The sequence below is a fragment of the Triticum aestivum genome, chromosome 3D, assembly GCF_018294505.1.
Source record: "Triticum aestivum cultivar Chinese Spring chromosome 3D, IWGSC CS RefSeq v2.1, whole genome shotgun sequence".
Classification (NCBI taxonomy): domain Eukaryota; kingdom Viridiplantae; phylum Streptophyta; class Magnoliopsida; order Poales; family Poaceae; genus Triticum; species Triticum aestivum.
The window spans coordinates 348,021,362-348,093,450 of NC_057802.1; the positions used below are offsets into that span (position 1 = coordinate 348,021,362).

At 43.4% G+C, this 72,089-nt stretch overlaps 3 protein-coding genes across 3 annotated transcripts; 2 read left to right on the plus strand and 1 right to left on the minus strand.

Moving 5' to 3' along the window:
• Nucleotides 1-25,395: 25,395 nt before the first annotated feature.
• On the plus strand, nucleotides 25,396-29,233 carry LOC123078798 (pentatricopeptide repeat-containing protein At1g08070, chloroplastic-like). Its single transcript, XM_044501406.1, has one exon. The coding sequence runs from the start codon at nucleotides 25,699-25,701 to the stop codon at nucleotides 27,481-27,483; it is 1,785 nt and encodes a 594-aa protein (XP_044357341.1). The 5' UTR covers nucleotides 25,396-25,698; the 3' UTR covers nucleotides 27,484-29,233.
• Nucleotides 29,234-29,372: 139 nt separating this feature from the next.
• On the plus strand, nucleotides 29,373-31,246 carry LOC123078799 (uncharacterized). Its single transcript, XM_044501407.1, has 3 exons — nucleotides 29,373-29,802; nucleotides 29,930-30,158; nucleotides 30,942-31,246. The coding sequence occupies exons 1-2, from the start codon at nucleotides 29,443-29,445 to the stop codon at nucleotides 30,152-30,154; spliced, it is 585 nt and encodes a 194-aa protein (XP_044357342.1). The 5' UTR covers nucleotides 29,373-29,442; the 3' UTR covers nucleotides 30,155-30,158; nucleotides 30,942-31,246.
• Nucleotides 31,247-31,780: 534 nt separating this feature from the next.
• Nucleotides 31,781-33,908, minus strand: LOC123078797 (putative pentatricopeptide repeat-containing protein At5g40405). The gene has a single exon (XM_044501405.1). It carries the CDS (start codon nucleotides 33,719-33,721, stop codon nucleotides 31,856-31,858), a length of 1,866 nt encoding a protein of 621 aa, XP_044357340.1. The 5' UTR covers nucleotides 33,722-33,908; the 3' UTR covers nucleotides 31,781-31,855.
• Nucleotides 33,909-72,089: the final 38,181 nt, after the last annotated feature.

The window sequence follows — 72,089 nt, forward strand, 5'->3', positions numbered from 1 at the left end:
TGCTAAATATTTCCCTGCTCATAAGAAACAAGCTGCTTTAAGGGAAATATATAATTTTGTGCAAATTGAAGAAGAGAGTCTCCCAAAAGCTTGGGGGAGGCTTCTCCAATTACTTAATGCTTTGCCTGATCATCCTCTCAAGAAAAATGAAATACTTGATATCTTTTATAATGGACTAACCGATGCTTCCAGAGACCACCTGGATAGTTGTGTTGGTTCTGTTTTCAGGGAAAGAACACCAGATGAAGCTGAAATTCTATTGAATAATATGTTGACCAATGAAAATAATTGGACACTTACTGAACCAACTCCTAAGCCAACTCTGAAGAAAAGGGGTGTTCTATTTCTTAGTCCTGAAGATATGCAAGAGGTAAAGAAATCTATGAAAGAAAAAGGTATTAAAGCTGAAGATGTTAAGAATTTACCTCCTATTGAAGAAATACATGGTCTTAACTTACCGCCTGTTGAAGAAATATATGATCTTAATTCATCACCTATTGAAGAAACTCATGGTCTTGATAACCCGACACAGGTAGTAAAGGTAAATTCTCTCTATAGATATGATAAAGCTGAAATCCCTCCTACTAAGTTTGCTAGCCAATGTTTGGATGAGTTTGATAACTTTATGGTTAAGCAAGAAGATTTCAATGCTTATTTTGGTAGACAATTGAAACACAATGCTTAAATGATTGAAAACTTGAGTGATTATATGTCTAGAGTTAAAGGTGAACTTAAGCTCATTAGTAAACATGCTTCTATGGTTACCACTCAAGTAACAAGTACTTAAAGCTCAGAATGATTTGCTCAATGAATTGAATAGTAAGAATAATGATTATGCTGTTAGAGTGGCTACTAGGACTGGTAAAATGACTCAGGAACCTCTGTATCCTGAAGGCCATCCTAAGAGAATTGAGCAACATTCTCAGAGAAATAACATAGATGTACCTAGTCCTTCTAAAAAGAAGAAAAAGAAAAATGATAGGACTTTGCATGCTTCTAGTGAACTTATTGTTGACACACTTGAGAATCCAAATGATATTTCTATTTCTGATGCTGAAACACAATCTGGTAATGAACATGAACCTAGTGATAATGTTAATGATGATGTTCATGTTGATGCTCAACCTAGTAATGATAATGATGTAGAAATTGAACCTGCTGTTGATCTTGATAACCCACAATCAAAGAATCAACGTTATGATAAGAGAGACTTTGTTGCTAGGAAGCACGGTAAAGAAAGGGAGCCATGGGTTCAGAAACCCATGCCTTTTCCTCCCAAACCATCCAAGAAAAAGGATGATGAGGATTTTGAGCGCTTTGCTGAAATGATTAGACTTATCTTTTTGCGTATGCGTTTGACCGATATGCTTAAAATGAATCCTTATGCCAAGTACATGAAAGAAATTGTTACAAATAAAATAAAGATACCGGAAGCTGAAATTTCCACCATGCTTGCTAATTATACTTTTAAGGGTGGAATACCTAAGAAACTTGGAGATCCAGGAGTACCAACTATACCATGCTCCATTAAAACAAACTATGTTAGAACTGCTTTATGTGATCTTGGAGCCGGTGTTAGTGTTATGCCTCTCTCTTTATATCGTAGACTTGATTTGAATAAGTTGACACCTACTGAAATATCTTTGCAAATGGCTGATAAATCAACTGCTATACATGTCGGTATTTGTGAGGATGTGCCTGTTGTGGTTGCAAACGTTACTATTTTAACGGACTTTGTTATTCTTGATATTCCCGAGGATGATAGTATGTCTATTATTCTTGGAAGACCCTTTTTGAATACTGCAGGGGCTGTTATTGATTGCAACAAAGGCAATGTCACTTTTCATGTTAATGGTAATGAGCATACGGTACACTTTCCGAGGAAACAACCTCAAGTTCATAGTATCAACTCTATTGGAAAAATTCCATCGATTATTTTTGGAGATTTTGAATTTCCTCTCCCTACTGTCAAAAAGAGATATGATATTATTATTATTGGGGATGTGCATATCCCCGTTGAGGTAACATAGTGTTATTCGAAATTTCTCCGATTCCATGTTATTCGGAATGAGTTTGTTAACAAGACTTGATCAACCTTGTTAGTGGATTCCTTTTGATGAGCATGAGATGGATGGAGTTAGAAAGCACAACCTTCTGTACCCTCCTTTTACTTTCTGTTATTTAGTTGAAATAAAGTAAAAATAGTATTTTCTGTCAGTTTTCTGAATTATCCGTGCAATAAAAAATACCCCGAAAATAAAAGTTCTCCAAATGCCCTGCCAATTTAATATGATTTTTCTGGAATATTTGAGAATATTTGGCACTGAGAACACATCAGGGGGAGCTGGCACCTGGCCACGAGGGTCCAGGGCACGCCCACCCCCCCCTCCCAGGGCGCGCCTCCCTGCCTCGTGGGCCCATGGTGGCTACCCTCCACTTATTCCTGCACCCACACACTCCTTCCTCCCAAAAAATCACCAACCAGCTCAAGCACGAGTTCTAGCTCATTTTTCTGCGATTTTCGATCTCCTTGCTCAAAGCACCTCTCACAAAACTGCTTTGGGGGATTGTTCCTTGGTATGTGACTCCTCCATTGGTCCAATTAGTTTTTGTTCTAGTGCTTTATTCATTGCAAATTTTTGCTGCCTAGGTGACCATGTTCTTGAGCTTGCATGTCAAATTTATATGGTTCCAAGTAGTTCTAATGCATGATATAGTCTCTAGGCACTTGTAGGAGTAGTTGCTATCAATTTTGTTGAGCTTGGTTCACTTTTATTTGAAGTTACTAAAAATTTCAGAAATTTTCAGAAAATGATGAAGAGATTTTTAAGGGGCTCATCGAGCCGAAAGCTCGAAGGATAAGCAGAATGAAGAAGAAGAGAGGCCCAAATATAATCTGCCTTGCACTGCGGAGGTTCGGCCGTGTGAATGGCCTTGCGATGATTTCTTGAGAGCAGCCGGGATTTATGATGATTTTTACGAGTTGGCTGAGAATGCAGGCCTCACCGACTTCCTCCGCGACCAACGCGAACAGTATCTCTTACTCACCAATACCTTTGTGCAAAATTTTCATTTCCATTCTACGAGGTCACCACCTACGGTGGATTTTTATTTATATGATGAGTATAAGGAGATGACCCTTCATGAATTCTGTGAGGTTTGCAAGTTACCTTTTCCGGGTGTCATAGAGGAACCACATAGTAACGATGTGGAGGGGTTTATTGATACAATTGTCGTAGGGGAAATGAGGAAGGTTTCCGATGCACGAATCACTAGCATACACTTTCCTGTTCTACGTTACTTTGCTATATTTGCTAGTAGGTGCTTAATTGGTCGCGAAAACTGTGGAAACCTGAGTGTCCCTAATATTATTATTTTGTTCCATGCCTTGTTTCGTGATGACACATTTAGTATGGGTGCTATTGTTGCAAAGCGGTTAAATCTTAACCGTACTAAGGGCCCCATCTTGGGAGGCATCTTTGCCTCGCGCCTCGCTGCATACTATAACATACCTATTAGGCATTATGAGAAAGAAGAAAAACTGATGCCTTCTGTTTTTCTAGACTATAAGAGTATGGTAGCGCATGATTTTATTGTTAAGAATAGGGAAAGGGCGCTTAAATACAAATTGTTATTTGATAAGAATCACCCTGAGACTATTACCTTGCCTGCTCCTTCCTTGTTTGATTTATCTGCAGGCCAGTATCTCGTTCTGCTGGCGGCCATCCACGCCTACCGGAACCCTACATCAGCTACAGAGCCAGAGCCGGAACCACAATTTGATCCTCCACGACAGTCTAATTACCAGTGGGATCCGGAGGTGATTGCCAACCAGTGGCAATCCGAGGCTTCTTCACAGTACGACCCCAGCTACAACTATGGATATCCGCCAGGCCAGCCGTGGCAGTAGACCAACTTAGGCCAAAAGCCTAAGCTTGGGGGAGTACGTATTTCTCACCGACATTACATTTATGTTCACACACTCATTGCTAGATGTCGGTGTTCATACTCTTTCACTGTAATATCCATGCTAGTTTATTTTCCTTTTTATGCTTTCTTCTTGTGTGTTTGAAAAACCTTAAGAAAACTAAAAAAATTAGTTGTAGCTTTTAGCTAGTTTACTTTCTTGCTGTAGTAGTAATAATTAAAAGAAAACCCAAAAAGACTTCCGGTTCTTCTTTTGCTTGTTGGGAGCTTTCCCGTGTAAATAGTTTTATTTCTTTTCTTTGGGGGTCGATAGGAGAAGACCATGATTAAAATGTTAAAGTGGCTCCCATATGCATTATTGTTGATATAACAAAGAGCCTGTATTGCCTTGTCTTCTCCTGTTTATTGAATGCTCGCAGACTCCAGCTTAGTCCAATGCACGTGCACTACTATTATTATTCACATCGTTCAGTCGTGCAAGTGAAAGGCAATAATGACGATATATGATGGACTGATTGAGATGAGAGAAGCTGGTATGAACTCAACCTCTCTTGTTTTTGTAAATATGATTAGTTCATCGTTCCTGATTCAGCCTATTATGAATAAACATGTTTGCAATGACAATTAGAGATTATAGTTGCTTATGCCATGCTTAATTAGCTAGGAGTTTATAATGGTTTATCTTGCGTGCCAACATCCTATTAAAATGGTTGTGACGTGGTATAATAGGGTGGTATCCTCCTTTGAATGATTCGAGTGACTTGACTTGGCACATGTTCACACATGTAGTTGAAACAAAATCAACATAGCCTCCACGATATTTATGTTCATGGTCGATTATATCCTACTCATGCTTGCACCCAATGTTTACTAATTTTAATGCATGTTCATGGTTGTTGTCGCTCTATAGTTGGCCGCTTCCCAGTCTTTTGCTAGCCTTCACTTGTACTAAGCGGGAATACTGCTTGTGCATCCAATCCCTTAAACCCCAAAGTTATTCCATATGAGTCCACCATACCTTCCTATATGCGGTATCTACCTGCCGTTCCAAGTAAATTTGTATGTGCCAAACTCTAAACTTTCAAATGAAATTCTGTTTTTTATGCTCGAATAGCTCATGTATCAACTAGGGCTGTCCGTATCTTCCGTGTTAGGCGGGATATTCTCAAGAGGAGTGGACTCCGCTCCTCACTCACGAGAAAATGGTTGGTCACCGGGATGCCCAGTCCCATGCTTTATGCAAATCAAAATAATTGCAAACAAAACTCCCCCGGGACTCTTGTTAGTTGGAGGCACTTGTTGTTTCGAGCAAGCCATGGATTGATGCTTGTTGGTGGAGGGGGAGTATAAACTTTACACTGTTTGGGAACCGCCTATAATGTGTGTAGCATGGAAGATATCGCCATCTCTTGGTTGTTATGTTGACAATGAAAGTATGCCGCTCAAAATATTATTTATCTCTATTTCAAAATCGAGCTCTGGCACCTCTACAAATCCCTGCTTCCCTCTGCGAAGGGCCTATCTATTTACTTTTATGCTGAGTCATCACCCTCTTATTAAAAAGCACCAGGTGGAGAGCACCGCTGTCATTTGCATTCATTACTATTAATTTATATTGGGTATGACTATGATTGGATCTCTTTTACCATGAATTACAATGTTTAGTCAGTCCTTGATCTTTAAAGGTGCTCTGCATTTATGTTTTGCGGTCTCAGAAAGGGCTAGCGAGATACCATCTTGTTATATCATATTATGATTGTTTTGAGAAAGTGTTGTCATCTGAGATTTATTATTATTGCTCGCTAGTTGATTATGCCATTGATATGAGTAAACATGAGACCTAAATGTTATTGTGAATATGGTTAGTCATAATCTTTGCTGAAAACTTGAATGCTGGCTTTACATATTTACAACAACAAGAGCAAACAGAGTTTGTAAAAGTTTTTCTTTATCACTTTCAGATTATCAACTGAATTGCTTGAGGACAAGCAAAGGTTTAAGCTTGGGGGAGTTGATACGTCTCCGTCGTATCTACTTTTCCAAACACTTTTGCCCTTGTTTTGGACTCTAACTTATGATTTGAATGGAACTAACCCGGACTGGCGCTGTTTTCAGTAGAATTGCCATGGTGTTATTTTTGTGCAGAAACAAAAGTTCTTGGAATGACCTGAAACTTCACGGAGATTATTTTTGGAAAATATAAAAAATATTGGCAAAAGAATCAAGGCCAGGGGCCCACACCCTTTCCACGAGGGTGGGGGGTGCGCCCCCTGCCTCGTGGGCCCCCTGGAGCTCCAGCGACCTCAACTCCAACTCTATATATTCGTGTTCGGGGAGAAAAAAACAGAGAGAAAGATTCATCGCGTTTTATGATACGGAGCCGCCGCCAAGCCCTAAACTCTCTCGGGAGGGCTGATCTAGAGTCCGTTCGGGGCTCCGGAGAGGGGAATCCGTCGCCATCGTCATCATCAACCATCCTCCATCACCAATTTCAAGATGCTCACCGCCGTGCGTGAGTAATTCCATTGTAGGCTTGCTGGACGGTGATGGGTTGGATGGGATTTATCATGTAATCGAGTTAGTTTTATTAGGGTTTGATCCCTAGTACCCACTATGTTCTGAGATTGATGTTGCTATGACTTTGCTATGCTTAATGCTTGTCACTAGGGCCCGAGTGCCATGATTTCAGATCTGAACCTATTATGTTTTCATGAATATATGTGAGTTCTTGATCCTATCTTGCAAGTCTATAGTCACCTACTATGTGTTATGATCCGGCAACCCCGAAGTGACAATAATCGGGACCACTCCCGGTGATGACCGTAGTTTGAGGAGTTCATGTATTCACTATGTGTTAATGCTTTGGTCCGGTACTCTATTAAAAGGAGGCCTTAATATCCCTTAGTTTCCATTAGGACCTCGCTGGCACGGGAGGGTAGGACAAAAGATGTCATGCAAGTTCTTTTCCATAAGCACGTATGACTATATTCGGAATACATGCCTACATTACAATTGATGAATTGGAGCTAGTTCTGTGTCACCCTATGTTATGATTGTTACATGATGAACCGCATCCGGCATAATTCTCCATCACCGATCCAATGCCTACGAGCTTTTCATATATTGTTCTCCGCTTATTTACTTTTCCGTTGCTACTGTTACAATCACTACAAAACCCAAAAATATTACTTTGCTACCGTTACCGTTACTTCCATACTACTTTGCTACTAAATACTTTGCTGCAGATATTAAGTTATCCTGGTGTGGTTGAATTGACAACTCAACTGCTAATACTTGAGAATATTCTTTGGCTCCCCTTGTGTCGAATCAATAAATTTGGGTTGAATACTTTACCCTCGAAAACTGTTGCGATCCCCTATACTTGTGGGTTATCATGTGGCGCCCCTCTCCCTCTAGTTCACCCTCGGTCATATTTTCGTAGTGCTCGCCGAAGCCTTGCGGAGATAGTTGCATCACCATCGTCACCACGTCGTCGTGCTACCGGAACTCATCTACTACTTCGTTCGTCTTACTGGATCAAGAAGGCAAGGACGTCATCGAGTTGAACGTGTGCTGAACGCGGAGGTGCCATACGTTCGGTACTTGATCGGGCGGATCGTGAAGGTGTACGACTACATCAACCGCGTTGATAAACACTTTCGCTTAACGGTCTGCGAGGGTACGTAGACACACACTCTCCTCTCGTAGCTGTGCATCTCCATGGATAGATCTTTCGTATGCGTAGAATTTTTTTTGTTTTCCATGCAACTTTCCCCAACAAGAAGAGTGGAACGCGGCAGAGCGCGTGTTGGAGGCCGAGTGGCAGGTGGAGTAGCAGCGTGCGACACACGAGTATGCGGTCTAGCAAGCGGCACAACAGCCAGTCGAGCTGGCAGCGTAGCCGGATTCAGCGCTGGCAACCTTCTAGAAGGCCTTCCCCTGGATGCTGGCGTCGGTGTGCTCAACCTAACCAAGGAGGAGGACGACGATGCCTAGTTTTGCGGTCCTTATTTTATTGTTTTTAGTTTTACTCAATGTATGTACTGAACTTCCGCCGGCTGTTTATATTTTTCTAATTCCAATGTCTGCCGAACTTGAAATGTGCCAGCCTGCGTTCGGTGCACCTACAGGCCGCCCGACTAAAACACCGATCCAAACTGACGAAAAACAGACGATATCCGTGTCCGTTTGGATCGGCGCGCTAGAGTTGGCATTAGGTTCAGAGTTTTGTTTCCTGGCGGTGGCGACGTCGGCGCCATGCCGCCATGCGGATCAAGAATAAGGTTTCCTAAACTCCTAGTCCACCTCGTTGGCGGCATAGAGGAGTTCTAGAGTGGTGGATGTAGTTGTGTTTTCGTTTATGCATGTGGTCTTCAGAGGTATCTTCTCGTGGAGTGACTACAATGCTTCGTGTCTTCATCTTCTGGCTCCTCCTATTGACTATGTTTGATTAGCAGGTTAGGTCTTCTTGGATCTGTCCGATTGAATCCGGAGAGATCCCCTTTTTCTTCAGGATGACGATTTATTTTCCAAATCACTGTCACTAGTGTTTATAGGCTCTGGTGATTTCTCGATCACTCGTCAACAACACCACCAGTTCCGACGGTGTTATTTTACGAAAAAGGTTTCCCCCGCTTTATATTATAAAGCACACAACCAAACATCCAGTTCGTTGGGGCCGCAGCACAGATAAACCCAAAAGAAATCAAAAGAAAATGAAAGAGTAATAAATGCCAACACCGGCAGGTCAACGAAGAAAGGAAGACCGACAACCGCTGCACCCTCCGACGAAGTACCACCGCGCTCCCAGCATCTCGAAGCGCTGATACGTCTCCATCGTATCTACTTTTCCAAACACTTTTGCCCTTGTTTTGGACTCTAACTTGCATGATTTGAATGAAACTAACCCGGACTGACGCTGTTTTCAGCAGAATTGCCATGGTGTTATTTTTGTGCAGAAATAAAAGTTCTCGGAATGACCTGAAACTTCACAAAGAATATTTTTGGAATTAATAAAAAATATTGGCGAAAGAATCAAGGCCAGGGGGCCCACACCCTGTCCACGAGGGTGGGGGCGCGCCTACCCCCCCTGGGCGCGCCCCCTGCCTCGTGGCCCCCCTGGTGCTCCACCGACCTCAACTCCAACTCTATATATTCACGTTCGGGGAGAAAAAATCAGAGAGAAGGATTCATCGCGTTTTACGATACGGAGCCGCCGCCAAGCCCTAATCTCTCTCGGGAGGGCTGATCTGGAGTCCGTTCGGGGCTCCGGAGAGGGGAATCTGTCGCCATCGTCATCATCAACCTTCCTCCACCACCAATTTCATGATGCTCACCGCCGTGCGTGAGTAATTGCATCATAGGCTTGCTGAGGTGATGGGTTGGATGAGATTTACCATGTAATCGAGTTAGTTTTGTTAGGGTTTGATCCCTAGTATCCACTATGTTCTGAGATTGATGTTGCTATGACTTTGCTATGCTTAATGCTTGTCACTAGGGCCCGAGTGCCATGATTTCAGATCTGAACCTATTATGTTTTCATGAATATATGTGAGTTCTTGATCCTATCTTGCAAGTCTATAGTCACCTACTATGTGTTATGATCCGGCAACCCCGAAGTGACAATAATCGGGACCACTCCCGGTGATGACCGTAGTTTGAGGAGTTCATGTATTCACTAAGTGTTAATGCTTTGGTCCGGTACTCTATTAAAAGGAGGCCTTAATATCCCTTAGTTTCCAATAGGACCCCGCTGCCACGGGAGGGTAGGACAAAAGATGTCATGCAAGTTCTTTTCCATAAGCACGTATGACTATATTCGGAATACATGCCTACATTACATTGATGAATTGGAGCTAGTTCTGTGTCACCCTATGTTATAACTATTGCATGAGGAATCGCATCCGGCATAATTCTCCATCACCGATCCAATGCCTACGAGCTTTTCACATATTGCTCTTGCTTAGTTACTTTACCGTTGCCACTGTTACAATTACTACAAAACTACTACTGTTACTTTTGCACCGTTACCGTTACTTCCATACTACTTTGCTACTAAATACTTTGCTGCAGATATTAAGTTATCCAGGTGTGGTTGAATTGACAACTCAACTGCTAATACTTGAGAATATTCTTTGGCTCCCCTTGTGTCGAATCAATAAATTTGGGTTGAATACTCTACCCTCGAAAACTGTTGCGATCCCCTATACTTGTGGGTTATCAAGACTATTTTCTGGCGCCGTTGCCGGGAGCATAGCTCTATTCTTTGAGTCACTTGGGATTTATATCTGCTGGTCACTATGAGGAACTTGAAAGACGAAAGAACTAAGATTTTTCCCTCAACTACGAGGGGAGGTAAGGAACTGCCATCTAGCTCTGCACTTGATTCACCTTCTGTTTTGAGTAAGCTTGCGACACCTAAACCTGCTTCTGCTATTAATTCTGATATGTCGCATGTTATTGATGATGCCACTTCTGCTATGCATGATACTTATGATGAAACTACTTCTATGCTTGATACTACTGTGCCACTTAGTGAATTTCTTGATGAACAACTTGCTAGGGCTAGAGAGAATGAAATTATTGAAACTGATAATATTGATGAAAGTGATGATGAAGATTCTCCCCCTAGATATGAATTGCCTGTTGTGCCTGAGGGTTATGTTATGGATGAAGAAACTGCTAGAGACTTTCTTGCTTGCAATGATAGAAATGATCTTAAGAAATTATTAGCTAAGCTGAAAGAAAAATCTTTGAATGCTAGAATGAAATATGACCCTGCTTTTGCTACTTCACCTATCTGTGTTACTGATAAGGGTTATGATTTCTCTGTCGATCCTGAGATAATTACTTTGGTTGAATCTGATCCTTTTTATGGCTATGAATCTGAAACTGTTGTGGCACATCTTACTAAATTAAATGATATAGCCACCCTATTCACTAATGATGAGAAAACTCGCTACTACTATATCCTTAAATTATTTCCGTTCTCATTAAAGGGTGATGCTAAAACATGGTTTAATTCTCTTGATCCTGGTTGTGTGCGTAGTCCCCAGGATATGATTTATTACTTCTCTGCTAAATATTTCCCCGCTCAAAGAAACAAGCTGCTTTAAGGGAAATATATAATTTTGTGCAAATTGAAGAAGAGAGTCTCCCACAAGCTTGGGGAGGCTTCTCCAATTACTTAATGCTTTTCCTGATCATCCTCTCAAGAAAAATGAAATACTTGATATCTTTTATAATGGACTAACCGATGCTTCCAAAGACCACCTGGATAGTTGTGTTGGTTGTGTTTTCAGGGAAAGAACAGTTGATCAAGATGAATTGCTATCGAATAATATGTTGACTAATGAAAATAATTGGACACTTCCTGAACCAACTCCTAAGCCAACTCCGAAGAAAAGGGGTATTCTATCTCTCAGTCCTGAAGATATGCAAGAGGCAAAGAAATCTATGAAAGAAAAGGGTATTAAAGCTGATGATGTTAAGAATTTACCTCCTATTGAAGAAATACATGGTCTTAATTTGCCGCCTGTTGAAGAAATACACGGTCTAGATAACCCGACACAGGTAGTAAAGGTAAATTCTCTCTATAGATTTTATGAAGGTGATATTCCTCGTAATAAGTCTGCTAGCCAATGCTTAGATCAGTTTGATAATTTTATTGTTAAACAAGAAAACTTTAATGCTTATGTTGGTAGACAATTGAAACGAAATGCTTATATGATTGAACACTTGAGTGATTATATGTCTAGAGTTAAAGGTGAACTTAAACTTATTAGTAAACATGCTTCTATGGTTACCACTCAAGTAGAACAAGTACTTAAAGCTCAAAATGATTTGCTCAATTAATTAAATAATAAGAAGAATGATAATGTTGTTAGAGTTATGACTAGAGGGGGTAAAATGACTCATGAACCTTTGTATCGTGAGGGCCACCCTAAGAGAATTGAGCAGGATTCTCAAAGAACTAATGTTGATGCACCTAGTCCTTCTGAAAGGAAGAAAAAGAAAAAATGATAGGACTTTGCATGCTTCTAGTGAACCTGTTGTTGACACACCTGAGAATCCCAATGATATTTCTATCTCTGATGCTGAAACACAATCTCGTAATGAACATGAACCTAGTGATAATGTTAATGATGATGTTCATGTTGATGCTCAACCTAGAAATAACAATGATGTAGAGATTGAACATGCTATTGATCTTGATAACCCACAATCAAAGAATCAACGTTATGATAAGAGAGACTTTGTTGCTAGGAAGCACGGTAAAGAAAGAGAGCCATGGGTTCAGAAACCCATGCATTTTCCTTCTAAACCATCCAAGAAAAAGGATGATGAGGATTTTGAGCGCTTTGCTGAAATGATTAGACCTATCTTTTTGCGTATGCGTTTGACTGATATGCTTAAAATGAATCCTTATGCAAAGTATATGAAGGATATTGTTACAAATAAAAGAAAGATACCGGAAGCTGAAATTTCCGCCATGCTTGCTAATTATACTTTTAAGGGTGGAATACCTAAGAAACTAGGAGATCCAGGAGTACCAACTATACCATGCTCCATTAAAGGAAACTATGTTAGAACTGCTTTATGTGATCTTGGAGCCGGTGTTAGTGTTATGCCTCTATCTTTATATCATAGACTTGATTTGAATAAGTTGACACCTACTGAAATATCTTTGCAAATGGCTGATAAATCAACTGCTATACCTGTCGGTATTTGTGAGGATGTGCCTGTTGTGGTTGCAAATGTTACTATTTTAACGGACTTTATTATTCTTGATATTCCCGAGGACGATAGTATGTCGATTATCCTTGGTAGACCCTTTTTGAATACTGCAGGGGCTTTTATTGATTGCAACAAAGGCAATGTCACTTTTAATGTTAATGGTAATGAGCATACGGTACACTTTTCGATGAAACAACCTCAAGTTCACAGTATCAATTCTATTGGAAAAATTCCAACGATCACTATTGGAGGTTTTGAATTTCCTCTACCTACCGTCAAGAAGAAATATGATATTCTTATTGTTGGGGACGTGCATATCCCCGTTGAGGTAACCTAGTGCTATTCGAAAATTCTCTGGTTTCATGCAATTCGGAATGAGTTTGTTAACAAGACTTGATCAACCTTGTTAGTGGATTTCTTTTGATGAGCATGAGATGGATGAAGTTAGAAAGCACAACCTTCTGTACCCGCCTTTTACTTTCTGTTATTTAGATTAAATAAAGCAAAAATAGTATTTTCTGTCAGTTTTTTGAATTATCCTTGCAATAAAAAATACCCTGAAAATAAAAGTTCTCCAAATGCCCTTAAAATGAAATATGATTTTTCTAGAATATTTGAGAATATTTGGCACTGAGAACACATTAGGGGGAGCAAGCACCTGGCCACGAGGGTCCAGGGCGCGCCCCCTGCCTCGTGGGCCCCTAGTGGCCCCCTCCACTTATTCCAGCCACCACACACTCCTTCTTCCTCCCAAAAAAATCACCAACCAGCTCAAGCACGAGTTCTAGCTCATCTTGCTGCGATTTATGATCTCCCTGCTCAAAGCTCCACTCACAAAACTGCTTTGGGAGATTGTTCTTTGGTATGTGACTCCTCCAATGGTCCAATTAGTTTTTGTTCTAGTGCTTTATTCATTGCAAATTTTGGCTGCCTAGGTGACCCTGTTCTTGAGCTTGCATGTCAAATTTATATGGTCCCAAGTAGTTCTAATGCTTGATATAGTCTCTAGGCACTTGTAGGAGTAGTTGCTATCAATTTTGTTGAGTTTGGTTCACTTTTGTTTTGAGTTACTAAAATTTTCAGAAATTTTTCAGAGGAAGAAATATGTTTAGGAAATTATACCAAGGTGGTTCTTCAAGGAAGCAAGGATCCAGGCCCGCAATACGTGAGCTGGACCATGAACCACCAAGAGAAGCTCAAGTGCGGCCTTGTGAATGGTCGTCAGAAGATTTCATGGTTCGAGCAGGAATTAAGGAGGAATTTGACGCATATGTGCGTAATGCTGAACTTGAGGGCCTCATGCTAGATAAGTGCCCTCAGTATTATTACTTAACTGATTCCTTTGTGAGAAGGTTCAAATTTGCATCTTCACGCAATTCGCACACTGTCCTATTTGATCTCTATGGTAAATCTTATACTATGGACTTAGAAGATTTTAATACTGCTTGTAAACTTCCGCAGTGGGGTAGTGCTAGTGAACCTCGCAAATATGAGTTTAAGGATTTTCTTGCTAGTATCACTGCGGGGGAATCTAGGGACATAACACAAGCTACCATAGGGATCATTCATTTTCCTTCTATACATTATTTTGCTCTCTTTATAGGTAGATGCATAAACGGTAAGGATGAGGCATGTCACATGTGTGTTCCTGATCTTAGTGTTCTCAAGAGTGCTGTTTTAGGAGATAAACAATATAACTTGGGGGCCATTGTTGCACGAAGGTTGCATAATAATGGTTTAAGTGGAGACTTGTTTGGTGGGATTTATGCAACCCGTGTGGCAAATTTTCTTGAGATACCCATACATGAAAATGATATGGAATTGCCTCCCGCTTATCTAGATTAGGATGCTATGGTTCGCCATCAGTTTATTGAGAGGAATGAACAGCCTCTCCAGTACCGACTAATGTTTGACAGGCGCCGCACTTTCCATGTTGCTCTCCCTGCTCCTACTTTCTTTGACTTTCAGGCAAAAGGGAGATATATTATAACCAGGGAGGAGGCGAACGAGTATAAGAGCAGGACGGAGGCAGCTCACCTCCAAGCGGCAGCTCATGAGGCAATAGCTGCTGCATCTCAGTACGACCCCAGCTACAACTTTGATCCATGGGCATAGACCAACTTAGGCCAAAATCCTAAGCTTGGGGGAGTACATATTTCTCACCGACATTACATTCATGTTCACACAATCATTCTAGTTGTCGGTGCTCATACTTTTTCATTGTAATATCCATGCTAGTTTATTTTCTTTTCTAGCCTTCTTCTTGTGTGTTTGAAAAACCTTAAGAAAAACCAAAAAAATTAGTTGTAGCTTTTAGCTATTTTACTTTCCATGCTTGTAGTAGTAATAATTAAAAAGAAAACCCAAAAAGATTTCTTGTTCTTTGATACGTCTCCAACGTATCTATAATTTATGAAGTATTCATGCTATTAATTATCCATCTAGGATGTTTATGGGCTTTATTATACACTTTTATATTATTTTTGGGACTAACCTATTAACCGGAGGCCCAGCCCAAATTGCTGTTTTCTTGCCTATTTCAGTGTTTCGAAGAAAAGGAATATCAAACGGAGTCCAAACGGAATGAAACCTTCAGGAGAGTTATTTTTTTGAACGGAAGCAATCCAGGAGACTTGGAGTAGACGTCAGGGAAGCTTCGAGGAAGCCATGAGGCAGGGAGGCACGCCCTACCCCCTTGGGCGCGCCCTCCACCCTCGTGGGCCCCTCGTGGCTTCCCTGGCCGACTTCTTTCGCCTATATATATCCATATACCCTAAAAACATCGGGGAGCAGAATAGATCGGGAGTTCCACCGCCGCAAGCCTCTGTAGCCACCAAAAACCAATCGGGACCCTGTTCCGGCACCCTGCCGGAGGGGGGATCCCTCACCGGTGGCCATCTTCATCATCCCGGCGCTCTCCATGACGAGGAGGGAGTTGTTCACCCTCGGGGCTGAGGGTATGTACCAGTAGCTATGTGTTTGATCTCTCTCTCTCTCGTGTTCTTGATTCGGCACGATCCTGATGTATCGCGAGCTTTGCTATTATGGTTGGATCTTATGATGTTTCTCCCCCTCTACTCTCTTGTAATGGATTGAGTTTTCCCTTTGAAGTTATCTTATCGGATTGAGTCTTTAAGGATTTGAGAACACTTGATGTATGTCTTGCGTGGGATACCTGTGGTGACAATGGGGTATTCTATTGATTCACTTGATGTATGTTTTGGTGATCAACTTGCGGGTTCTGTAACATTGTGAACTTATGCATAGGGGTTGGCACACGTTTTCGTCTTGACTCTCCGGTAGAAACTTTGGGGCACTCTTTGAAGTTCTTTGTGTTGGTTGAATTGATGAATCTGAGATTCTGTGATGCATATCGTATAATCATACCCACAGATACTTGAGGTGACATTGGAGTATCTAGGTGACATTAGGGTTTTGGTTGATTTGTGTCTTAAGGTGTTATTCTAGTACGAACTCTATGATAGATCGAACGGAAAGAATAGCTTCGTGTTATTTTACTATGGACTCTTGAATAGATTGATCAAAAAGAATAACTTTGAGGTGGTTTCGTACCCTACCATAATCTCTTCGTTTGTTCTCCGCTATTAGTGACTTTGGAGTGACTCTTTGTTGCATGTTGAGGGATAGTTATATGATCCAATTATGTTATTATTGTTGAGAGAACTTGCACTAGTGAAAGTATGAACCCTAGGCCTTGTTTCCTAGCATTGCAATACCGTTTGTGCTCACTTTTATCATTAGTTACCTTGCTGTTTTTATATTTCAGATTATAAAAACCTATATCTACCATCCATATTGCACTTGTACCACCATCTCTTCGCCGAACTAGTGCACCTATACAATTTACCATTGTATTGGGTGTGTTGGGGACACAAGAGACTTTTGTTATTTGGTTGCAGGGTTGTTTGAGAGAGACCATCTTCATCCTACGCCTCCCACGGATTGATAAACCTTAGGTCATCCACTTGAGGGAATTTGCTACTGTCCTACAAACCTCTGAACTTGGAGGCCCAACAACATCTACAAGAATAAGGTTGCGTAGTAGACATCATTCTTCTTTTGCTTGTTGGGAGCTTTCCCATGTAAATAGTTTTATTTCTTTTCTTGTTCTTTGGGGGTCGATAGGAGAAGACCATACTGAAAATGTTGAAGTGGCTCTTATATGCATTATTGTTGATTTAACCAAGAGCCCATATTACCTTGTCTTCTCCTTTGTATCAGATGATTGCAGATTCCAGCTTAGTCCAATGCACGTACACTATTATTATTATTCACATCGTTCGGTCGTGCAAGTGAAAAGCAATAATGACGATATATGATGGACTAATTGAGATGGGAGAAGCTGGTATGAACTCGACCGCTCTTGTTTTTGTAAATATGATTAGTTCATCGTTCCTGATTCAGCCTATTATGAATGAAACATGTTTGCAATGACAATTAGAGATTATAGTTGCTTATGCCATGCTTAATTAGCTAGGAGTTTATAATGGTTTACCTTGCGTGCCAACATGCTATTAAAATGGTTGTGATGTGGTATGATAGGGTGGTATCCTCCTTTGGACGATTCGAGTGACTTGACTTGGCACATGTTCACGCATGTAGTTGAAACAAAATCAACATGGCCTTCACGATATTTATGTTCATGGTGGATTATATCCTACTCATGCTTGCACTCAATGTTTATTAATTTTAATGCATGTTCATAACTGTTGTCGCTCTCTAGTTGGTCGCTTCCCAGTCTTTTTCTAGCCTTCACTTATACTAAGCGAGAATACTGCTTGTGCATCCACTTCCATAAACCCCAAAGTTATTCCATATGAGTCCACCACACCTCCCTATATATGCGGTATCTACCTGTTGTTCCAAGTAAATTTGTATGTGCCAAAATCTAAACCTTCAAACGAAATTCTGTTTTGTATGCTCGAATAGCTCATGTATCAACTAGGGTTGTCTGTATCTTCCATGCTAGGCAGGTTATTCTCAAGAGGAGTGGACTCCGCTCCTCGCTCACGAGAAAATGGCTGGTCACCGGGATGCCCAGTCCCATGCTCAAATCAAATCAAAATAATTGCAAACAAAACTCTCCCAGGACTGTTGTTAGTTGGAGGCACCCGTTGTTTCGGGCCAGCCATGGATTGATGCTTGTTAGTGGTGGGGAAGTATAAACTTTACCATTCTGCTTGGGAACCACCTATAATGTGTGTAGCATGGAAGATATCGAGATCTCTCGGTTGTTATCTTGACAATGAAAGTATGCCACTCAAAATATTATTTATCTCTGTTTCAAAAATCGACCTCTGGCACCTCTACAAATCCATGCTTCCCTCTGCGAAGGGCCTAGCTATTTACTTTTATGTTGAGTCATCACACTCTTATTAAAAAGCACCAGTTGGAGAGCACCGCTGTCATTTGCATCCATTACTATTAGTTTACATTGAGTATGACTATGACTGGATCTCTTTTACCATGAATTACAATGTTTAGTCAGTCCTTGATCTTCAGAGGTGCTCTGCATTTATGTTTTGCGGTCTCAGAAAGGGCTAGCAAGATACCATCTTGTTATATCATATTATGATTGTTTTGAGAAAGTGTTGTCATCCGAGATTTATTATTGTTGCTCGCTAGTTGATTATGCCATTGATATGAGTAAATGTGAGACCTAAATGTTATTGTGAATATGGTTAGTTCATAATCTTTGCTGAAAACTTGAATGCTGGCTTTACATATTTACAACAACAAGAGCAAACAGAGTTTGTAAAAGTTTTTCTTTATCACTTTCAGTTTATCAACTGAATTGCTTGAGGACAAGCAAAGGTTTAAGCTTGGGGGAGTTGATACGTCTCCATCATATCTACTTTTCCAAACACTTTTGCCCTTGTTCTGGACTTTAACTTGCATGATTTGAATGGAACTAACCCGGACTGACGCTGTTTTCAGCAGAATTGCCATGGTGTTATTTTTGTGCAGAAATAAAAGTTCTCGGAATGAGCTGAAACTTCACGGAGAATATTTTTGGAATTAATAAAAAATACTGGCGAAAGAATCAAGGCCAGGGGGCCCACACCCCTGTCCACGAGGGTGGGGGGCGCGCCTACCCCCCTGGGCGCACCCCCTGCCTCGTGGGCCCCCTGGTGCTCCACTGACCTCAACTCCAACTCTATATATTCACGTTCGGGGAGAAAAAAATCAGAGAGAAGGATTCATCGCGTTTTACGATACGGAGCCGCCGCCAAGCCCTAAACTCTCTCGGGAGGGCTGATCTGGAGTCCGTTCGGGGCTCCGGAGAGGGGAATCCGTCGCCATCGTCATCATCAACCTTCCTCCATCACCAATTTCATGATGCTCATCGCCGTGCGTGAGTAATTCCATCATAGGCTTGCTGGACGGTGATGGGTTGGATGAGATTTACCATATAATCGAGTTAGTTTTGTTAGGGTTTGATCCCTAGTATCCATTATGTTCTGAGATTGATGTTGCCATGACTTTGCTATGCTTAATGCTTGTCACTAGGGCCCGAGTGCCATGATTTCAGATCTGAACCTATTATGTTTTCATGAATATATGTGAGTTCTTGATCCTATCTTGCAAGTCTATAGTCACCTACTATGTGTTATGATCCGGCAACCCCGAAGTGACAATAATCGGGACCACTCCCGGTGATGACCGCAGTTTGAGGAGTTCATGTATTCACTAAGTGTTAATGCTTTGGTCCGGTACTCTATTAAAAGGAGGCCTTAATATCCCTTAGTTTCCAATAGGACCCCGCTGCCACGGGAGGGTAGGACAAAAGATGTCATGCAAGTTCTTTTCCATAAGCACGTATGACTATATTCGGAATACATGCATACATTACGTTGATGAATTGGAGCTAGTTCTGTGTCACCCTAGGTTATAACTATTGCATGAGGAATCGCATCCGGCATAATTCTCCATCAGCGATCCAATTCCTACGAGCTTTTCACATATTGCTCTTTGCTTAGTTACTTTACCGTTGCCACTGTTACAATTACTACAAAACTACTACTGTTACTTTTATCATCGTTACCGTTACTTCTATACTACTTTGCTACTAAATACTTTGCTGCAGATATTAAGTTATCCAGGTGTGGTTGAATTGACAACTCAACTGTTAATACTTGAGAATATTCTTTGGCTCCCCTTGTGTCGAATCAATAAATTTGGGTTGAATACCCTGCCCTCGAAAACTGTTGCGATCCCCTATACTTGTGGGTTATCAAGCGCCTCGCACCAAGCAGCACCTTCAAGAAGGAATGCGACGTCGCCGCCGCTGTTGCCCGAACAAGTTCTAGGGTTTCCCTCGGTACGCGAGGGGTGATGGGGAAGGGATATATCTGATGCCCCTCATGAAGGTTCGATGGCGCCCGCGAACGTCACCGCGTCGGTGCCGGACAAGCCGACGAGGATTTCTCCCGATCCACAACCACCACCATCACCCCAGGCACTTCGAGATGCACCACCCCGACAGCCACCCACCATCCCGTGCCACCACGGTTACCGGACAACCCCGCCGCCTCACTGGAGCTGCCAACACGAGGCCTAGATCGGGCAAGGGGACCCAGGCCACGGGAGCGACCACAACTCGACCGGGGGGAGGGGGCAACCTCCACCGCAGCAGCGGAGCCGACCGGACGCGACGACGAGGACTTGTCGGGCCTCGATGGCCTGGCCAGGTCCACTTGGACCCGGACAATCCTGTCGCCACGCTGCAACTCGCCGACCGACGAAGTCCTCACCGCCCGAGACCGCCGCCACCATGCCATCACCAGGGAACGACGCCGCCGAACACCGAGCCACCGGCCCGCCCCAACCCAGATGGGGCCCAAATGGGCCCAGATCTAGGCTAGGCGGGCGCCGCTAGCCACCAGCGCCGCCCCACGGCCAACGGCCGCACCGCCGCGTCAAGAGCCATCGTGGCACGCGGCATCACCGCCGACGAGCCACACCGACGCCGGCCGAGGAGCACCGCCACCGACCACCACCATCCGATCATGAGGGACCGCGCGCGGGGAAGGGCAGACCCGCCGCCGCCAGCACCACGCGGTCGAGGCCCGGTGGCGCTCGCTGGCAGCGACGGGAGGAAGGAGCCGCGAGGAGGGGGCCTGGAGGAGAACGGCGTCGGGGCCCCCCAGTTGCCTCACCCAGGGAGGCGACGCGGGGGGTACGGGGAAGGGGGGAGGTGGAGGGAGGGGCGGGGGAGCGGGAGAGGCGAGCGGGGACGACGGGCTCCGGCCGCGGCGGCGGCTCCGCGTGCGGGGAGCCGTCGGCGGCGGCGTGGAAGCCCAGGCGGAATGGGCGCGCGGGGAAGGGTCGCGGGGTCCGTTCCGACGGTGTTTACCAGGCCAAAAGAGGAATCGAGTTTCACTCACGAACGCGTCATCGCCAAATGCAAGAAGATGACTCGATTTTACCAAGGATTTGTGCATCCTTTATTATAAATGTTCTTGTAAGGGTTGTTCGACTTTAATATATGTCCTTTGGTCTTCCCTAAAAAAACTTGAAATTGCATACTGGTTTCATTTTTTGGAAAAAGACACAGATCGATTATAAAGCTTATCAGAAGTTGCAGTAGTACTGCATTTTGGTGTTGGTTTATTATGGAGCCAAGTTGGGACGATGATTAATTGGATCTAATGTTTTAGAAACATGAATAAGATCTTTTTTTCTATTTATATATAAAGATTGGAGTTGATGACGAGTTTACATGTGAGACCACATAAATAAACAAATATATTTTTATCCACATGTAGGACTAGCCATATTTCAAAAGATATAATATAACTAAACAAATGTTATTTTTATTAGGTGTGAGACCAATCGCAAAATAAAAAATAAAAAATAGTGCTACCCTCTTGTGAGAATAACACTCTTGTAGAAGCACAAATTATAAATACAAGTATGTGACTCTAGTTCAAACTCATGGTCTTGATTTTAGATTTTTAGTTTTTTTTTGACCAACCAATTATTTCAGTTCTAGGGCATTGCAGAAGAGGGCAAACGAATTGCAATTTCAACATGATGATAGATGTTGTCCTTCTATGTAATCCACAATCTTGTGCATTCAACTTACCCTTTCTCATTCTCACACATTTTAAATTCTAAATGTAATCTCACTATAAATCTTGCAAAGGGCCCACGACGATCGCTTAAGACTCTCTAGCGACTGCAACATGGCCTTTCGTTATTTTCGCTATCTTTCTAAGATGATCCATGTAACGGCTGCATGACATCATCATTTTTTGACAATCTCGTAGGCCATTGATAACTTCTCCTTTTTCTATGGCTTCGTAGCAACTGACCAGAATTGTGTTAGTCTAAGATAAACACAGATGAGAACGGAGCGTAACTTAGTTGGCTAGACGCGGGAGTTCACCGTCAGCCCATCAGGATTCGGGTGTCGGCTCGAGCGCTTGGTGCTCACGGAGTTTTTTTTTTTATAAAAAAATACCAACAGGCTAGTCTAGCCTGTGTTGGTCTCAGTTTCCTAATTACTTCTTAATGCGCGTGCGCTATCTCGTTAGACCGAGCGGTCGCGACTGGACCGCTCGATGCGAGCGAATCACGCGGCCACCAGGTGATGTCTGGTCGGGTGAAGAAAGGGCACACGCTAGACGATAGAAAAAATACCCGATCCATCCCATTCCTCTGTCCACCCTCTCCCCCCACATTCCCACCGGCGCCTCCCGCAAAACAAGGCCCACGTCCGATCTGATGGCGTCGGTCGAAGACCAAGCCAGTGCCGCTGATCTGCTGGGCGGCGACGGCGACCCGGCGGCGTTCAACACGCTGCTTTTGACGCTCATGTCGGCCTCCAACGCCGACCGCGTCGCCGCGCCGGCCTTCCAGCGCCTCCGCGGCTCCCACCCGGAGCCCCTCGCTCTGCGTCTCGCCTGGTCGCCCGCGGCGAGGACCACTCCCGCTGAGCTCTGTGCTATGGCTGCGCGTCCTCCTCTGCAAGCTCCTGTCGATCCTGCCCATCAGCGAGGCCGTCTTTCCGGACGCCGGGTTCGTCAAGGTGCTGATGAGTCGGACTGCACCTGCGTTGGCCAGAGACGGCGTCGGCCACGGGTACAAGGGGTTCGTGTACACATGCTGAATCGCTGATGTATGTATCCTGGAGTGCTAGTGTGGATTGAGTTTTCTTGGTCTATAAAAGTACAACTTCGAGTGTTACACGCATCGATTTTTGTCAAGATGATGTCCAGACCAATCAGCGTTTGATGATTTTCATTATTGGTACAATATGAGTTTGTTTTGTTGTATGCATGGTCTTACAAATGGCTAGGCATCACTTGTTTCATCTGTTGACAACATTTTATAGTTGCACACTCTCCTCCATGTAGCCACACACGCATGATTACAGAGTTACACATTCTCATTGACACAATTGCACATGCGCGACCGCACAGGTGCACACTCTTGTTAGCATACTACCTCACGCATGACTCCGGGAGTTGCACACGGCAACGGCTTAGTCACACACACAGGACTACAAAGCTGCACACCCTTGTCGGCATAGTAGCTCACGCACGGCCACATATTTGCACATTCTCGTCGGCATAGTCGCACGCGCGTGGCCACAGAGTTGGATATTCTTGTCCGTAGAGTCACACACGCACAACCACAGACTTGCACATTGTCATCGGCATAGTCGCACACGCGTGGTCGCAGAGTTGCACAGTCTTGTCCACAGAGTCACACATGCACGACCACAAACTTGCACACCGTCGTCGGCCTAGTCGCACAGGCGCATCCGCGGAGATGCACATTCTTGTCCGCATAGTAGCTCACACAAGACTGTCGGAGTTACACACGTGGGGCAACATAGTCGCGCACGTATGACCAAGAATTGCACACCCTCGTCGGGGTACTAGTTCATGCACGACCGTGAAGTTACACACTCTCGTCAGCATAGTCGACACATGCGGCCGCAGAGTTGCACATTCTCGTCCGCATAGTTGCGCACGCACAACCACAGACGTCCATACATGCGTCAACACGTACGCAAAGGTGCATAAATAGGAGTTGCACATTCTGCTCCTCAGAGTCACACATGCACGACCACAGACTTGCTCCTCAGATTCGCACACCCGCGTCGACATATTCGCAAATGCATGGCCACAGAGTTGCACAATCTTGTTCGCATGGTCGCACATGAATTATTGTGAGAGGTGTTTACACCCGGCCGCGGAGTTGCACACTCTCGTCGGCACAGTCGCACATTCATGGCCACAGAGTTGCACCGTGGAACATGAATTGTTGCGGGAGGTGCTCACGCATGGCCGCGGAGTTGCACACTCTCGTCGGCACATACGCACATGCATGGCCACAACGTTTCACAATCTCGTCCGCATAGTCGCACATGAATTGTCGCGGGAGGTGCTCACGCCCGGCCGCGGAGTTGCACACTCTCGTCGGCATAACCGCACATGCATGCCCACATATTTGCACAATCTCGTCCGCATAGTCACACATGAATTGTTGTGGGAGGTGCTCATGCCCGGCTGCGGAGTTGCACACTCTCGTCGGCATAATCGCACATGCATGGCCACAGAGTTGCATAATGTAGTTCGCATGGTCGCACATGAATTGTTGTGGGAGGTGCTCATACCCGGCCGCGGAGTTGCACACTCTCGTCGGCATAGTCGCACATGCATGGCCACAGAGTTGCACAATCTCGTCCGGATAGGCGCACATGAATTGTTGTGGGAGGTGCTCACGCCTGGCCGCGGAGTTGCACACTCTCGTCGGCATAGTTGCACATGCATGGCCACAGAGTCGCACAATCTCGTCTGCATAGTCGCACGTGAATTGCTGTGGGAGGTGCTCATGCCCGGCCGCGGAGTTGCACACTCTCGTCGGCATAGTCGCACATGCATGGCCATAGAGTCGCACAATCTCGTCTGCATCGCATATGAATTGCTCTGAGAGGTGCTCACGCCCGACTGTGGAGTTGCACACTCTTGTCGCATAGTCGCACATGCATGGCCACAGAGTCACACAATCTCGTCTGGATAGGCCCACACGAATTGTTGTGGGAGGTGCTCATGCCTGGCCGCGGAGTTGCACACTCTCATCGGCATAGTCGTACATGTGCTTTTGTAATACTGACTCCCGGCCGCGGGGCTGCACACACGCGGCGACTACCTGGCAGTTGGCCAGAGCACTGGGGCAGCAGACGAAATTGCACATTTCAGTGTTAGAGAGTAGTATAGGGTGCCATTAGTGAAAATTGCAAGTCCACATTTATAGAAAAAGGTTGCACATCGACTATCAGCTAGTTGCGCACCGACGATTACATTGCATCAAACGGAGACTAAGTTGCACACAAAAAATTTCGTCAAAACATGCCCATGCGGGATCTAGTTTCGAAGAGCACGTCGCAAGGTTCCAACGGTGAAAACGGATCTTAATTTCGACACGCGGTTTAAAACTTATGTCTTTTTAAAAATTTAAAAACTCAAATTAAATGCATTCACACATGTTCACATGGATGTTTTTTGGGTGTTTACATGATTGTTTTCTTATATGAATTAGTTTTTTAGTATATAAATTAGAGGGGAGAGATTATTACTATTTATAAATTATTAGGGACCAAAGCTTCCTGTTTTTGGCCGGCCGCTCGCTAGACCTTTTTTTTTCAGGTAAACACTGATGATCTCTTTCCCTTTGTGTGTCGCTACTCTGCACGGATCCCTGATGAGGAGAGACACCTAGCAGTCTAGCAGCAACAGGTCCCTTGTGCACACGCACGGCCAGCGCCTCGCCGATGCATTCGCGAACCCAAATCACTGACGCCGACGGCACGACTGGCGGAGGTCGCCGTGACTACAACAGCACTCTGCGCTTCCATATAACTGAACAAAGTTAACCGAGCCTCACCTTTTCACAGCACGACATGCCTTGCCGCCGCATCCCGTCGAGCCGTCAAACACCCACGCTGACCGCCGCCGCCGCCCACTCAAATCTCCCGCCGAGCCCCGCCCGCCACCAGCAATGGAGGCCCGCCTGCTCAAGACCCGACCGCTCCACGCCATCTTCTCAGACGCCACCATCTCCCGCGCCGCACGCAACCTGTTCGACGCGGTGCCGCGCCCGACCCAGGCGCTCTGCAGCACCTTTCTCTCCGCGCTCTCCCGGAGCTCCTCCCACCAGGAGCTCCTCCAAGCCTTCTCGTCGATTCATCGCAAGGGCGCCGACGTCCCGTCCGGCTGCGTCCCGCTTGCTTTCAAGTCGTGCGCGCTCACCGCATCGTCCTGCCAAGGTAGGCAGGTGCACTCCCATGCTCTTGTCCGCGGGCTGCTTGGGGATGTCTTTGTGCTAACAGCTCTGGTGGATTTCTATGCCAAGAACGGAGACATGGAGTCTGCCGTCAGTGCCTTTAACGAGATGCCCGTCAAGGATCCAATACCGATAAACTGTTTGATCACCGGATATTCAAAGTCTGGTGATGTGAATAAGGCCAGGAAGCTGTTTGACGGCATGGAGAGGAGGACATCCGCTTCGTGGAATTCGATGATCGCCTGTTATGCTCATGGTGGGGAATTCCGGGAAGCATTGACGTTGTTTGATCGGATGCTGAGTGAGGGTGCAAGACCAAACGCTATCACCATCACGTCAGTGTTTTCGATATGCGCCAAGTCTGGCGATCTTGATACTGGCAAGCGTGTAAGGGCTCTGATCGGTGAGGAGGACCTGCAGAACGTGATAGTGCACACTGCTTTGATGGAAATGTATGTAAAGTGTCGTGCTATCGACGATGCACGTCGGGAGTTTGACCGGATGTTGCAGAGAGATGTCGTGGCATGGAGCACCATGATTGCAGGTTATGCGCAGAATGGCAGGCCACTCGAATCTCTAGAACTGTTTGAGAGGATGAAGGAAACCGATTGCAGACCAAATGAAGTGACACTTGTTGGTGTGCTATCTGCGTGTGCGCAGTTGGGTTCTGATGAATTGGTTGAGCAGATTGGGAACTATGCTGAGAACCAGAGGCTACCACTTACGAGTTACCTAGGATCTGCGCTAATCGACATGTACACCAGGTGCGGACATGTTGGAAGAGCCCGGAGTGTCTTCAGCCGGATGGAACAAAAAGGGGTTATCACTTGGAACTCCATGATCAGAGGCCTAGCAATGAATGGCTTTGCAGAAGATGCAATCAGCTTGTATGAAAAAATGGCGGAAAACGGGGTCCAGCCCAACGAGATCACCTTCGTTGCGCTGCTAGCAGCGTGCACGCATGCTGGCTTGGTAGACCAAGGTATGGCATTCTTCGAAGAGATGAAGAGAGAACACCATGTTTCCCCTCAAGTGGAGCACTGCGCATGCATAGTGGACCTCCTGTGCAAATCCGGCAGACTGTGGGAGGCGTACAAGTTTATCTGCGACATGGAAGTCAAACCAAACGCGGTGATCTGGACCACACTGCTCAGCTCCTGCAGAGTCCATGCCGATGTCGAGCTCGCCAAGCTTGCCGCGAGCAAGCTCCTGGCAATGGAGCCCGACAACTCCTCAATCTACGTCCTCCTGTCCAATATATATGCCGATGCCGGCCTCTGGGGCGATGTGAGGGAGATCAGGGACCTGATGAGGAGCAAGAACGTGCAGAAGCTGTCTGCCTACAGTTGGATAAAGCTGGATGGTGAGGTGCACAAGTTCCTGGTGCAAGACACATACCACCCGAGATCAGCTGAGATTTATGACGTCGTCCATGGCTTGGGGTTGCTCTTGGACCGAGCCGACTCTGATCCCGACCTGCTAGTTTCAGAGCTCTGTTGAACTTTTATTTTTGACAGCTGAGAGCTCTGTTTTTTGAAGGAACACAAAGCATTACATTGATTGGGCGAGCTGCACTCGCCAGCAGACAAATTCTTTTACATATATTGGAAAGGTATCAAAGCCAAATCTGATAGATTCTTGACTCCATAAGTAGCTAAACAATGTGCAGAAATATTACAAAGCCGTGAGCAAGCTTCTACCTTAAACAACTGAAAAGCTGATTGCAACACATCTCTTTTTTCTGACAGAGATTGCATCATATGCAGTTGGAGTGAGTATATGATCTCATAGGCAGTCCTATCGCTTCTCTTTGATTAGCTCTGTTTCTTTCAAACCACAATATACTACAAATGAATATAGACTTTCAGACATTTTGCCTCTATTTTCAGAATATCCTCCATCATCTAGATAGCATTTGGGCAATTGATAAGTTGCATTCGACACTTCCAAAAAAGCAGTTCTCCAAGTAACCTTGACAAATTTGCACTTTAGGAAGCACTAACCTTGACAAATTTACACTTTAGAAAGCAATAACCTTGACAAATATGCACTGTAGAAAGCAATGACCTCTGTTTTCATCTACTCCCTCCATTCCTAAATATTTGTCTTTCTAGAGATTTCAACAAGTGACTACATATGGAGCAAAATGAGTGAATCTACACTCTAAAATATGTCTATATACATCCGTATATGGTAGTCCATTTGAAACCTATAAAAAGACTTATATTAAGGAACAGAGGGAGTAATTAACAGCATATTGGACATGGTCTATCCACATGCTGGACAGGGTAAAGTCCACAATTTCTTCCAAAATATGCTGCCACTTTGAACACTATCACTTGATGATGAAGCTACACCGTGCGCAGAGTTCCTGGTTTGGTTGTCCAAGCTGGTGTATCTTCAGCCCTTCCTGGATCGGAATTTGGAGAAAGACATGTACATCTTCTTCGTTAGAAGTTGATAGTGTTCAAAGTCAAGATTCATATGAATAGTACTACTAAGTTAAATAGCGTACACATGATATACATTTGTCTTTTCTGTAGAGTTCACAAGATGTTATATCTTGTAATGAGTTTTTGCAGGTGCAAATTATATAGCATAACTTATATCCATAATATTTCAGGATTTGTGAGAACTCCAAAAATAAAAAAGAGGGAGAATATGGGGTGCACGGGGACGTGGTGTTTCTCGGCTCGAGTGAACATTGGCAAAAGTTTCCAGTGCTCACCAAATTTCATCATGGAATGATATTTTTGGATTTCATGGCAAAAAAAAAAACTATGCTCCAAAAGTGGTATTTTCGAAAGCATTTTGGAGTGCTGATTTTTTTTTTGCCACGACTCCCACAAATGTCATTTCATGATGAAATTTTGCAGGCACTCAAAAGATTTGTCAACGTTGGCCACAAAAAAAAATATCAGATTTTGTTGTAATTTATTTCAATATTTTTGGATTTTACTGTTCATCACGAGCTCAATGAGCTTGCGAGTAGAAGATGACTTTCGGTTCATGGGCAACTATTTGCCAAACGTTTCCCGCAAAAAAAAACTATTTGCCAAATTTACTTTCCGGTGTTTCCATCTCCTACTCTCCATATAATTCCACCCTTTTAGCACGTGTGCTCCATTCAAAATACCTTTCTGTACGGTACAGAATATTTTTTACATCACCTTACTTCTCCAACAATATGAAATGACACTCCTCTTGATTTGATTGCGGTACTCTTTGTTTCATGAGTGTTGGCCTTCTAATTCTAAAAAAAAAACCCGAGTGTTGGCCTTCCTTTTTCTGGCCTGGCCCGGTGCCCCGGCAAAGAGATTTTTGCCTAGAACTTGCCTATTTTTGTTTTTGGTAACCGTAGATTTGTCTCCTATAAGCAGCCCAATTCCCGGCCACAGCGCGAGGCACAGATTGGCAGATTCCCTTTTCGCCTTCCCCTGAACCCGATCGAGCAAGCCAATGGAGAAGCAAGCCGACAAGGCCGCGGCGCCGGCCGACGACGGCATCCACGAGGAGTCGCCGGCCTCCGCCCAGAACGGGAGGCCCGGATCCGAGCCGGCGGCCGCACCCGAGGTGGAGGTGCAGCTCTTCCGGCGGGGCCGGGGGCCAGTGGCCGTGTTCCGGTCGCCCCTGGGCGGGTACACGCAGGACCAGCTGGAGGTGGGGGACATCCTGGAGAAGCACGGCCTCAAGTGCGTCTTCGCCTTCGACGCCGCCTCCCGCGCGCGCGGCGTCGCCATCCGATTCAACCCCCGCAACGGCCGCTCCCTCCTCCCCTACGCCGCCGACTCCACCATCTTCCTTGACGGCGAGCCAAAGGTAGTCGCAAACCCAGTCCCCCGTGAAATTTCGCTCAGTTATGTTTACCCTGACGTCTGCCAGGTCTACTGTTCTACTCATAGTTAGCAAGTCTTCATATGACGTGTTTGCCTCTTTGGTGATTTAGGATCCTTTGCTGAAGCCCATCACGAAGGTGATGCTCACTGTCTGCACCATGACAGTGGTAGTTGCGGTGTTACTCAAGGAGGGGAAGATGCCCGAGTGGCTTAAGGGAACTAAGCTGGGCAACCTGAAATTCCCACCGTGGGTGCTGGCTTGCATGGTCATTGTCTTCATGAGGCTCCGGAAGAGAACCAGGGATGTCATGAAGAAGATTGGCTGGTCCTCGTGAGCAGGTAGCAACAGTTTTACTAGTTGGTCCTCTCTTTTATGGTTGAAACGATTCCTGGTGTTGGTTTGAATGCTGCCGTGAAATCTTATGAGTATAATGTGAGACACACTAGGTTACTGTCAAAGCTTCATGCTACCAGTACATAGGAAGTGAGTTGTAATAGGTATCGGCCATAGAATGCAAATTATGCTTTAGGGTTTTGCTTTAAATTATCAGCCATAGTTATGAACTATGGTGTTGTGCCTGTGCAGTTTGAGATCTGGTACAAAGCAAACATACTCGATGCTTCCAATTAAAACGAAAAATGAACTGTCCATCCTTAGTTACCCCTAATTACTACTCATTTCATCCGAAAAGGTAAGGCGTGCACATATTCCAAGATTCAGTTACATCTGACCATTAGACCAACGACACGTGTATTTATATATGACAAAAACACGAAGTGATCCTAGCTCTTGTTTTTTCTTTGACAACAAGGAAGTGATCCTAGCTCACTTTGCTGGGGTAGTGGAGTCGAGAGCTCCTATGGTAGTATAATTTTGTCTAATTATTGGTCCGACTTAACCTCAAATTGAATGTGCGCCTTATATTTGGGGTGGAAGGAGTACTAAGAAACTGACAGCTTCATGTGTATTTCTGCTACAAAATTTATGTCGTTCCTTGACTAACTATGGCATGCTATGCTTCAACAGTTCGACTTCGTATTTTCATATTTGGTTATCTGAAATTAGGTTTGTCTTGGTTCTTCCACGGAATTTTAACCTAGCCGCACTTCAATTTTTGACAGGTTACTAGTGGCAAGCACACTTTTGGCGACTCCTTCCAGTTTGCCGTCAATGTTGGAGATGTACTGGGCAGTGACATACTACATGTAAATGTTCAGAACAAATGCATCTTATAGATCACTTATATTTGACCTTATGTTTAGCATATACACGACGCGGTTTGCCAGTGTGGCATTTTTGCTCGTAGCAAGTGTGCATGAATAAATATAGCCGAACAAACTGGTGTGCACTCTGTTTCTGTGAAGATTTTGTTCACTGACCCTTGATGGTGCTTTAGCGAGAAATTTAACTGCTAAATTATTTCTTCTCTCCTTCTCTCTAAATACAGTTATCAAAATACTGGTTTCCTATCTGCCTGTATCATGGCTTGCTTTGCTGCCTGGCCTGCCGAAGATCACGAAGCTCTGGCATGGGAAGCCAGCTGCGGCTGTACACCTGCCAGTTTGGCATTTTGGCTGGTGTTGCTTTCTTGTTCTCGCTGGATTCCCCTGATTGGCATATCATTTGCTCAGCCAAACTCGTGGCACCACAGCTTAGCGCCCTTTCTTCTTTACTTGAGACATGATGAAAGCCGTATGTACCAAGATATGCCATGGTACCTGAGCTATATATATATATATATATATATATATATATATATATATATATATATATATATATATATATATATATATATGTTGAAGTTCTTCCCAGCCTCTCTCCACCCTGTGTAGGAACGCGCTCAAAACCTGTCAGCCCTTTGCCAGACAGATCATCCTGTATACTCTTTTTTCCTTTTGAACTATATTAGTTTGTGGTGGATGCAGGGAGGAAAATATCTCTACTCTTATTCTCGCAGATGGATTTGAGTGCTACCTTTGAATCATTGATTGCCAATGGATCATCAAAATTGCACGGGAACAGTTACAAAAGAAAATCACCAGTAATCCCTACAGGAGCACGCTCCATGCTTGAAATGGTGAAACCTATTCCTATCTCTCATAACAATCTCCCTGTCAAAGACCTTAGATATCATCTTGGTATAATCATGGCAGTCCTTGCACACTCTCAAGTTCTTCACGATCCTAATCACCGTGCCTTCTGGCAACGTGATAAGACCGAAGGCGAGGGCAAGCTTCTCACTGTGCAAGGAGATCGCACCTTCTTTCTCCTCTTCCTCGATATCGAACAGTACCTCTTTTGTGTTTGCGGCGTACCCTTGCAACCTCAGCTTATGGCTCATCTCTGCAAGCATGGCCTCGATATCCTTGTATCTGGGGTGAGACTTGCTGCCGACGAAGAACTCATGCACCTTGCCATCAGCCTCAATGGCACTACACCCAGGCACCTTTTTCACTCCCTTGGACTTCATCATGTTCCGAACTTTGCTGACGCCCTTCCAGTTGTGCGACTCCGCGTATATATTAGACAGCAACACGTGAGCCGCATCATTTTTGGACTCAATCTTCGTGAGCTTGTACATTGCGTGTTTGCCCAGATCGACGTTGTTGTGAATCCGAGAAGCGTTGAGTAGCGCTCCCCAGACACCTTCATGTGGCTCCACTGGCATAGAATTGATGAAATTGACAGCATCATCCAGACGCCCTGCTCGACCATACAAATCAACCATGCAACCGTAGTGCTCAAGCCAAGGCTCAACTTTGTGCTTATCCTTCATCGAATCAAAGCATGCTCGTCCCTCTTCTACCAACCCAGCCACGGAGCATCCACGGAGCACCGCGACAAATGTGACACCATTAGGCTCCATGCCTGCGCTCTCCATACGCTTGAACAGCTCAAGACACTCCTCCCCCATGCCATTCATCGCGAGGCCGCTCAGCGCGCTGGTCCAGGTGTAGATGTTCCTTTCGCTCATGCTCTCGAACACCTCCATCGCCATCGTGACAACTCCACACTTGGAATACATATCCACCAAAGCAGTGCCGAGCGTGACCGACACCCTCATCCCACGGCTGCGCACATAGGAGTGCACCCACATGCCACGTTCTAGTGCACCCATCTGTGCACAGGCAGTGAGCACGGACACCAGCGTCGCCTCACCGACAGAAACCCCAGCCTTCTGCATTTCGTCGAACAGCCCCAAGGCTTCCCTCGACCTGCCCACGCGCACATACCCTGTGAGCATGGCGTTCCAGGCAACATGGTCCCGCTGCGGCATTCTGTCAAACAGCTCGCGCGCAGTGTCAACATCGCCTCCGGCTGAGAGAGCGCCCAACATAGCAGTGACGCACACCACGTCCGGGCTCGCGATCTCCGCGAAGGTAGCCCGCACGGCGCCCACGTCCCCCACCGCCGCGTACATGGATACGGCGCCGCTCTGGACGTGCAGGTCCGCTGCATGGCCGTGGCGGAACGCCGCCGCGTGCACGGAACCCGCGAGCAGGCTCACGGCGACATCGGTGGGCATGGGCGTCGCCGAGGAGGCAGCGGCGGCCAGGGAGGTCGCGGCGCGGACGAGGAATGTGAAGGAGTAGTGGTCGGGCGCGAGGGGGAGCTCGCGGAAGGCCGCGAAGGCGAGGCCGGGGCATGGTCCGCGGGCGAGGGCGCGGAGGAGGCCGTTGTGGGCGAGTAGCGTGGCCGGGCGCCGGGGCAGGAGGAGGCACGCGTAGGAGAGGTGGCTGGAGGAGGCGAGGGAGGCGACGAAGTCGGCGTGGTGGGAGGGAGAGGCGAGGCGGCCCGAGACGAGGAGGTGCGCGTGGATCTCGCGGAGGCGGGACTCGGGGGAGGAGGCCCCGACGAGGGACGGGAGCAGCGTGGCGGAGTCGCGGAGTCGCGCCGCCATCTTGTTTGGAATGTGATTTCAGACATGGAGCGGGAGCACATATATTGTGTGGATTTGTTGTCATGGGTTCGTTCATAGATTTTCATTTTTTAATGTACTCCGTATATGCATATACGTATAAGTATAATTTTGGCACATGTACTGAAATTTCTGTTAGGACTATATGGTGATCTTTCTGCAGACTAGCATCCTTTAATCATCGCCTACATATAATAGCTCACTAATCAGTGAAAAAGAGCTAAACACAAGCTACTTCATACAATTACATATCTGGCCAACTTGTACTATTTTGTGGTCTGTTCTTGCAATCCCACCAGCTTAATCCATAATTATTTCAAAAAAAAACAGCTTAATCCATAATTGGCTGGAATAGATTTTTCTTTCTTTTTGGAAAATTGGCTGAAGTAGAATTATTTTTTTCCGACAAAGGGTGGATTTTATTGCCTCAAAATGGAGCATCAAGAGAATACAACCACAAAGAGCACACATCCGGTTTCTGCATAATTAGAATGCACGCAGCCAACACCTGACTCCTACATTGCCGATAGGAGGGCCTATTTGGTACTGTTACACTCTACCCAATTCTACTTCATTATATTCATTTTAGAGTGGTTCTATCCATGAGTTACAGCTCTATCACAGAGTAGTTTATTTTTTATTTGGCTTCCAACTAGCTCCAGTTGCAAGAACTTCTTGAACGAAGGGCATGTTGGGGGCTGCGATAGCAAAGGTCTATTGGGGGCGTGTGGGGAAATAAAACAAATGAGTGTCCATTTGTTGGCCACAGTGGTGGGTAAATTTCCTCTAACTCCATACTTTTCGAACTAGAGTTTTTGTTGCACTTTTTGAAGAGTTTTACGAAAACAGGGAGTTATACCCTAGATTTTAGTTCTTTATAGACCGAGACATGCGTTGGAATTGCCGGATTTTAAACCATTATTATTTTCAATAAATCCTACGGGAAATCCCAGAAGACCGTATGGCCATTAATGCATGACATTGGGGTGTGAAAAGTTTAGTCCCACCACGCTTAGTGGAGGATGTGGAAGACCAACTTATAAGGTGGGTTGTTTCAAACCACTAAGAGCTTGAGAAAAGAGCACATATACACACACTCGTCCTCTCTTGCCCGCTTCGCCAAGCAACTCGAGTCGAGCCATGCCAGGACCTATGTCACGCGTGTGTGCTGCCTTATTTTTGTCACACAATAAAAAATTGAATCATTTTTGCCTCTGATGGGAGACGAATCCGAACGATCATTGTAGATTTGTTCTCTTCCTTTCCCTAGTGGGTGTCTTTTTCTCTTCCACTAACAAGGGGTCAGTTGCAACTCATCTCGCCTATAAGGGACCGCTTCTCTTTTCAGATGAGACATATTGTATCTCCTACGCGCCTGTCTCTGGTTCCCAAGATTTGCGCCACCTACCGCTTTCACATCTTGCTTCTTAGCGTGCACCGTCGAGTGAGACAATAAGCTTCTGAAACCCTGCCTCTTGTGATCCAGTACAGAGGGACGATCAGGTTTTGGGGAGCGCTTCCACGCATCTCCTGGATCTTCTTCATCATGGCTATGGATGATTTCTTCCTCGACGTCGACCACCCCCTCTACAACATGACGCTCGGTCATGATGCTGCGGCTGCAAACACTTTTTCCTCCATTGTGTCTGATACATCTCAAACGTATCTATATTTTTATTGTTTAATGCTATTATATTATCATGTTGGGATACTTTTTATACCATTTTATATTATTTTGTTGGACTAACCTATTAATTCAGTGCCCAATGCGAGTTCATGTCTTCTGCATATTTTTGGTTTTATAGAAAATCAATATTAAAAGGATCGATATGGTTGACTAGAGGGGGGGGGTGAATAGGCAAGTAACCAATTTTACTTTTATTAACAAATTAGGGTTTACAACAAATAGGTTGACTAGAAATGCAACTAGGTGAGCAACCTATATGATGCAAACAACACAAGCAAGCAAGATATAAAACACAAGTAAAGGTAAGAAATAACCACAAGTGGAGCCGGTGGAGACGAGGATATGTTATCGAAGTTCCTTCCCTTTGAGAGGAAGTACGTCTCCGTCGGAGCAGTGTGAAGGCACAATGCCCCCCAAGAAGCCACTGGGGCCACCGTATTCTCCTCACGCCCTCACACTAGTGGTGCCCTTGAAAGCGGCGACCAGACCTTTACAAACAAGGTTGGGGCAATCTTCACAACTTAATTGGAGGCTCCCAACAACACCATGAAGCTTCACCACAATGTAATATGGCTCTGAGGTGACCTCAACCGTCTAGGGTGCTCAAACACCCAAGAGTAACAAGATCCGCAAGGGATTAGTGGGGAACAAATTTCTCTTGGTGGAAGTGTAGATCGGGGCCTTCTCAACCAATCCCTAGAAAATCAACAATTTTGATTGTCTAGGGAGATAGACCAGGCAAAAATGAGCTTTGGAGCAACAATGGAGTTTGGGGAGGAAGAGGTGGTCTTCTTGGGGAAGAAGACCCCCTTTATATAGCGGGGGAAAGGATCCAACCGTTATTCCCATGCTCAGCCCGCAACGCGCGGTACTGCCGCTCAAGGGAGCGGTACTACCGCTTGCTGCAGCGGTACTGCCGCTTAGTACTACCACTGGGATGAAGGAAATATGCCCTAGAGGCAATAATAAAGTTATTATTTATTTCCTTATATCATGATAAATGTTTATTATTCATGCTAGAATTGTATTAACCGGAAACATGATACATATGTGAATACATAGACAAACAGAGTGTCACTAGTATGCCTCTACTTGACTAGCTCGTTGATCAAAGATGGTTATGTTTCCTAGCCATAGACATGAGTTGTCATTTGATTAACGAGATCATATCATTAGGAGAATGATGTGATTGACTTGACCCATTCTGTTAGCTTAGCACACGATCGTTTAGTATGTTGCTATTGCTTTCTTCATGACTTATACATGTTCCTATGACTATGAGATTATGCAACTCCCGTTTACCGGAGGAACACTTTGTGTGCTACCAAACGTCACAACGTAACTGGGTGATTATAAAGGTGCTCTACAGGTGTCTCCGAAGGTACTTGTTGGGTTGGCGTATTTCAAGATTAGGATTTGTCACTCCGATTGTCGGAGAGGTATCTCTGGGCCCTCTCGGTAATGCACATCACTTAAGCCTTGCAAGCATTGCAACTAATGAGTTTGTTGCGAGATGATGTATTACAGAACGAGTAAAGAGACTTGCCGGTAACGAGATTGAACTAGGTATTGAGATACCGACGATCGAATCTCGGGCAAGTAACATACCGATGACAAAGGGAACAACGTATGTTGTTATGCGGTCTGACCGATAAAGATCTTCGTAGAATATGTGGGAGCCAATATGAGCATCCAGGTTCCGCTATTGGTTATTGACCGGAGACGTGTCTCGGTCATGTCTACATAGTTCTCGAACCCGTAGGGTCCGCACGCTTAACGTTTCGATGACAGTTATATTATGAGTTTATATGTTTTGATGTACCGAAGGTTGTTCGGAGTCCCGGATGTGATCACGGACATGACGAGGAGTCTCGAAATGGTCGAGACATAAAGATTGATATATTGGAAGCCTATGTTTGGATATCGGAAGTGTTCCGGGTGAAATCGGGATTTTACCGGAGTACCGGGAGGTTACCGGAACCCCCCGGCAACATAATGGGCCTTAGTGGGCCTAGGTGGAAGAGAGGAGAGGCGGCTAGGGCTGGGCCGCGCGCCCCTCCCCCCTAGTCCGAATAGGACAAGGAAAAGGGGGCGGCGCCCCCCTTCCTTCTTCTCCCTCTCCTCTTTCCCCCCTCCCAAGTCCTAATCCAACTAGGAAAAGGGGGGGAGTCCTACTCCCGGTGGGAGTAGGACTCCTCCTGGCGCGCCCTAAGGCTGGCCGCACCTCCCCCCTTTGATCCTTTATATACGGGGGCAGGGGGCACCCCATAGACACAACAATTGATCGCTTGATCTTTTAGCCGTGTGCGGTGCCCCCCTCCACCATAGTCCACCTCGATAATACTGTAGCGATGCTTAGGAGAAGCCCTGCGTCGGTAGAACATCATCATCGTCACCACGCCGTCATGCTGACGAAACTCTCCTTCAACACTCGGCTGGATCGGAGTTCGAGGGACGTCATCGAGCTGAACGTGTGCTGAACTCGGAGGTGCCGTGCGTTCGGTACTTGATCGGTCGGATCGTGAGGACGTACGACTACATCAACCGTGTTGTGTTAACGCTTCCGCTTTCGGTCTACGAGGGTACGTGGACAACACTCTCCCCTCTCGTTGCTATGCATCACCATGATCTTGCGTGTGCGTAGGATTTTTTTTGAAATTACTACGTTCCCCAACAGTGGTATCAGAGCCTGGTTTTATGCGTTGATGTTATTTGCACGAGTAGAACACAAGTGAGTTGTGGGGGATATAAGACATACTGCTTACCAGCATGTCATACTTTGGTTCGGCGGTATTGTTGGATGAAGCGGCCCGGACAGACATTACGCGTACGCTTACGCGAGACTGGTTCTTCCGACGTGCTTTGCACAGAGGTGGCTGGCGGGTGTCAGTTTCTCCAACTTTAGTTGAACCGAGTGTGGCTACGCCCGGTCCTTGCGAAGGTTAAAACAACACCAACTTGACAAACTATCGTTGTGGTTTTGATGCGTAGGTAAGAACGGTTCTTGCTAAGCCCAGTAGCAGCCACGTAAAACTTGCCACAACAAAGTAGAGGACGTCTAACTTGTTTTTGCAGGGCATGTTGTGATGTGATATGGTCAAGACATGATGTTAAATTTTATTGTATGAGATGATCATGTTTTGTAACCGAATTATCGGCAACTGGCAGGAGCCATATGGTTGTCGCTTTATTGTATGCAATGCAATCGCCATGTAATTGCTTTACTTTATCACTAAGCGGTAGCGATAGTCGTAGAAGCAATAGTTGGCGAGACGACAACGATGCTACGATGGAGATCAAGGTGTCGCGCCGGTGATGATGGGGATCATGACGGTGCTTCGGAGATGGAGATCACAAGCACAAGATGATGATGGCCATATCATATCACTTATATTGATTGCATGTGATGTTTATCTTTTATGCATCTTATCTTGCTTTGATTGACGGCATTATAAGATCTCTCACTAAATTTCAAGATAAAAGTGTTCTCCCTGAGTATGCACCGTTGCCAAAGTTCGTCGTGCCCAGACACCACGTGATGATCGGGTGTGATAAGCTCTACGTCCATCTACAACGGGTGCAAGCCAGTTTTGCACACGCAGAATACTCAGGTTAAACTTGACGAGCCTAGCATATGCAGATATGGCCTCGGAACACTGAGACCAAAAGGTCGAGCGTGAATTATATAGTAGGTATGATCAACATAGTGATGTTCACCATTGAAAACTACTCCATTTCACGTGATGATCGGTTATGGTTTAGTTGATTTGGATCACGTGATCACTTAGATGATTAGAGGGATGTCTATCTAAGTGGGAGTTCTTAAGTAATATGATTAATTGAACTTAAATTTATCATGAACTTAGTCCTGATAGTATTTTGCAAATTATGTTGTAGATCAATAGCTCGCGTTGTTGCTTCCCTGTGTTTATTTTTGATATGTTCCTAGAGAAAAATTATGTTGAAAGATGTTAGTAGCAAAGATGCGGATTGGATCCGTGATCTGAGGATTATCCTCATTGCTGCACAGAAGAATTATGTCCTTAATGCACCGCTAGGTGACAGACCTATTGCAGGAGCAGATGCAGACGTTATGAACGTTTGGCTAGCTCAATATGATGACTACTTGATAGTTTAGTGCACCATGCTTAACGGCTTAGAATCGGGACTTCAAAGACGTTTTGAACGTCATGGACCATATGAGATGTTCCAGGAGTTGAAGTTAATATTTCAAGCAAATACCCGAGTTGAGAGATATGAAGTCTCCAACAAGTTCTATAGCTAAAAGATGGAGGAGAATATCTCAAGCAGTAAGCATGTGCTCAGATTGTCTGGGTACTACAATCGCTTGAATCAAGTGGGAGTTAATCTTCCAGATAAGATAGTGATTGGCAGAATTCTCTAGTCACCATCACCAAGTTAGTAGAACTTCGTGATGAACTATAATATGCAAGGGATAACGGAAACAATTCCCAAGCTCTTCGTGATGCTGAAATCGATGAAGGTAGAAATTAAGAAAAACATCAAGTGTTGATGGTTGACGAGACCACTAGTTTCAAGAAAACGGCAAAGGGAAGAAGGGGAACTTCAAGAAGAACGGCAAGCAAGTTGCTGCTCAAGTGAAGAAGCCCAAGTCTGGTCCTAAGCCTGAGACTAAGTGCTTCTACTGCAAAGGGACTGGTCACTGGAAGCGGAACTGCCCCAAGTATTTGGCAGATAAGAAGGATGGCAAAGTGAACAAAGGTATATTTGATATACAGATTATTGATGTGTATTTTACTAGAGTTCGTAGCAACCCCTCGGTATTTGATACTGGTTCAGTTGCTAAGAGTAGTAACTCAAAACGGGAGTTGCAGAATGAACAGAGACTAGTTAAGGGTAAAGTGACGATGTGTGTTGAAAGTGGTTCCAAGATTGATATGATCATCATCGCACGCTCCCTACACTTTCGGGATTAGTGTTGAACCTAAATAAGTGTTATTTGGTGTTTGCGTTGAGCATGAATATGATTTGATCATGTTTATTGCAATACGGTTATTCATTTAAGTTAGAGAATAATTGTTGTTCTGTTTACATGAATAAAACCTTATATGGTTTCACACCCAATGAAAATGGTTCGTTGGATCTCAATCGTAGTGATACACATATTCATAATATTGAAGCCAAAAGATGCAAAGTTAATAATGATAGTGCAACTTATTTGTGGCACTGTTGTTTAGGTCATATTGGTGTAAAGCGCATGAAGAAACTCCATGCTGATGGGCTTTTGGAATCACTTGATTATGAATCACTTGATACTTGCGAACCATGCCTTATGGGCAAAATGACTAAGACTCTGTTCTCCGGAACAATGGAGCGAGCAACTGACTTATTGGAAATAATACATACTGATGTATGCGATCCGATGAGTGTTGAGGCTCGCGGCGGGTATCGTTATTTTCTGACCTTCACAGATGATTTGAGCAGATATGGGTATATCTACTTGATGAAACATAAGTCTGAAACATTTGAAAAGTTCAAAGAATTTCAGAGTGAAGTGGAAAATCATCGTGACAAGAAAATAAGGTTTCTACGATCTGATCGCGGAGACAAATATTTGAGTTACGAGTTTGGTCTTCAATTAAAACAAAGTGGAATAGTTTCACAAATTCGTGCCACCTGGAACACCACAGCATAATGGTGTGTCCGAACGTCATAACCGTGCTTTATTGGATATAGTGCAATCTATGATGTTTCTTACCGATTTACCACTATATTTTCGGGGTTATGCATTAGAGACAGCTGCATTCACGTAAAAAAAGGGCACCATCTAAATCCGTTTGAGACGACACTGTATGAACTGTGGTTTGGCAAGAAACCAAAGTTGTCATTTCTTAAAGTTTGGGGTTGTGATGCTTATAAGAAAAAGTTCCATCCTGATAAGCTCAAACCCAAATCGGAGAAATGTGTCTTCATAGGATACCCAAAGGAGACAATTGGGTACACCTTCTATCACAGATCCGAAGGCAAGATATTCATTGCTGAGAATGGATCCTTTCTAGAGAAGGAGTTTCTCTTGAAAGAAGTGAGTGGGAGGAAAGTAGAACTTGATCAGGTAACTGTACCTGCTCCTTTATTGGAAAGTAGTTCATCACAGAAATTTGTTCCTGTGACTCCTACACCAATTAGTGAGGAAGATAATGATGATGATCATGTAACTTCAGATCAAGTTACTACCAAACCTCGTAGGTAAACCAGAGTGAGATCCACACCAGAGTGGTACGGTAATCCTGTTCTGGAGGTCATGTTACTTGACCATGATGAACCTACGAACTATGAGGAAGCGATGATGAGCCCAGATTCCGCGAAATGGCTTGAGGCCATGAAATCTGAGATGGGATCCATGTATGAGAACAAAGTGTGGACTTTAGTTGACTTGCCCGGTGATCGGAAAGCCATAGAAAATAAATGGATCTTCAAGAGGAAGACGGACGCTGATAGTAGTGTTACTATCTACAAAGCTAGAATTGTCGCAAAAAGGTTTTCGACAAGTTCAAGGTGTTGACTATGATGAGAGTTTCTCACTCATATCTATGCTTAAGTCTGTCCGAATCATGTTAGCAATTGCCGCATTTTATGAAATCTGGCAAATGGATAAACAAAACTGCATTCCTTAATGGTTTTATTAAAGAAGAGTTGTATATGATGCAACCAGAAGGTTTTGTCAATCCTAAAGGTACTAACAAAATATGCAAGCTCCAACGATCCATCTATGGACTGGTACAAGCATCTCGGAGTTGGAATATACGCTTTGATGAGTTGATCAAAGCATATAGTTTTATACAGACTTACGGTGAAGCTTGTATTTACAAGAAAGTGAGTGGGAGCACTACATCATTTCTGATAAGTATATGTGAATGACATATTGTTGATCGGAAATAATGTAGAATTATTCTGCAAAGCATAAAGGAGTATTTGAAAGGAGTTTTTCAAAGAAAGACCTCAGTGAAGCTGCTTACATATTAAGCATCAAGATCTATAGAGATAGATCAAAACCTTGATAAGTTTTTTCAATGAGTACATACCTTGACAAGATTTTGAAGTAGTTCAAAATGGAACAGTCAAAGAAAGAGTTCTTGCCTGTGTTACAAGGTGTGAAATTGAGTAAGACTCAAAGCCCGACCACGGCAGAAGATAGAAAAAGAATGAAAGTCATTCCCTATGCCTCAGCCATAGGTTCTATAAAGTATGCCATGCTATGTACCAGATCTATTGTATACCCTACACTGATTTTGGCAAGGGAGTACAATAGTGATCTAGGAGTAGATCACTGGACAGCGGTCAAAATTATCCTTAGTGGAATAAGGATATGTTTCTCGATTATGGGAGTGACAAAAGGTTCGTTGTAAAGGGTTACGTTGATGCAAGTTTTGACACTAATCTAGATGACTCTAAGTCTCGGTCTAGATACATATTGAAAGTGGGAGCAATTAGCTAGAGTAGCTCCATGCAGAGCATTGCAGACATAGAAATTTGCAAAATACTTACGTATCTGAATGTGACAGACCCGTTTACTAAAATTATCTCACAAGCAAAACATGATCACACCTTAGTACTCTTTGGGTGTTAATCACATAGCGATGTGAACTAGATTATTGACTCTAGTAAACCCTTTGGGTGTTGGTCACATGACGATGTGAACTATGGGTGTTAATCACATGGTGATGTGAACTATTGATGTTAAATCACATGGCGATGTGAACTAGATTATTGACTCTAGTGCAAGTGGGAGACTGAAGGAAATATGCCCTAGAGGCAATAATAAAGTTATTATTTATTTCCTTATATCATGATAAATGTTTATTATTCATGCTAGAATTGTATTAACCGGAAACATGATACATGTGTGAATACATAGACAAACAGAGTGTCACTAGTATGCCTCTACTTGACTAGCTCGTTGATCAAAGATGGTTATGTTTCCTAGCCATAGACATGAGTTGTCATTTGATTAACGGGATCACATCATTAGGAGAATGATGTGATTGACTTGACCCATTCCGTTAGCTTAGCACTCGATCGTTTAGTATGTTGCTATTGCTTTCTTCATGACTTATACATGTTCCTATGACTATGAGATTATGCAACTCCTGTTTACCAGAGGAACACTTTGTGTGCTACCAAACGTCACAACGTAACTGGGTGATTATAAAGGTGCTCTACAGGTGTCTCTGAAGGTACTTGTTGGGTTGGCGTATTTCGAGATTAGGATTTGTCACTCCGATTGTCGGAGAGGTATCTCTGGGCCCTCTCGGTAATGCACATCACTCAAGCCTTGCAAGCATTGCAACTAATAAGTTAGTTGCGGGATGATGTATTACGGAACGAGTAAAGAGACTTGCCAGTAACGAGATTGAACTAGGTATTGAGATACCGACGATCGAATCTCGGGCAAGTAACATACCGATGACAAAGGGAACAACGTATGTTGTTATGCGGTCTGACCGATAAAGATCTTCGTAGAATATGTAGGAGCCAATATGAGCATCCAGGTTCCGCTATTGGTTATTGACCGGAGACGTGTCTCGGTCATGTCTACATAGTTCTCGAACCCGTAGGGTCCGCACGCTTAACGTTTCGATGACAGTTATATTATGAGTTTATATGTTTGATGTACCGAAGGTTGTTCGGAGTCCCGGTGATCACGGACATGACGAGGAGTCTCGAAATGGTCGAAACATAAAGATTGATATATTGGAAGCCTATGTTTGGATATCGGAAGTGTTCCGGGTGAAATCGGGATTTTACCGGAGTACCGGGAGGTTACCGGAACCCCCCGGCAACATAATGGGCCTTAGTGGGCCTAGGTGGAAGAGAGGAGAGGCGGCTAGGGCTGGGCCGCGCGCCCCTCCCCCTAGTCTGGATAGGACAAGGAGAAGGGGGGCGCCCCCCTTCCTTGTTCTCCCTCTCCTCTTTCCCCCCTCCCAAGTCCCAATCCAACTAGGAAAAGGGGGGGAGTCCTACTCCCGGTGGGAGTAGGACTCCTCCTGGCGCGCCCCAAGGCTGGCCGCACCTCCCCCCTTTGATCCTTTATATACGGGGGCAGGGGGGCACCCCATAGACACAACAATTGATCGCTTGATCTTTTAGCCGTGTGCGGTGCCCCCCTCCACCATAGTCCACCTCGATAATACTGTAGCGGTGCTTAGGCGAAGCCCTGCGTCGGTAGAACATCATCATCGTCACCACGCCGTCGTGCTGACGAAACTCTCCCTCAACACTCGGCTGGATCGGAGTTCGAGGGACGTCATCGAGCTGAACGTGTGCTGAACTCGGAGGTGCCGTGCGTTCGGTACTTGATCGGTCGATCGTGAAGACGTACGACTACATCAACCGCGTTGTGTTAACGCTTCCGCTTTCAGTCTACGAGGGTACGTGGGCAACACTCTCCCCTCTTGTTGCTATGCATCACCATGATCTTGCGTGTGCATAGGAATTTTTTTGAAATTACTATGTTCCCCAACATTGGACAACACTTAACGACTTACCAGAGCGCAAGGGAGTGATAGAGGGAAGAAATCCACGAGCAGTAGTGGCAGCGGTGGTAGGCGCGGTACTACCGCTGCTACTGCCGCTGCTCGATTGGGTCTAGTTGAGTCAGCGGTAGTAAGCCAGAGGGACCACCGCTGAACCCGACACGAGAAATTTGAGCCCCAAATCGAGGCGGTAGTACGAGCGGTACTACCGCTGCCAGCCACGGTACTACCGCTGGCTCTATTCCACCCCACATCCAACGCAACGGAGGACACTCCAGAGAAGCGGGAAAGAGCTGGGGGTGCAAAGGAGATGTGTATGTGTTGATTCCACCCAAGTCCACCGAAAATGAAGCGGGAAAATACACCGTCTTCTCTTTAAACACCGAGGGGTAAAAATCGTCTCGTGCCATATGAAGGAGTATCTGAAATGCTCAATGCAGATGATTAGTCTGCAAAAGCATTGTCATCAATCGCCAAAACCAATGAGAGAGAAATATGCCCTAACAATCTCCCCCTTTTTGGTGGATTGATGATAATACGGGATTTGCACAGAGATATAACGGTAGAGTAAGCAAACCCAAGAATCTACAAAATATAGACGGGCTCCCCTTTGATGTGTGCACTCAATTAAGAATGCTTTTGGAATGCAAAGCACACACACTAGGATCAACACTCCCCCTATATTTTATATACTGACAACACTTGCATTTAAGATATGGGAGAAGTAAACTAAGATGCAAGGAGTAGCATGTGAGCATAAGTATAGGACATAAGTTAAGCATAAAACTCACATACTAATAATATACGGACAACATAAGGATAATGATAAGATAGCATATGTCTCACACCATATGACAGGATATCCAAGCCTCACAAGCACAAACCAAACCAAACCAAACGAATGATAAAAGAGTTCACGAGAGAGAAAGACACAGCAAATAAGACACAATCGCAACTCGGCAAATCCCCTAAACTCTCTCCCCCTTTGGCATCGAGACACCAAAAGGGCAAAGAGTGCTACAACGGTCACAGATGATGGCAACACCGGAGATCCCCATCATCACAGCTCCGCGTGGTCGCTCGCGGCTCCGTCATCGGCAGTAGTAGCAGGCTGATCGATCTCTAAATCCGTCCAGGGACAGTGCTGAGAGATCCACTCCTCCTCGTCAGTGATCTTGTCCTCTGACCCACTGACAACCTCTGTTCCGAGCTGACGCATAAGGATCTTGTGACGACTGCGTGATTTCTTCTCTGACGCATGTGCCATATACTGTCCGTGAGCCTCCATACAGAATAACTTCTTCATCTTCAGCTTGAGCTTCTTATCCCAAGATGGCTCCACTCCAGAGGGCTCATAATCTGGCTCGTCATCCTCATCATTTGCAGCCTCATCATCTCCCAAAGGAGTCTCTGTATCCGGAACATGAATGCCCTAGTTCTCTTTCTATCTCAGTTGAATAATCTCATGAGAGATCAAGTCACCGGTCACAAACATGTCATCAGGATAGGTGTATGCCCATGCCTTATCAATAAGTAACATCAGGAAGGGGCCATAGATGGGATACTTGCGCTCAGTGATGGCAGAGAGGAGCTCCGACCACATGACACGAGAAACATCCAAAGACTCTCATGTGTTTGCATCCTTCTCAAGCTTATAGAAGAGCAACATATCCACTAGGTAGGAATGTACCTGATCCAAGTTCCCAATCCAAGGGAAAAGAGTGTGCCTAAAGATGCGATGAAGAATGTCCAGAAAAGGGAACAATTCATATGTCTTCTTCGTGACAAGAGAAGTCTTCACCGTACTAAAGGGCCAAAGAGGCGACTTGTGAGTAGAAGTGATCTCCTTATGGAGGCGAAAGCCAACCGGGTTGGCAAGCCCATTGTCCTCATATCCCAAAAGTTCCATGAAAGCCTTCCATTTGACTGAGAGAAGTTTGCCATTAGTCATCCACGTCATAGTCCTTTCCTCACCAGTGCCTAGGTGGACAGTGGCATAAAACTAAGCCACTGATGTCTACTACGCAAACTTCTTCTTGTAGACGTTGTTGAGCCTCCAAGTGCAGAGGTTTGTAGGACAGTAGCAAATTTCCCTCAAGTGGATGACCTAAGGTTTATCAATCCGTGGGAGGCGTAGGTTGAAGATGGTCTCTCTCAAACAACCCTACAACCAAATAACAAAGAGTCTCTTGTGTCCCCAACACACCCAATACAATGGTAAATTGTATAGGTGCACTAGTTCGGCGAAGAGATGGTGATACAAGTGCAATATGGATGGTAGATATAGGTTTTTGTAATCTGAAATATATAAAACAGCAAGGTAACTAATGATAAAAGTGAGCGTAAACGGTATTGCAATGCTAGGAAACAAGGCCTAGGGTTCATACTTTCACTAGTGCAAGTTCTCTCAACAATAATAACATAATTGGATCATATAACTATCCCTCAACATGCAACAAAGAGTCACTCCAAAGTCACTAATAGCGGAGAACAAACGAAGAGATTATTGTAGGGTACGAAACCACCTCAAAGTTATTCTTTCGGATCGATCTATCAAGAGTTCGTACTAGAATAACACCTTAAGACACATATCAACCAAAACCCTAATGTCACCTAGATACTCCAATGTCACCTCAAGTATCCGTGGGTATGATTATATGATATGCATCACACAATCTCAGATTCATCTATTCAACCAACACAAAGAACTTCAAAGAGTGCCCCAAAGTTTCTACCGGAGAGTCAAGACGAAAACGTGTGCCAACCCCTATGCATAAGTTCACAATGTTACGGAACCCGCAAGTTGATCACCAAATCATACATCAAGTAGATCACGTGAATATCCCATTGTCACAGATAAGCACATGCAAGACATACATCAAGTGTTCTCAAATCCTTAAAGACTCAATCCGATAAGATAACTTCGAAGGGAAAACTCAATCCATTACAAGAGAGTAGAGGGGGAGAAACATCATAAGATCCAACTATAATAGCAAAGCTCGCGATACATCAAGATCGTGCCACATCAAGAACACGAGAGAGATAGAGAGAGATCAAACACATAGCTACTGGTACATACCCTCAGCCCCGAGGGTGAACTACTCCCTCCTCGTCATGGAGAGCGCCGGGATGATGAAGATGGCCACCGGTGAGGGATCCCCCCTCCGGCAGGGTGCCGGAACAGGGTCCCGATTGGTTTTTGGTGGCTAGAGAGGCTTGCAGCGGCGGAACTCCCGATCTATTATGCTCCCCGATGTTTTTAGGGTATATGGATATATATATAGGCGAAAGAAGTCGGTCAGGGGAGCCACGAGGGGCCCACGAGGGTGGGCGCGCCTCCCTGCCTCGTGGCTTCCTCGAAGCTTCCCTGACGTCTACTCCAAGTCTCCTGGATTGCTTCCGTTCCAAAAATAACTCTCGCGAAGGTTTTATTCCGTTTGGACTCCGTTGTATATTCCTTTTCTTCGAAACACTGAAATAGGCAAGAAAACAACAATTTGGGCTGGGCCTCCGGTTAATAGGTTAGTCCCAAAAATAATATAAAAGTGTTTAGTAAAGCCCATAAACATCCAAAACAGATAATATAATAGCATGAATACTTCATAAATTATAGATACGTTGGAGACGTATCAGCATCCCCAAGCTTAATTCCTGCTCGTCCTCGAGTAGGTAAATGATAAAAGAAATAATTTATGAAGTGTGAATGCTAGCAGGTGCACAAGTTTGATCAATGATAATTTCAATCACCTTTTCTAGCATCATCATATGTCATAACAGTAGCTCATCTCATAAAACTTTTCATGATCAAGTAACAACTATTCACATGTTAAAGTATAGATCATAAACTTTCTTGAAAACTAACAAACCGTGTTATTAGTCATCAAACAATTACAATTCATCTTATTTTCAGGAAGAGTCTATGTCAGAGCTTTGATTCAGCAAACTTCACATACTCAACTATCATTTAGTCTTTCACAATTGCTAACACTCACGCGATATTTATGGGTTCAAAGTTTTAATCAGACACAGAGAAAGATAGGGGCTTATAGATTCGCCTCCCAACCTTTTACCTCAAGGGTAATGTCAACAATAATAGTTCATGATGCCTTACATCCAATTGGATATATATATCAGGATCTTTCCAACACAATGTGCTTGCCAAAGGATAAAATGTAAAAAGGAAAGGTGAAGATCACCATGACTCTTGCATAAGGTATAAGACAAGAATAAAAGATAGGCCCTTCGCAGAGGGAAGCAGAGGTTGTCATGCGCTTTTATAGTTGGATGCACAAAATCTTAATGCGAAAGAACGTCACTTTATATTGCCACTTGTGATAGGGACCTTTATTATGCAGTCCGTCGCTTTTATTGCTTCCACATCACAAGATCGTATAAAGCTTATTTTCTCCACACTAATAGATCATACATATTTAGAGAGCAATTTTTATTGCATGCACCGATGACAACTTACTTGAAGGATCTTACTCAATCCATAGGTAGGTATGGTGGACTCTCATGGCAATACTGGTTTAAGGGATGTTTGGAAGCACAAGTAGTATCTCTACTTGGTGCAAAGAATTTGGCTAGCATGAGGGGGAAAGGCAAGCTCAGCATGTTGAATGATCCATGACAATATACTTTATTTCGGATATAAGAAAACATAACCCATTACGTTGTCTTCCTTGTCCAACATCAACCTTTTAGCATGTCATATTTTAATGAGTGCTCACAATTACAAAAGATGTCCAAGATAGTATATTTATATGTGAAATCTCTCTTCCCTCAATATTCTTTCATGAATTGTTCAAGTGACCAATACAATGTTTGCTAACCTTCAATAAATTTACCACCTCTACTTCTTATATGTGAAGTCATTACTCCCCATGGGATAAGCATATGAAACATATATAATTTCAGATTTATGACATTCAAATCATTCAACCATTTACTCATAGGATATAAGTGAAGCACACGAGTAAATGACAAACTACTCCAAAAAGATATAAGTGAAGATCAATGAGTAGTTAAATAATTATGTAGCTATGTGAAGACTCTCTCTCATTTAAGAATTTCAGATCTTGGTATTTTATTCAAACAGCAAGCAAAACAAAATAAAACGACATTTCAAGGATAGCACTCATCATGTGAAGAAGCAAAAACTTAGGCTCAACCGATACTAACCGATAATTGTTGAAGAAGAAAGGTGGGATGCCTACCGGGGCATCCACAAGCTTTGATGCTTGAGACTTCTTGAAATATTATCTTGGGGTGCCTTGGGCATCCCCAAGCTTGAGCTTTTGTGTCTCCTTAATTCCTCTCATATCACGGTTTCCTAAATCTCGAAAGCTTCATCCACACCAAACTCAACAAGAACTCGTGAGATAAGTTAGTATAAACCAATGCAAAAACCTTATCATTCTCTACTGTAGCAAATCACAAAAATTATTATTCAACATTGCATACTAAATTCCTCTGCATATTTAATAGTCCTATCCTCAAATAGAGTCATTAAACAAGCAAACATATGCAAACATAACAGCAATCTGCCTAAACAGGACAGTCTGTAAAGAATGCAGCAAGATCCATACTTCCCTAGCTCCAAAAATTATGAAAGAAAATTCCCACTGTAATAAATTTATCAGAGCTTATTATGCAAAAGGTTTCAACATTTTATCACATTCTGACTTTTCTAGGGAATTTTTGCAACAGCGGTAAACTTTCTGTTTTCAAACAGCAACATGTATACTTGCAAAATAAGCATGGTAAAGGCTATCCTTGACATTTTTATTGAAAATAAAGATGCAAAACATTATCCTAAATAACAGCAAGCAAAACAAAAGAAAATAAAATGATGCTCCAAGAAAAACACATATCATGTGGTGAATAAAAATATAGCTCCAAGTAAAGTTACCGATGAACGAAGACGAAAGAGGGGATGCCATCCGAGGCATCCCCAAGCTTAGGCTCTTGTTTGTCCTTGAATATTACATTGGGGTGCCTTGGGAATCCCCAAGCTTAGGATCTTGCCACTCCTTATTCCATAGTCCATCAAATCTTTACCCAAAACTTGGAAACTTCACAGCACAAAACTCAACAGAAAACTCGTAAGCTCCGTTAGTATAAGAAAATAAATCACCACTTAGGTACTGTTGTTAACTCATTCTAAATTCGTATTGGTGTAATATCTACTGTATTCAAACTTCTCTATGGTTCATACTCTCCGATACTACTCATAGGTTCATCAAAATAAGCAAACAACACATAGAAAACAGAATCTGTCAAAAAAACAGAACAATCTGTAGTAATCTGTATCAAACGTATACTTCTGGAACTCCAAAAATTCTGAAATAAATTGGTGGACCTGAGGAATTTGTCTATTAATATTCTGCAAAAAGAATCAACTTAAAAGCACTCTTCTGTAAAAAATGACAGCTAATCTCGTGAGCGCAAAGTTTCTGTTTTTTTACAGCAAGATCACATTAACTGTCACCCAAGTCTTCCCAAAGGTTCTACTTGGAACTTTATTGAAACAAAAGCTATAAAACATGATTACTACATTAGCTTAATCATGTGAACACACAAAAACAGTAGGTATAAATATTGGGTTGTCTCCCAACAAGTGCTTTTCTTTAACACCCCTAGCTAGGCATGATGATTTCAATTATGCTCACATAAAAGATAAGAATTGAAACATAAAGAGAGCATCATGAAACACATGGCAAGCACATTTAAGTCTAACCCACTTCCTATGAATAGGGGTTTGTGAGCAAACAACTTATGGGAACAATAATCAACTAGCATAGGAAGGCAAAACAAGCATAACTTCAAAACTTTAAGCACATAAAGAGGAAACTTGATATTATTGCAATTCCTACAAGCATATATTCCTCCCTCATAATAATTTTCAGTAGCATCATGAATAAATTCAACAATATAACCAGCACCTAAAGCATTCTTTGCATGATCTACAAGCCTAAAAAATTTACTACTCTCTACATAAGCAAAATTCTTCTCATTCGGAATAGTGAGAGTATCATAAGAGACTTGAATACTATAAATTGTTTCCACATTAAAAGAGTAATCTTCAGAAAAAGTATAATCATAATCATGGCAAGTTTTATAAATATAATCATCACTACTTTTTATAGCATAAGTTTCATCACAATAATCATCATAAGTAGCAACTTTGTTCTCATCATAATCAATTGAAACCTCTTCCAAAATAGTGGATTCATCACTAAATAAAGTCATGACCTCTCCAAATCCACTTTCATAAATATTATAAGATCCAACACCCTCCAAAATAGTGGGATCATTACTTCCTAAAGTTGACACTCTTCCAAACCCACTTTCATCAATATAACCATCATAAATAAGAGGCATGCTATCATCATAATAAATTTTCTCATCAAAACTTGGGAGGCTAAAAATACCATCTTCATTAAACATAGCATCCCCAAGCTTGGGCCTTTTCATATCATAAGCATAATCACTCTCATCATTAATCGTATGGATAGCACCAATAGTATAGCAATTATCATCATCACAATGAGTAGTAGGAGCAACATCATTTGGGAGGGATACCTTTTTACCTTTGCTTCTCCGTCTTTTCTTTTTCTTCTTCACATCATGTGTGGGTTTAACCCTCTTTTTGAGCTCCTTATTAATGAGATTGGTTGAATAGAAGGCTCCTCCTCGTTACCTGATTCATCATAAGAAATAATAGGAGGATATTTGGAAGTCTCTTCCCTTTCATTAGTATTCTCTTCATCTTCTATTTGTTTTCTTTTCTTTATGTAATTGGCAATATAAGGATTTTCAATGCAATTCACCGCACAATACATATAAATTTCCTTCTAGATCAATATCAAGGAATTTTCAAGGTTATATTCTGGAATATGCTTAGTTATACGTTTCATTTCTTCATAACCCAAAATCAAACTAAGTTCATTATGATGTGCAAGGGAAATCAAGTCATCACAATTTTTGGACACGATTCGATCATGAAACAATTTGCATTGAAGATTTAAATGACCATGTTCATTGCAAAGTTCACAAGTGTGGCAAAGATATTTTAAATTTTCAGCACAAACATCTAGCCTTTCTTGCAACCATTTGGTTTCTAAATACTTATGCCTCTTGCAAAATCTATCTTCCCTATTTGGTGTGTACTTGCAAACTCTATGCACTCCACAAAAATTGACATGCTTATAAGAGACATTTTCATCATGACTAGTGCAATCATCATTAGTACCATGGATATTCAAAGAGTTCATACTAACAACATTGCAATCATGCTCATCATTCAAAGATTTAGTGCCAAACATTTTATAGACTTCTTCTTCTAGCACTTGAGAACAATTTTCCTTTCCATCATTCTCACGAAAGATATTAAAAAGATGAAGCGTATGAGGCAAACTCAATTCCATTTTTTTGTAGTTTTCTTTTATAGAATAAACTAGTGATAAAACTAGAAACTAAAAGATTCAATTGCAAGATCTAAAGATATACCTTCAAGCACTCACCTCCCCGGCAACGGCGCCAGAAAAGAGCTTGATGTCTACTACGCAACCTTCTTCTTGTAGACGTTGTTGGGCCTCCAAGTGCAGAGGTTTGTAGGACAGTAGCAAATTTCCCTCAAGTGGATGACCTAAGGTCTATCAATCGGTGGGAGGTGTAGGTTGAAGATGGTCTCTCTCAAACAACCCTGCAACCAAATAACAAAGAGTCTCTTGTGTCCCCAACACACCCAATACAATGGTAAATTGTATAGGTGCACTAGTTCGGCGAAGAGATGGTGATACAAGTGCAATATGGATGGTAGATATAGGTTTTTGTAATCTGAAAATATATAAACAGCAAGGTAACTAATGATAAAAGTGAGCATAAACAGTATTGCAATGCTAGGAAACAAGGCCTAGGGTTCATACTTTCACTAGTGCAAGTTCTCTCAACAATAATAACATAATTGGATCATATAACTATCCCTCAACATGCAACAAAGAGTCACTCCAAAGTCACTAATAGCGGAGAACAAACGAAGAGACTATTGTAGGGTACGAAACCACCTCAAAGTTATTCTTTCGGATCGATCTACTCAAGAGTTCGTACTAGAATAACACCTTAAGACACATATCAACCAAAACCCTAATGTCACCTAGATACTCCAATGTCACCTCAAGTATCTGTGGGTATGATTATACGATATGCATCACACAATCTCAGATTCATCAATTCAACCAACACAAAGAACTTCAAAGAGTGCCCCAAAGTTTCTACCGGAGAGTCAAGACGAAAACGTGTGCCAACCCCTATGCATAAGTTCACAATGTTACAGAACCCGCAAGTTGATCACCAAAACATGCATCAAGTAGATCACGTGAATATCCCATTGTCACCACAGATAAGCACATGCAAGACATACATCAAGTGTTCTCAAATCCTTAAAGAATTAATCCGATAAGATAACTTCGAAGGGAAAACTCAATCCATTACAAGAGAGTAGAGGGGGAGAAACATCATAAGATCCAACTATAATAGCAAAGCTCGCGATACATCAAGATCGTGCCACATCAAGAACACGAGAGAGAGAGAGATCAAACACATAGCTACTGGTACATACCCTCAGCCCCGAGGGTGAACTACTCCCTCCTCATCATGGAGAGCGCCGGGATGATGAAGATGGCCACCGGTGAGGGATCCCCCTCCGGCAGGGTGCCGAAACAGGGCCCCGATTGGTTTTTGGTGGCTAGAGAGGCTTGCAGCGGCGGAACTCCCGATCTATTGTGCTCCCCGATGTTTTTTGGGGTATATGGATATATATAGGCGAAAGAAGTCGGTCAGGGGAGCCACGAGGGGCCCACGAGGGTGGGGGCGCGCAGGGGGGTAGGGCGTGCCTCCCTGCCTCGTGGCTTCCTCGAAGCTTCTCTGACGTCTACTCCAAGTCTCCTGGATTGCTTCCGTTCCAAAAATAACTCTCCTGAAGGTTTCATTCCGTTTGGACTCCGTTTGATATTCCTTTTCTTCGAAACACTGAAATAGGCAAGAAAACAACAATTTGGGCTGGGCCTCCGGTTAATAGGTTAGTCCCAAAAATCATATAAAAGTGTTTAGTATAGCCCATAAACATCCAGAACAGATAATATAATAGCATGAATACTTCATAAATTATAGATACGTTGGAGACGTATTAGCCACAATGCCGGCATCAAAATCCTTGTTGAACGCCATGACCTTGAGGATATTCAGCTGAGCACATAAATCAAGAGCCTCTCCAAAGTAGGCACAGTGCTGCTCCAAATAAGGAATGTCAATGGATCAAACACTCACAAAGAGGTTCTTCTTTGCCTTAAGCACATCAAAATAGATAGACCGCTGCTGCTTGTTCCTGAAGGGGTGATTGATAAGAGCAGGATCTTGAGGATGGGTATACGGATTGCGGTGACGAGCCACACAAAACTCCTTTGCAGACATCTCTGACATGGACTTGACCTTCGGATTTGGCTTGCTAGCAACTTGCTTGGGCTGCATTGGTTGAGGACTAGAAGATGCACCAGCCTCCTTAGAAGTGCGATAGCGCTTAGACCCTCCAGGATGCTCGGGGTTCTTGCGATGGCCTTGATACCCAGAATTGCCATCACCTGGTACCCACAAAAGAGAGCGAAGGAAAGCAGGTGTAAAACATTGCATAAGCCAACAAAAAGAAGCAATATGGATCAAAGGTTGATGCAAGGGAAGTGGAAATTGGCATCCCGAGCGGTAGTACCGCCCCAAGACAGTGGTAGTGCCGGCTACAAGCGGTAGTACCGCCCGAGGCGGAGGTCAACGGCCTGACCACTGCCGTTCTTAGATCCGGTACTACTGGGGGTGCCAAATTCAAATGTCCTCCTACCAAACTTCAATCCACCTAATCTAGCAGTCTTCTACGCCCTACTCAAGCCTCGATTTGACAAAAATTGACGAATGCCGCAAATATTGCCCTCAAGACTAGATTCGAAGAATAGAACCATAAGAGAAGAAGGCGGAGGCAATACCGGCATCCATGGCAAGAGGAGAAGGTGGGGAATGATGCCACCGGACAGAATCGCAGAAGACGGCACAGATGCGGCGGCCTGGCAGCGGCCCTCCGCTGCTTGTTCGTCGTTTAAGGGGGAAAAGAAGTGGGAGAGAGAGGGGTGAATGGGTATGGGGGATTTGGAACTCCCCCTGCCTGACTCATAACCCCCGCGCCCGCCTCAGAGCGGTAGTACCGCCCTGGTACTACTCAGAGGCATGAGGCCTGGTAGTACCGCTCAGAGCAACAGTATCGCGAGAGCCAGCGGTAGTACCGTAGTGCCGCGCAAGCGACAACAAACAACATCAAGGAGAAAAATAAGGGGCCTATGCAAATATTTGAGAGCAAAGAAAAGGAATGGCAAGGATTTGGGACACGAAACACAGGCAACCGGAGGAAGCTACTCCAAGTGCAAAAGACAAACAAACACGAGAAGCAACCTTGGAGTGACTCAAAGCACAAACAAAGTCCTTCGCGACTAGATAAGATCAAAGAAAGCCAAACACCTCTCAAGGAGAGGGCGGTGGCCGAAGCCACCTATGTCTGAGTCAATTGGCATGGCACCGCGAAGATTTTAACCTTGGGCCCATAACCAAAACTCATCTTTGAAGCACAAGTACCATCAGAAATGGCCAATGTGAAAGGCTTGATCAATTTATGCATAATGGGGGGAGGGAGAGTTCATTGAGAGAACAACACTCCCCCTATGTCCATGCCTACATCTAGAACAAGATAGAATGATGAGTGTGGTGGGGTGTGCCTAGATTCAAGCCACATTGCTCGAATCAATGATATTTAGCTCATATGCCTGAACACGCGAAATCTTGCTTCATCTAGAGGCTTGGTGAAAATATCCTCTAGTTGCTCTTGTTGATGTAGATGATCTCAATATCTCCACGCTTGATGTGATCCAGAATGAAATGATGACGAATGTCAATGTGGTTCGTCTTGCTAAGTTGCATCAGATTGTGTGAAATCTTGATAACATTTTCATTGTCACATAGAAGAGGCACTTTGTCACAAGTGACACCATAATCCTTTAAAGTTTGCCTCGTCCATAGCAATTGTGCACAACAACTTACAGCGGCTACATACTCGGCCTCGGTGGAGGAGAGACACACAATTTTGCTTCTTTGAAGACCAACTTACCAAAGAGCGACCAAGGAATTGACACCCTCCGGAAGTTGACTTCCTCTCCACACAATATCCCACCCAATCCAAGTCCGAATAGCCCATGAGATCAAAGCTTGCTCCTTTGGGGTACCATAAGCCAAAGTTTGGGGTATGAGCCAAATATTGGAAGATTTGCTTGACCGCCACATAGTGGCTTTCCTTAGGTGTGGCTTGAACCTGTGCAAAAATTCCCACACTCAACATGATATCCGATCTAGATGCACAAAGGTAAAGCAAGGATCCAATCATGGAGAGATATACCTTTTGATCCACCGCCTTACCATTGGGATCATTGTCAAGCTTGCATTTGGTGGGCATGGGAAACTTGACGGGCTTGACATCATCTAGCTTGAATCTCTTGAGCATGTCTTGGGTATACTTGGCTTGGTTGATGAATGTTACTTCTCTCCTTTGCTTGACTTCGAACCCAAGAAAGAACTTCAACTCTCCCATCATAGACATCTCAAACTTCTCTCGGTCATTAGTGCGGCAAACTCATCACTGAAAGATTTGTTAGGAGAACCAAATATAATATCATCAACATATAGTTGGCATATGAACAAATCCCCTTTGACCCTCTTAGTAAAAAGAGCGGGATCAATTTTCCCAATTTCAAACCCATGATCTTGCAACAACTCGGTGAGGTACTCATACCACGCATGTGGGGCTTGTTTAAGGCCATAGAGCGCCTTCTTGCAGTTTGTATACATGATTGGGGAGCTTGGGATCCTTGAATCCCGGGGGTTGTTTGACATATACCAACTCATTTAGAGGACCATTAAGAAATGCACTCTTCACATCCATTTGTTGCAACTTAAAATCGTGATGAGATGCATATGCAAGCAACATGCGAATAGATTCAAGACGAGCAACGGGGGCAAAGGTTTCACCATAGTCGATACCCTCGACTTGGGAGTAGCCTTGTGACACCAATCTTGCCTTATTTCGAACAACCACACCGTTCACATCTTGCTTGTTCTTGAAAATCCATTTGGTCCCAATGACATTGTGTTCCTCCGTTGGCCTTAGCACTAATTCCCTAACTTTGTTGCGCTCGAAGTTGTTGAGTTCATCATGCATGGCTTCAAGCCAATCCTCATCACCGAGCACCTCATGTACCTTTTGGGGTTCAACACATGAAACGAACACATGATACTCACAAAAAATTGACAATTTTTTATGAGTAGTTACCCCTTTTATCAAGCTTCCAAGCACATTCTCCATGACATGTTGTTGACGCTCGAGCTTGGAAGCCACCTTGGCGGCACGCGCTCCAACAGTTCCTCAAGAGGCACTTGAGAATCATTGTCTTGATCATCTTGAGCACCGTATTGAGCTTGCTCTTGATCTTGAGTATCCTATTGATCTTGAGCTTGTTCAGTATCATGAAGTTGATCTTGGGCATCACTTGGTGCAACACCATCATAATGACATTGATCTTGCCCTTGATCTTCTTCACTTGATTTAGGGCCTTCACTTTATTCTTCGGAAGCATGTGGGTCTTGAGTTGGTGATGGCTCCACTTGAGTAGAGCATTGTCCTTCTCCTTCGGCCACAAGGGGTTCCTCAATGGGGAGTATTTGACCAATCCTCATTCTTCTTATGGCTTGAGGAGGAATTTCATCACCTGCATCACAAAGACCACTTTGCTCCACTTGGGAGCATTATTTTCATCAAACTCTATGTTACACGTCTCCTCAATGAGTCCATTGGACTTGTTGAGGACACGATAAGCATGAGAGTTTGTAGCATAACCAACAAATATTCCCTCTTGAGCTCTAGGTTCAAATTTAGACAAACGAACACCTTTCTTGAGAATGAAACACTTACAACCGAACACTCAGAAGTACTTGAGGTTGGGGTTGTTACTGGTAAGTATCTCGTAAGGAGTCTTGTTCAAGCCTTTGCGGAGGTAGAGCCCATTGGATGCATGCCAAACGGTGTTGATGGCTTCGGCCCAAAAGTTATACGGAGATTTGAATTCCGCCATCATGGTTCTTGCCGCATCCATCAACGTCCGGTTCTTCCTCTCTGCCACACCATTTTGTTGACGGGTATATGGTGCAACATATTGGTGCTTGATCCCCTCATCACTAAGAAACTCATCCAAGGTGTAGTTCTTGAACTCAGTGCCGTTGTCACTTCTAATCATCAATATCTTTGCTTCATGTTGACGTTGAGCTTCATTACAAAGTCGATGATAGTTTGCTGGGTTTCACTCTTCCTCTTGAAGAAGTATACCCATGTATATCTTGAGTAGTCATCCACAATCACCAAGCAATACTTTCTTCCCCCAAGACTATCAAAGGATGGAGGACCGAAGAGATCCATGTGAAGGAGCTCCAAGGGCCTGTTCGAGTAAATGATAGTTGTGGGTCGGTGAGCGTCTCATGTAACTTTCCTTCAATACAAGCACTGCAAGCACGATCTTTGGCAAAACTCACATTTGTTAGTCCACGGACGTGATCCCCTTTGAGGGGACTTTGCGAAGATCTCATATTGACATGGGCTAGTTGTTGGGGAATGTTGCATGGGAAACAAAAAAATTCCTACGCTCACCAAGATCAATCTAGGAGATGACCATCTACGAGAGGAGAGATTGGATCTACATACCCTTGTAGATCGCTAAGCGGAAGCATTAAGAAACGCGGTTGATGTAGTCGTACTCTTCATGATCCAATCCGATCTAGCGCCGAACGGATGACACCTACGCGTTCAGCACACGTGCGGCTCGATGACGTCTCCTCCATCTTGATCCAGTAAGAGAGGGAGGAGAAGTAGATGGGATCTCAACCAACATGATGGCATGGTGGAGATGTTGGTGGAGCAATCCCAGCAGGGCTTCGCCAAGCGCCTCCGGAACTACGAACGAGGAAGAACGGGAGAGAGGGAAAGCCGCGGGGCATGGGAATTGTTGTCTCCAGCCCTTGCGCCTCCTCCCTACTATATATAGGGGTGTTGGAGGGCTGGGGGCGCAGCCCTAGCCCCTCCTCCAAGGAGGGGAGGCGGCCAAAGGGGGAGGAGTGCCCTCCAAGCCAAGTGGAGGGCCCTCTCCGTTAGGGTTTCCCTTCCCCTAGGACGCCCCCTATAGCCCATGCACGCCCTAGGTGCTGGAGGGATCCTTCCGGACTCCTCTGGAACCTTCTAGAACCTTTTGGAAGCTTCCCGGTACAATACCGGTAAAACCCGAAACTCTTCCGGTAGCCAAAATATGACTTCCTATATATAAATCTTTATGTCCGAACCATTCCGGAGCTCCTCGTGACGTCCGGGATCTCATCCGGGACTCCGAACAATATTCGGTCACCAACATGAATATACCAATACTACTCTAGCGTCACCGAACATTAAGCGTGCGGACCCTACGGGTTCGAGAATCATGTGGACATGACCGAGACAGCTCTCCGGTCAATAACCAATAGCGGGACCTGGATGCCCATATTGGTTCCCACATATTCCATGAAGATCTTTACCAATCGAACCATGATGCCAAGGATTCAATCTATCCCATATGCAGTTCCCTTTGTTTAGCGGTATGTTACTTGCACGAGATTCAGTCGTCGGTATCTCCATACCTAGTTCAATCTCGTTACCGACAAGTCTCTTTACTCGTCCTGTAATACAATATCCCGCGACTAACTCTTTAGTCAAATTGCTTGCAAGCTTCTTGTGATGTTGTATTACCGAGAGGGCCCAGAGATACTCTCTGTCACACGGAGTGACAAAACCCAGTCTCGATCCATGCCAACCGAACAGACACCCTCGAAGATACCTGTAGAGTACCTTTATGATCACCCAGTTACGAAGTGACGTTTGATACACACAAGGCATTCCTCCGGTGTCAGGGAGTTGCATGATCTCATGGTCTTAGGAACGGATACTTGACATGAAGTAAGCAATAGCAATAAACTAATACGATCAAATGCTATGCTTATGGTTGGGTCTTGTCCATCACATCATTCTCATGTCTATGGTTAGGAAAACTTAACCATCTTTGATCAACGAGATAGTCTAGTAGAGGCTCACTAGGGACACGTTGTTGTCTATGTATCCACACATGTATCTGAGTTTCCGATCAATACAATTCCAGCATGGATAATAAACGATTATCATGAGCAAGGAAATATGATAATAACCAATTTATTATTGCCTCTAGGGCATATTTCCAGCAGTCTCCCACTTGCACTAGAGTCAATAATCTAGTTTACATCGCCATGTGATTAACACCCAATGAGTTCTAGGATTTAATCATGTTTTGCTTGTGAGAGAGGTTTTAGTCAACCGTCTGCAACATTCAGATCCGCATGTACTTCACAAATCTCTATGTCTTATTGTAGATGCTGCTACCACGCTCCTCTTGGAGCTATTCCAAATGGCCGCTCCACTATACGTATCCGGATTGCTACTCAGAGTCATCCCGATTGGTGTCAAAGCTTGCATCGACGTAACCCTTTTACGCCGAACTCTTTATCACCTCCATAACCAAGAAACATTTCCTTATTCTTCTAAGGATAATTTTGACTGCTGTCAAGTGATCCACTACCGGATCACTCTTTTACCCCCCTCGCCAGACATGTGGCAAGGCACACATCAGGTGTGGTACACAACGTGGCATACCGTATAGAGCCTATGGCTAAGGCATAGGGGAAGACCTTCGTCCTTTCTCTTTCTTCTGCCGTGGTCGAGCTTTGAGTCTTACCCAACTTCACACCTTACAACTCAGGCAAGAACTCCTTCTTTGACTGATCCATTTTAAACTCCTTCAAAATCATGTCAAGGTATGTGCTCTGTGAAAGTCTTATCAGGCGTCTTGATCTATCTCTATAGATCTTGATGCCTAATATGTAAGCAACTTTACCCAGGTCTTCCTTTGAAAAACTCCTTTCAAACAACCATCTATGCTTTCCAGAAATTCTACATCATTTCCGATGAATAATAGGTCATCCACATATACTTATCAAAAATGATGTAGTGCTCCCACTCACTTTCTTGTAAATACAAGTTTCTTGCAAACTTTGTATAAATCCAAAAGCTTTGATCAAAACGTACATTCCAACTCCGAGATGCTTGCTCTAGTCCATAGAAGGTTCGCTTGAGCTTGCATACCTTTTAGCATCCTTAGGATCGACAAAACCTTCTGGTTGTATCACATAGCCACGCTATTTGCTCATGATGAGAAAATCCACTACTATTATATTCTCAAATTATTTCCTTTCTCATTGAAGGGTGATGCTAAGATATGGTACAATACTCTTGCTCCTGGTTGTGTGCGTAGTCCCCAGGATATGATTTATTACTTCTCTAAAAAATATTTTCCTGCTCATAAGAAACAAGTTGCCTTACATGAAATATTTAATTTTGTGCAAATTGAAGAAGAGAGTCTCCCACAAGCTTGGGGGAGGCTTCTCCAATTGCTTAATGCTTTGCCTGATCATCCTCTTAAGAAAAATGAAATACTTGATATCTTCTATAATGGACTAACCAATGCTTCTAGGGACTTTCTGATAGTTGTGCTAGTTGTGTTTCAGGGAACGAACTGTTGAACAAGCTGAGGAATTATTGAATAACATATTGAAAAATTATGATGATTGGACTCTTCCTGAATCACCGCCTAAGCCCACTCTGAAGAAGACGGGTATCTTATATCTCAGTCCTGAAGATATGCAAGAGGCAAAGAAATGTATGAAGGAAAAAGGTATTAAAGCAGAGGATGTTAAAATTTTACCTCCTATTGAATAAATACATGGACTTGATACACCACCACCATCAGTGGTAGAGGTAAACTCTTTAATGAAATTTGATGAAGGTGATATCCCTTACAACAACCATCCTAGTCAATGCCTTTATGAGTTTGAAAACTACATTAGGAAACAAGATCACTTCAATGAAAATGTTTTGAAACAATTGAAATACAACTCTGATATGATTGCTCGTTTGAATGACTTGTTATTTAGAATCACTAATGATGTTAGAGGTGTAGGAAAACATCCCCCATGGTTCAAACCCAACTAGAACAAGTTGCTAAATCTCAAAGAGAGTTGCTCGATGAGATGAATAATAATATGAATTATCATGCTATTAGAGTAGTAACTAGAGGAGGTAGAATGACTCAGGAACCACTTTATCCTGAGGGACACCCTAAAAGAATCGAACAAGACTCTCAGAGAATTAATACTGATGCATCCAGTCCTTCCAAAAAGAAAAAGAAAAATGATAGGACTTTGCATACCTCTAGTGAACCTGAAGTAGAAAAACCTCCGGAAGATGATAATGATGTCTCTATCTCAGATGCTGAAACTCAATCTGGTAATGGATGATTGTCTAGTGATAATGAAAAATATAATGATGATGTTCATGAAGACACTGAACAAGACAATGATAAACAACCAGATAATGATGTTGAAATAGAACCAGTTGTTGATCTTGATAACCCACAACCTAAAAATAAAAGATATGATAAAAGAAACTTTGTTGCTAGAAAACATGGAAGAGAAAGAAAACCATGGGTTCAAAAATCCATGCCCTTTCCACCTAAATCAACTAAGAAAAAGGATGATGAAGAATTTGAACGCTTTGCTGAAATGCTTAGGCCAGTCTTTTTGCGCACTCAGTTGACTGATATTTTAAACATGGCCCCTTATTGCAAATTATATGAAAGACATCATCACTAATAAGAGAAAGATACCAGAAGCTGAAATCTCCACCATGCTTGATAATTATTCTTTTAAGGATGGAGTACCTAAAAAACTTGGAGACCTAGGAATACGAACTATACCTTGCTCCATCAAAAGAAATTATGTTAAAACTGCTTTGTGTGATCTAGGAGCTGGTGTTAGTGCGATGCCTTTCTCCTTGTATAAAAGACTTGATTCGAATAAACTCACACCTACTGAAATATCTTTGCAAATGGCTGACAAATCAACTGCCATACATATCAGTATTTGTGAGGATGTGCCCGTTGTTGTTGCAAATGTTACTATCTTAATTAACTTTGTTATACTTGAGATGCCCGAGGACGACAACATGTTGATTATCCTTGGTAGACCCTTTTTGAATGCCACAGGGGCTGTTATTGATTGCAATAAAAGCAAGATCACTTTTCATATTAATGGTAATGAGCATACGGTGCACTTTCCGAAGAAACAATTCCAAGTGAATGGTGTTAATGTTATTGAAAAATCTCCGACACTCACTATTGGAAGTTTTCAACTACCTCTACCTACTACCAAAATGAAATATGATATACTTATTGTTGGGGACAAGCATATCCCCGTTGAGGTAACTTAGTGTTTTACGAAAGTTCTTCGGTTTCATCCTAATCGAAGGTGGATCATTTTTGAGAGGTATGAAGTTGATGAATTTAGTAAGCACAACCTTCTGCTCTCAACTTTTGTTTTCTGTTCTTCTTAGTTAAATAAAATAAATACCATGTTTTGTCTGTTTCCTGAATTTCCCGTGCAATAAAAAATGACCCCAAAATAAAAGTTCTCAAAATGCCCTGAAAATTTAATACGATTTTTTCTGAATATTTCTGAATTTTTGGTTCAAATAACATGAGAGGGAGGGGGTGCACCTGGTGACAACAAGACACCAGGGCGCGCCAGCAACCCCAGGCGCGGCCTGGTGGGTTGTGGTCCCCACGTGGGTCCCCTCACTTATCTCTTTAGCCCATGTCATCTCCTACCTCCAGAAAAAATTACCATTGCTCTCTCTCTCTCTCTATCTCGTGTTATTGCTCTCAAAACGGCGGATTTCGATCTCTTTGCTCGAAGCTCCGTTTTCTGAAACGGTTTTAGGGGATTGCTACTTGGTATGTGACTCCTCCATTGCTCCACTTAGTTTTTGCTTTAGTGGATTATATTTTGAATAATTATCTACTCTTGGTGCTGCTGTAGATGAGCTTGCATGTGAATTCTTAGAGTTCTAAGTAGTTTGAATGCTTAATATAGCCTCTATGGACCCTTATGAGTAGCTACTCAATCTTGTTAAGTTTTGTTAACAATTTTTTTCTTCAGAAATTGTTCGCAAATAAAAATGCAATTCTTTAGAAGTTCTTCGAGGAAGAGGTCTACGGAGGCACCATCTAGTGGTGGCTTGATACGTCGGTCTTATGTCGAACCAAGTGCAAGTTCAATACAGGATGTCTCTACCAAATCATGCCTATGGCCGTGCACTGATTTTATGCTGAGTGCAGGTATTAAAGAAGAAATTGAGAAATATGTTCACAACACCAAGCTCGGTCCCTACATTGAAGAGCAAAGGAAGATATTATGTTTTTTAGAGCGAGCCCCGCGTGCACAACGCAGAGGTTGCGGCCGCTCGGCAGGTGGAGGAGGCTGCACCAAGAGCCTCAGTGAGCTATCACTCTGATTATTATGCATGCCGCGGATGGTGATTACCAAGCTAGGCCAAAAGCTTAAGCTTGGGGGAGTACGTGTTTCCACCGACATTATATTCATGCTCACACATTTCATTCCAGTGGTCAGCGTTCACACTTTTTCATTGTATTATCCATGCTAGATTTATTTTGTCGCTTTCTTCTTGTGTGTTTGAAAAACTTTGAGAAAATCCAAAAAGAATATTTCCTGCTTCTTTTCGGTTTTTCTTTCTAGTTAATTAGTTGTAGTTTTAAAAATAAAACCCAAAAAAAATTCCTTGTTCTTCTTTTTGCTTGTTGGGAGCTCTCCCGTGTAAATAGTTTTTCTCGCTTTTGTTTTTTTCTTTTTCCTTTAATTTGCTTTCTTCAAGAAAAACTAAAAACTCCCAAAAAAATCAGTGTGTTTATTTGAATTTCTTTTCCTTTTTTATCTTTGAGTCATACCAAGGAGAAGACCACGATGAAAATGTTGAGTGGCTCCCATATGCATTGATATTGATCTAACAAAGAACCCAAATTACCTTGCCTTCTCCTTTTGAATAATATGTTTGCAGATTCTAGCTTAGTCCACGACACTCTTGCACTATTATTATTTTCATATCATTCGGTCGTGCAAGTGAAAGGCAATAATGACGATATTTGATGAACTGACTGTGGCAGAGAGAAACGAGTATGAACTCAACTTGTTCTGTTTTTGTAAATATGTTTAACCTAGTATCCATGATTTCAACATATTATGATCAAACATGTTCGCAATGACAATTATAGATTATAGTTTCTCATGCCATGCTTAAGTAGTTAGGAGTGGATAATGATTTATATTGGATGTCAACATGCATTAAGATGATTGTGATGTAGTATGATGATATGGTATCCTCCTCTGAATGTTTCATGTGGCTTGACTTGGCACATAGTTCATGCATGTAGTTGAATCGAAACTAACATAGCCTCTACGATATTTATGTTCATGGCGTTCATATCCTACTCATGCTAGTATTCAATGTTAAGTATGCATAACGCATGTTCATGACCATTTTCGCTCTCTAGCTGGCCACTTCTCAACCTATTTGCTAGCCTTTGCATGTACTAAGCGGGAACACTGCTTGTGCATCGTTAGTAAAAAAACACTGCTTGTGCATCAAAATCCTAAAACCCAAGTTATTCCAGATGAGTCCACCATATCTACCTATATGCGGCATTACCCTGCCGTTCTAAGTAAATTTGCATGTGCCAACTCTAAAAACTTCAAATAAACTTCCGTTTTTGTGTGCCTGGATTGTTCATAGAGCGACTGGGGGTAGTTAGTATCTTCCATGCTAAGCAGGTTATTCTCATGATGAGTGTTTATTCACTCGTCCTTACACAAGAGGGGCGGTAATAGGGATTCCCAGTCTCGAAATAAAAATTGCAAATAATTAAACAAAACTCCCCAGGAATGATGTTGGTATGGACGGTACCCGTGGATTTGGCTAGCCGTGGAGTGTGTTTGTTGGCGGAGGGGGAGTAAATCTTTACTTTTATCGCTTGGGAACCGCCACTAATGTGTTTAGCATGGAAGATATTGATAACTTTCGGTCGTGACGTAAACAGGAAGGGTGCATTCCCAAAATTACATTTATATATGTTTAAAAAAATCTGAGATCCGGCACTGCTGCAAATCCCTGCTTCCCACTGCGAAGGGACTATTTATTTAATTTTATATTGAGTCATCACCTTCTCAAATAAGTGCCAGATCTGAGAGCACTATTTGTCATCCTCATGCATTGTGCATAATTAATGTTGGATGCATCATGACTAGATCTTTTTTACCATGAATTACAATATTTAGTCGCTGCTTGAACTTTGGAGGTGCTCTGTATTTATGTTTTGCGCTCTTGGAAAGGGCTAGCGAGATACCACTGTTGTCATATCATATCATGGTTGTTTTGACAAAGTGTTGTCATTTGAGATATTTTATTATTGCTCGCTAGTTGCTTGTGCCATTGATATGAGTTAATAAATTTTTTAAGAGTTATTGTTAACATGGTTAGTCATAATCTTTGCTGAAAACCTGGGTGCTACTTAAGCTTATTTATGTAGACAAGAACAAAAGAGTTCATAAAAGTTTTTCTTTTTCACTTTTAGTTTGTCAACTGAATTGCTTAAGGACAAGCAAGGGTTTAAGCTTGGGGGAGTTGATACGTCTCCGTCGTATCACTTTTCCTAACACTTTTGCTCTTGTTTTGGACTCTAATTTGCATGATTTGAATGAAACTAATCCGGACTGATGCTGTTTTCAGCAGAACTACCATGGTGTTATTTTTGTGCAGAAATAAAAGTTCTCGGAATAGAAGGAACTTTTTGGAGAATTATTTCAGAATAAAAGAAAAATACTGGAGCCAAGAACCACCGGAGGGGGCCCCTGGGTGAGCACAACCCACCAGGACGCCCCCCTCCAGGCACGCCCAGATGGGTTGTGCCCACCTGGTGGCCCCGCAGACCTTGATCCCAACTTCATAAATACCTATATTTGGAGAAAAAATCAAGGAGGAAGAATTATTACGTTTCACGAGACGGAGCTGCCACCACGTCCTGTTCTTCGCCGGGAGGCCAGATCTGGAGTCTGTTTTGGCTCCGGAGAGGGGGATCTTCGATCTTCATCATCACCAACCCTCCTTCATTGCCAATTCCATGATGATCCCCACCGGGAGGGAGTAATTCCTTCGTAGGCTCGCTGGTCGGTGAGGAGTTGGATGAGATTCATCATGTAATCGAGTTAGTTTTGTTAGGGATTGATCCCTAGTATCCATTATGTTCTGAGATTGATGTTGTTATGACTTTGCCATGCTTAATGCTTGTCACTAGGGCCCGAGTGCCATGATTTCAGATCTGAATCGTTTATGTTTTCACCATTATATCTATGTTCTAGATCCGATCTTGCAAGTCATATTCACCTATTACGTGTTATGATACGTAAACCCCGGGGTGACAGAAATCGGGATACTTTCCGGTGATGACTGTAGTTTGAGGAGTTCATGTATTCACTATGTGTTAATGATTTGTTCCGGCTCTCTATTAAAAGGAGGCCTTAATATCCCCTAGTTCCCTTATGGACCCCGTTGCTAGGGGAGGGTAGGACAAAAGATGTCATGCAAGTTATTTCCATAAGCATGTATGACTATTTATGGAATACATGCCTACATTATATTTATGAACTGGAGTTAGTACCGTATCGCCCTAGGTTATGACTGTTATATGATGAATATCATCCAACGAATTCACTGATCCAATGCCTACGAATTTTCCATATATTGTTCTTGCTAAGTTACGACTGTTGTTGTTACTGTTATACTTGCTACAAAATCATCACTGTTGCTAGTGTTACTATTGCTACTGTTACCACTGCTATCAAAACTACCATACTACTTTGCTACTGATCACTTTGCTGCAGATATTTAATCTCCAGTGTGGTTGAATTGACAACTCAGCTGCTAATACTTGCAAATATTCTTTGGCCCCCCTTGTGTCGAATCTATAAATTTGGGTTGAATACTCTACCCTCGAAAACTATTGCGATCCCCTATACTTGTGGGTTATCACTCTGCCGTTCGAAGTAATCTTGCATGTGCCACATCTAATCATTCAAATAATCATATGTTTTGTGTGCTTGTACCGCTCATGGAGCAACCGAGGGGGGGTGTCTGTATCTTCAATGCTAAGCGGGTTATTCTCATGATAGGTGTTTATTCACTTGTCATCGCACGAGAGAGGCTGGTAATTGGGATGCCCAGTCCTATAACAAAAATAAAGAAAAATATAATGAAACAAACTCCACCGGAAAGTTGATTGTTTGGAGGGCACCCATGAATTCGACTACCCATGGCTTGTGTACGTACGGTTGAGGGGGAGTAAACGTTACCTTTCCGCTTGGGAATTGCGGATAATGTGTTTAACATGGAAGATGTTGAAAATCCTTTGTCATAACATTGACAGGAAAATCACACCTCTCAAAATGTATTCATCTTTGTTTTAAGCTTGAGCTCTGGCACCTCTTCAAATCTCTGCTTCCCTCTGCGAAGGGCCTATCTATTTAATTTCATATTATTTATTTTTATTGTTGAGTCATCACCTTCTCATTTAAATCACCGATCCTGAGAGCGCTATTGTCATTCTTATGCACCGCGTCTAGTTAATGTTGGGTATACCATGACTGGATCTTTTCTACCCTGAATTACAACGTTTAGTCGCTGCTTGAACTTTAGAGGTGCTCTACATTTATGTTTTGCGGTCTCAGAAAGGGCTAGCTGGATACCATGTTATCATATTATATCATGATTGTTTTGACAATTACTGGCGTTGGAGATATGTTATTTATTGCTCGCTAGTTGATTATGCCATTAATATGAGTAAATATAATTTCTTAGTGTTATCATTTGCATGATTAGTGCATGATCTTTGCTGAAAACTTGGGTACTATTTAAGCTTATATACGGATACAAGAACAAAAGAGTTGGTAAAAGTTTTTCTTTACCACTTCCAGTTTGTCAACTGAATTGTTTGAGGATAAGCAATGAGTTAAGCTTGGGGGAGTTGATACGTCTTCGTCGTATATACTTTTCGAAGCACTTTTGTGTGTGAATAGGCAAAAGCGTCTTACCCATCGTGGGAGCGCTGTTACGTGTTATATAGGCCAGGGGCGCACCTCCCTGGGATAGCGCATACAGTAGTTGGGATTACAATCTTGAGAAAGAAGAAAGAGGTAGAGATAAGGACTATGGTTAAGATAAATGTCCTTCCTAACAACCTAATGTATATGCGCAAGTAATGTAACCCTGACACACTACTAACACGCTACAGAACTATGTTTAACACCCTCCCTTAATCACAACTTCATCAAGTTGAGATTATGTTTGAAATCTTCAAAACTTCGTGTGGGAAGAGGCTTTGTGAATCCATCTGCTATCTGGTCCTTGGGATGCACAAAACGTATGTCAAGTTTCTTCTGAGCCACTCGTTCTCTGACAAAGTGAAAATCAATTTCGATGTGTTTAGTCCTGGCATGAAACACTGGATTGGTAGATAAGTATGTGGCACCCAGATTATCACACCATAAACATGGAGCTTGAGTACTTTTTACACCAAGTTCCTTCAGCAGTGATTGTACCCATATGATCTCAGCTGTTGCATTTGCCAATGCTTTGTATTCTGCCTCTGTACTGGATCGAGAGACAGTTGCCTGTTTTCTTGCACTCCATGAAATTAAATTGGGACCAAAAAATACTGCAAAGCCACCAGTGGACCGCTTGTCATCCAGGCAGCCTGCCCAGTCAGAATCTGAGAAAGCACTCAAAAGTGTAGATGATGACTTACTGAAATTCAGACCAATATTGAGAGTATTCTTGACATATCAAACTATATGCTTTGCAGCAGTCCAGTGAACTGTGGTGGGTGCATGAAGAAACAGACAGACCTTATTAACAGCAAATGAGATATCAGGCCATGTAAGTGTCAAATATTGAAGCGCACCTACCAGACTCCTGTATCTTGTACTGTCATCTTGACCCAAGGGCTGCCCTTCTGTAAGGGATAATTTTTCTGAACTGGATAGTGGAGTAGGTGAGGGTTTACACCCTTGCAAACCAGCCTTTTTTACCAGATCTGTTGCATACTTTTCCTGGGAGAGGTGAAGGCCATTCTCATGTTTCTTCACTTCTATCCCTAGGAAATAATGCAAGTCTCCAAGGTCCTTGAGAGCAAACTCTGCACTTAGATCCTTCAATAGTCCTGTGATAGCCTCATTAGATGAACTTGTGACAATAATATCATCAACATAGATGAGAACAAATATGTGAGTGTTGCATTTGTTGTAAATGAACAAAGAGGTATCAGACTTTGAAGGAATAAAGCCAAGTGCTTGCATTTTGTGACTCAACCGTGAGTACCATGCCCGAGGAGCCTGTTTCAATCCATATAAAGCTTTGTCAAGTTTACATACATGAGAAGGTGCATTCTTGTTTTCAAACCCAGGAGGTTGTTTCATGTACACTTCCTCTTCCAGAACACCATGCAAAAACGCGTTCTGAACGTCTAGCTGTCTGAGACTCCAGCCCCTGGAAACAGCAATGTACAAAACAAGATGGATAGTGGCAGCTTTTACAACTGGACTAAAGGTATCCTCATAGTCTAAGCCATACCGTTGTTTAAAACCTTTTGCTACAAGTCTTTCTTTGTAATGATCAATAGTGCCATCAGATTTTCTCTTAATCCTAAAGACCCACTTGCAGTCAATGAGGTTTTTACCTTGCCGTGGAGGAACCAAGTGCCATGTGTTGTTCCTCTTTAAGGCCATGTACTCTTCTTTCATTGCTTGTTTCCAATTTTCATCACCAAGGGCTTCTTCAAGTGAATACGACTCGCTTGGTTCACCTGTGCAGCAGATCATTCCAAATTTTGTCATACGTTTGTAATTTATTGGTTGTATTACCCCCTGTTGGAGACGAGTGCGTCGTGACGTGGTTGGCTCCGACGCAGAAGATCCCGTGGGAGCTGCAGCTGCCGATCCCGGA

Excerpts from the sequence above, each read along its gene's own strand:
- LOC123078799 (XM_044501407.1), top strand. The coding sequence starts at position 29,443 with ATGGAGAAGCAAGCCGACAAGGCCGCGGCGCCGGCCGACGACGGCATC. Across the intron at positions 29,803-29,929 it reads TCCTTGACGGCGAGCCAAAG|GATCCTTTGCTGAAGCCCAT; the intron begins GTAGTCGCAAAC and ends TTGGTGATTTAG.
- LOC123078797 (XM_044501405.1), bottom strand. The coding sequence starts at position 33,721 with ATGGCGGCGCGACTCCGCGACTCCGCCACGCTGCTCCCGTCCCTCGTC.
- LOC123078798 (XM_044501406.1), top strand. The coding sequence starts at position 25,699 with ATGGAGGCCCGCCTGCTCAAGACCCGACCGCTCCACGCCATCTTCTCA.